Raw genomic sequence first — 72,089 nt, 5'->3', positions numbered from 1 at the left:
AATAGCTTTAAGTTGTATTGAGATTTTATTTACCATTTTAATAAAGTAGTTTAAGTTTTCATGGATACCATTTGTAAGAATATAATTGTATTTTGATAATTTTTAAATACATATTTTTTTATTATGAAAATTTCATTTTTCTAAATATAAGGGGCCCAATTTTTAAAATTAGAACAGGGCCTCTAAAATGTTTAAGACGGCCCTGTAAAGGAGGTAACTTCTTTTATTACTAGGAACAAATTTACTATATTTGCTTTGACTGAAACTAGAGTTAGATTCAATAATAAAGAAAAAATCCAGAAGAAGTCTGGGAGATGCTGGAATTGGTGTGAGAATTATGCTCATAGTCCTAGGGGTAGGATATGGTTGCCATGGAATTCTAACATGATTACTGTTGAGATTATATTTACCTCTGATCAGATCATTCACACCTTGGTGACTGATAAGACTACCCACCACAAAATGGTGTTTATTGTTGTATATGGGCTGCATAGTATTGAAGATAGGAAACCTTTATGGAACAACCTTCATAACTTAGATGCCACTACCACAATTGAGTGGATTGTCATGGGGGACTTTAACTCAGTCTTATGCACTGATGATAGAATTAATGGAGTGCCTATTTCTAATGCTGAAACTTCTAATTTTCGTCAGTTGCTTGATAGCACTAGACCTCTTGAAGTGAAGGGGATTGGAGAATCTTATACTTGGTCTAATAAGAGACAAGGGGCTGGAAGGATTTATAGTAGAATTGATAGATGCTTATGCAATACTCTATGGTTGGCTAAGCACACCCATATAACTGTAGAAGTGAAAAACCAATCTATATCAGATCATAATCCCCTCTTGATTTCTTTAAATCAAGGCTCTTATTAAGGGGGAAGACCTTTCAAATTCTTTAATCACTTGCTTAGTCACCCTTAGTTTCATGAGAAAGTTTCAGAAGCATGGAGACATAGTGGGGCAGCTGATAATTTGGGGGACATCTGGAATAAATTGAAAGATGTCAGCAGGCAGTTAAAAACTTTGCAGCTCACTTAGTATGGTAATACCACAGAGAAGATTGAGGAGGCTAGGAGGCAGTTAGATATGGTGTAGACCCAAATTCACATAGATCAGTTCAATCCTACCCTGCATACTCATGAACAACAACATCTTGATTCTCTTAGGAAGTGGCTGCAAGTTGAAGAGAGTATTCTTAAACAAAAATCAAGAATACAATGGATACAAGTTGGGGACTCTAACAGCATAGTATTCTTTGATGCAATGAAGGAGAGACATGCAAGGAATTCTATTGATGTTCTATATTCCTCAAATGGCACTAAGCTAGAGCAGGCTACAGATATTTAGGAAGAGTTGATCCTCTTCTATAGTAACCTGATGGGTAAATGTAATAGAGAGCTACCTAGCATTGATCTTCCTATTCTTAGGAAGGGTCCTACTCTTAGTCTACTAGCTAGAAACAGACAAAGTGCACCTATTACACTCTCTGAAATTGATAGGGCCTTATTCAGCATTGATGGAAATAAGGCTCCTAGATTAGATGGGTTTAATGGCATATTCTTTAGAGAAACTTGGAGCTATGTAAAACCAGACATTTATGCTGCTGTGTTGGATTTTTTTGAGACAGGTCACCTGGATTCTAAGATGAATATAGCTTCTCTTACCTTGGTTCCTAAGGTTGCTAATCCCACTTATGCTAGTGATTTTAGAGCCATTGCTTGCTGCACTGTGGTTTATAAAATCATTGCTAAAGTCTTAACCCATAGACTTCATGATGTTATTGGAGAAATTGTGGACACAGCTCAGGCAGGGTTCATCCCAGACAGGAATATTACTAACAACATCATCCTAGCTACAGATCTCATCAAAGGATATACTAGGAAAGGTATATCACGAAGATGTACAATTAAGGTGGACCTCAAGAAGGCTTATGACTCTATAGAATGGCCATTTCTACAGAGTATGCTTGTTGAGTTGGGTTTACCTCAAGGCTTTATCACTTGGATCATGGTCTGTGTTTCAACTGTTTCCTACTCTATTTTGCTTAATAGCAAACCTTGTACTCCCTTTCATGCAAAAAAAGGGCCTCAGACAGGGAGACCCATTATCTCCCTTCTTATTTGCCATTGGTATGGAGTACCTCTCTAGATGCTTAAGCACTCTTAAAGAAAATCACAAGTTCCACTTTCACCCTAAGTGCTCTAGATTTTCTATCTCTCATATGATATTTGCTGACGATTTATTGATGTTTTGTAGAGGTGACCTTGCTTCTATTACTGAGCTTATGGCAGCTTTCACTAAGTTCTCTAAAGCTTCAGGTCTGGAGGCTAATCTTCAGAAAAGCAACATTTACATGGGGGGTGTACTGAATGATACTATATCAGTGGTGGAAAATATAGTGAAAATTCCTAAGGGAGAATTTCCTTTTAGGTATCTTGGTGTTCCTTTATCCACCAAGAAACTATCATATGCCACATGTAAGCCTTTAATAAAGAAGATTATGGCTAGGACCAAAGTACGGGCAGCTAAACTCCTATCTTATGCAGGTAGATCTCAATTAGTCCAATCTATCCTTCTGAGTATGCAAGTGTTTTGGTGCCAGATTTTCATACTTCCTAAGAAAATCCTAAAAGAGATTCAGAGTCACTAGATATCTTATTTGTGGACAGGCAAAGATTCTCTCTCAAGGAAAGCTTTGGTTTCATGGGAGCAGACTTGCTTCCCTAAAACTGGAGGTGGGCTCAATTTCACAAATCTTGAGATCTGGAAAAACCAGTTATTGCTAAACATCTTTGGGCCATTGCTATGAAGCAAGACAAGCTTTGGATCCAATGGATTCACTCTTACTACATCAAGAGGAATAATTTATGGAGTATGAGAACTCATGTTGGTATGTCCTGGGTGTTAAAGAAAATCATGAACTGCAGAAGCTACTTTGAAGAAGGCACTAAACTGCATGAGTATGAGAAGCATGGAAAGTTCTCCATGAGTAAGTGATATAATGCACTTAGAGATCCTATTGTTCAGGTTAGGTGGAAGAGGCTCATTTGCAACAACAAAACTTCTCCAAAAAGCATATCCATTACTTGGTTGGATGCCCCTTAACAGACTTGCTACAAAAACCAGGTTAGCTCAGTGGAATTTGGTAAATGATACCACTTGTGGTTTGTGTAACAATGCAGAGGAAGATGTCCAGCACTTATTTTTGACTACACCTATTCTACTGATATTTGGACGCAATGTTTGAAAATCCTTGGCATTACAAGAAGGCATGTATCGTTCATGGATGAAATTACTATAGCAGCAAGCAAATGCAAGAGGAAAAGCAAATATAGTAAACTGTATGGGATGATTTTTGCAGAAGCTATCTATAACATTTGGCTACAAAGGAATCAGCAAGTTTTTGAAGGCGGTCACAAGCATCCTGAGCACACAGTTGATTTAATTCTGTTTAATGTAGCTTGTAGAATTCTTGATGATATGAAAAAACGGATGCTTTTATACCCTATAGTTAGAAGAATTGGTGTTTGTAATCCCCTTATTTTTGGTTACCAATAACAACTTTGAATTTCCAGAAAAAAAATTCCTTATACATATAAACATGTGGCTAAATACAAAAAATAAAGTACATGGAACATGAAAAGCACAAATCGGCCCGAAATGATCTTTACTTATCCAAAATGGGTTTCATCCTCTCAAAATGGGTTTCTAAGTATATGAATGCTTTTAGTTGCCTATAATGGTTGTATATGTTGTTATTAGAGCTAAATATGTCCTAAAATGTTGCTAAACGCGTGAAACTTAGTACATGGAACATGAAAAGCAAAAAGCGGCCCGATTTGGCTTTCATTTATGCAAAATGGGTTTCTAAGCATGTGAAGTGAGTTTTCTTGACTCTAATGGTTATATATGTTGTATTTATAGTTACATATGTCCTGCCATGTGGCTAAATACAAAAACAAAGTACATGGAAAGCAAAAATCGGCCCGAAATGACCTTTACTTACCCAAAATGGGTTTCATGTTCCCAAAATGGGTTTCTAAAACAGTGAAACGCCACTATTCTGCAAAGATCTCGATTTTTCATCTTGACAATATCCAAAACGTATATCCATTAACATCATAACCCTCATAGGAGTGCACAGCTTCTCGAGGACCAAATGCTAGCCACTTAAGAGTTTCTGAAACAGTGGAATCTACTTTTACGCATTAACAGGTTATGAAACCAATCAATAAACGTCTTATTATGCAACTGCATCAATGATCTATTCCCTTTTCCTAGATTCTGATCACGCAACTCCTCCATATGCTCATCCAAGTAGGATGGACTTAGCTTGTACTATATGCTGCAATACAAATAAGTGTTCTTGTATCCGTATTTCAACAGGAGGTATAATCATTTTGGAGCCAAGTGTACCTTTACCCTCGAGTTTGCCCTCGTGTCGAGATGTAGCAAGTCCAATAGGATCAACATTACTTAAGAACTCGGCCACAAAATTACCGACCTCTTCACTCACAATCCCCTGAATAATACTTCCTTTTGGTTGCGCTGGATTCCTTACTTTATCTTTCAAAGAGTCCGCATGTCTCTCAAAGGGATAGCACCACCTCAAAAACACCGGACCGCATAGCTTATCTCTCGAACTAGATGTACAACAAAATGGACCATAATGTCGAAGAAAGCAGGTGGGAAGTACATCTCAAACTTGCACAAAGTCTCTATCACGCCAGCCTGAAGAGCATCAAGCTTCGAAGGTTGTAACGTTTTGCTACATATACTATTGAAAAAAGAACATAACTCTGTTATGGTATGTCTCACGTGTTTCGGCAATATCCCTCGAATTGCAATCGGTAAGAATACTTGCATCATTACATGACAATCGTGAGACTTCATACTCGATAGCTTCAACTCACCGTCTAAGGTAATAAATCTTTTCATGTTCGATGAGTACCCTGATGGAGCCTTAATGTTGTACAGAGACTCGCAAAAAAAGTCGTTTCTCAGCTCTAGCTAGATAGAGTGTAGCAAGCCAAAGGCAAATAGTTCCTATCATCAGCTATCACCTTTTTCTTTCCTTTTCCTTCAATTCTTGCAGTCGACCCTTCTTGAATTTCCTCTTTTTTCCCTTTCCTTTTTCTTTACCAGACACTTTCTCTTTTTTCTTTCTTTTCTTAGTGCCCCTCTTTTGAGCCCATAGCTCTGCTCGAAACCCCTCACTTTCCATGTACAGTCGCACTCCTTTGCTATCCTTTGTCTTATGTGGAATATTCTTAAGTGTTCCAAGAATTGCGTCACATACATTTTTCTCTATGTGCATGACATCGAGACAATGTCTAACCTCTAGATCCTTCTAATATGGAAGTTTCCATATAATAGACTCCTTTTTCCAAAGTCCCCTACCACCATCACCCGCTCCTTTGCCGAACATCGTTTCAATACCCTTGACCTAATCAAAAACCTCAATACCAGTCAATGGCCTATGAGTAACCCCTTCCTCAACTGTTCCACCGAATGCCTTCTTCTTATTATGATAAGGATGGTCGCCTCGAAGGAACCTTCGAGTCCGCATATAAACTTCTTTGTGACAAGTAGAAATGTATTTAGATTCTATGTCTTCGATGCAAATTGGGCATGCTTTCTTTCTTCCCTTTGTTATTGTACACAGATAAGTTCCCATAAGTAGGAAAGTCATTAAGAGTTTATAAAAGCATGGCACGCAATGTGAATACCTCATCAGCATGTGCAGCATACACAGAAACTCCTTCATCCCACATTTTTCTCAAATCATCAACAAGTGGTTGGAGGTAGACATCTATGTCGTTTCTAGGCTGTTTCGGCCTTCAAATAAGAATCGACAACATGATGTACTTGCGTTTCATGCACAACCAAGGAGGCAAGTTGTATATAACTAGAAGAACAGACCATGTACTATGTTGACAACTAAGAGTGTCAAATGGGTTCATCCCATCCGTACATAGGCCAAGCCTCAAATTTCTATCCTCGACACCAAAGGTCTTATGCAGACGATTGATATCTTTCCACTCAGGAGCATCAGCCGGATGTTTGAGAAAACCATCCTTTTTCCTTCGTTCTACATGCCACCTCAAGTTCTTAGCATCTTTCTTGATTGAAAACATGCGCTTGAATCGTGGTATAATCATAAGATACCACATCATCTTTGCTGGAGCCCCTTTCTTATCACCAACCAGTGCGCCTATAACGCGACTTCCCACATCGAGGATGCTCATCCATATTCGCATATTCATTTCGATATAGAACGCAATCGTTTGGACAAGCATGTATCCTCTGGTACTCCAAGCCGAAGGGATACATCAATTTTTCACATAGTAGTTCGACTTGGGTAGTTCATGGTCGTCCGGCAACATATCACCAAATGCTTGCAACACGGAAGTGAAAGCTGAGTCATTTATACCAGCTTTCGTCTTGATGTTAAAGAGTGTTATCACGGTCATTAGCTTGGTGTACCTCGTACAACTGGGATACAACGGTTTCTGAGACGCCTCAGCCATGAACTCAAAATACGAGGCCGTTTCCTAGCATGATCATCCACCCCCTCCACCATCTCCTCGATATGGTCCCATCATCATCATCATCCTCAATATTCTCATATTCATCCTCGAGATTCTTGTCATTCTCAATGACATCAAATTCACCTCTTTCATGCACATCGTTAACAACGACATTCCCACCATCATATATACCCTCCTCACCATGCCAAACCCATACATGGTAGTCTTCGCTAAACCCACGACGAAAGATATGCCCTCTCAGCGACCCAATGTTACTAACCATGCCCACATTGCCACAATCAACACAAGGACAATAAAACCCCTCAAAACCCGTTGCAGCCTGATGACTTAATGCAGCATCACAAAATTCAAATACCCCATCCACGAATACACCATACATCCATGCACGATTCATTTCAATCAGACTTCTAATTAAACACAAGCAACAAGTACCTCATGTCAATAACGAACTTCATTACATGATTAGAGTTTATATATGAACGATATACATTCAATGAAATTAGGCATGCTTTCCAAGGGTCCTTACATTCTAACCTAACCCATCCTTAGATGTCTAATCTCACTAGTGAATGTATGTCTTCTTTTTTATTCTACGGAAAATCCGGCAGCATTTCCCTACAGTTCTCCAAGTACACGATGTAGATATATAGTTACTTAAATCTACATATATACCCAGAGAACAAAAGTAGGGAAACGACGAGTCAAGATATTCCTCTATAGAATCGAAATAAAGACATACATTCACGACCTAAGTGAGATTAAACATCTAAGAACAATCCCAAATCGGGGACTATTCAAGACTTACTCCTAATGAGTAAGTCTCGAACGGGTATCTAGGCATATGATATGATGATGCATATATACATAGGTTTTTGAGCAATAAAGCATTTTACATCTAATTTTAATTCACGATACATATATACATATTTGTACATATATACATATTTGTACATATAAACTAATTTACACATATAAACCAATTTACTAATATGAAATTAAAGAAAATTAAGTATGAGCAATAACATACCAATATCAAGGTTGTAAATAGGGAAATGGAACTCAACACTCCGTCACTAGCACTCTGTCACTAGCTAGCTTCAATAATCAACAACAAAGTTTAAAGTTCAAATTAGTATAAATTACCAAACTAAACTAAACTAAACTACAAAAATAATAACCATATTCGTCCTACAACAAAGACCTGGTTTTTTAAACCTATAAATCAAACTTACAAATTAAAATTCAATTAACTCAAATCAGTCAAATTTAAACCCTTTGACTATTATACAACCTAATTTTACTAACAATTATTCACAAAATTACAATGAATTATAAACTTATGTGATTACAATAAAAGTTATGAAATTTTAGTTACCTAGCTAGGAAAAGATAAAGGAGGAATAATGTAGTTGTTTAGGGAGGAGCCACAATGTAGAGCAGCAGTGGGCAATGGTGGCGCGAACCTAGGGCAGCAGTGATGGCGTGCACAGCTGCTGGTGGAATCTTCAGGTGCGCAGGTGATCGACGTTGGTGGTGGTGCGCAAGAGTGAGGTGGTTGCTGGTGTGGTGCAGTGGTGCGTCGAACTGGGGTAATGGTGTGAAGCTGGCGTTGGTGGTGGTGCGCAATGGAGAGCTGGGGATTTTTTGAGCGCTCGCGAAATGAAACAGGAACGCGGGATTTTCGGGGGAGGGGTTTACTAAGCCATTTTCGGATGCGGTCCAATGAACCGCATCAAGTTCATTAAAAATCGCATCAGATTTAACAATCTGATGCGATTTTTTGAGAACCGCATCCGATTATGTTTTCCAAATTTCCCTCCCATCATAAGGATTTATCCACTAGTGGAAGGGAATTTTCGTAAATTCGTCAAAGATAACCGTAGTGAGCGAGTGGCCTACACCGAGGAATGTTACTAATATAAGGAGTCTCTTGGGTCTAGCTGGCTACTATAGACTTTTGTGAAGGTGTTGCTATATTTTCAGCCTAATGCAACCCTTGAAATTCGTTGCATCAGGGCCAATTTCTGTTGCAATAGGTCAAATGCAACGACCCCCAACTGTTGCATTTGAAGGCGTTGCTATAAGTCTAATGCAACGATGTTTTAGACCTATGGCAACGGCTATCACATAGCCGTTGCAATAGGTGTAAGTAGCCATTGCATCAGCTATTGGGTCTATTGCAACGCCTCCAGATCTACTGCAACGCCATCCAGTAACTATTGCAACGCCTCTATTAGTGATATATTATCCCATTTTCGCATCTGCTGCAATGCTTCCATACATCTTGGAGTGATATCGTATAGCTAATGCAACGCCTCTATTACTACTATAATGCCTCATTTGAACACATATTGCAACACTTTGTTAGCTAATGCAATTCCTTTACCATAGTAGTCTAGTAATAGTATATATAGATTAATATATTTAAAATTACATAAATATATTTCAAATTTTATACCCAAAAGAAAAATTATTCATACGTTATTCATGCCCATGGGCATAACTTGTTACAAGTCTATTAACCAATAAACTAAAACAAAATTCATGGTTTCTCAGATAACTTATAATATATAAATTACTCATATGTTCATGTAAGTAACAACTCAAACAAAAATCAAAAGCTATCAAAGATTTCATAATCAATTAATATCATCAGTAGCTTGGCTCATGTAATTGCCAATTGACCCCTTAATTAACCATGGTTAACTTGGCTGATTAATAGCACCACGTGCTGCACCACCGTTGGTTCTGTGAGTATAACTCTCATATTGATTATTCCTTCATGTTGGCGAAACAGGAGCCCATGTTTTTGGTTTCTAGTTCGGCATCTTCTCCCCCCTCTGAGGTGTTTGTTGCTGTTATAACTGCTACATGTGTTAAAAGCTCATATTATGTTTTCAATCAATATACAAAGATAAGAGGTCAAAAATAGTATAAACAACTAAACGATTTACACTACACATCCCATTAACATATAACTAACTTTGTAGATTTACAAGTATAGATAAATGAATCAAACGAATGACAGCAACTACATTATGGCAGGGGAAAAAAATAAAAGCATGGATCAATGAACCAATACCACAAAGAGATTAGTAAACAATTCAAATGGACAAATAAATACAGCATAAAGATTTAGTTTCGGCATAAGATATGTATCAATTGGACTATCACATTATTAGTGTTATCGTTTTGTTGCTAAAATTGGTTGCTCATTTCATAATTAAAATCTCATAATCCTTGTAGTTTTGTGACTTGGCTATCTGGAATTTCCAGTCATTGGTGTTGTATTTACACATCAGTCTTTAGACTAGTGATGTGTGCCACTGTTTCTCTTAATATATTTGACCTGCCTCCCATTTTCACCGCCAAATTTGGAAATCGAAAGAAGAAAATAGTGTAGGTATCAAAACAAGAAAGTTTGGTTCAAATCTAATATAGCACCACGGGTACTTAATAATTGTGATACACTAACATTTCTAATGAATAAATCTGGTTGCAGCTTCAAGTATGAAACTCAACGGGACTTACGTAGAAAACAATACTTTCTGAAGCATAGAACTACTTGAAATTTGCAATCAGCCATCGGTATGGTATCAAAGTTGAAAACAAATCAATGGACTGAATCTACAAATTCTTTCCTAGAACCAAGAGATTCATGGCTGGGGATTTGGTCCATATAGAAGCAAATGGATTTGCGGTAGCAGAATTTCCAAGAACATTTGGAACAGCTTGAAGAGCCATATACAGCTCTTGCTGTAAAGATTTCATATTATTTACTGAAAGGTGATGATATTGGTGTCTAGTTCCAATAAAAATACAATAGCACGTACCTTAGCAATCGAGTCATAAGCATCAATCTTATTTTGGCCAAGAAGAGTAGAAGTCAGCCCGAGAAGCTCAAAATTATTTCATCCCTGTTGGTATGTGCAATAGCATCAGCTGCAACTAAGTTTGAAAGAATTCTCAGAGACTGATTCAAGTTGAGGATGTCTTCCTTCCTGCCAGAGTTAGAAAAGAAAATTCATTTTTCTATGGCATAAACAAGTAATTATCAAGTTTTGATGTATCCTAGTAGAAATTCTTTAGCAACCCCATCCACTAGGGATTAATGCTCTGATATTCTTCTCGTAAATTTCTATAAGCAAGCCAACATATTAATGTTCAAGATTTTGAAGCTACCTTCAAAACTAATTTTGAAGAATTTCATTACCTCACAGGGTTCCCCTTTCCTTTAGAAAAAGTTTGAACTGGTTTCATAATGAGGTCAGAGCCTCCTTCTTGGCCTATAATTTTCGCACCTTTGACGGTGCGAGAATTACTTTCCAGCCTATCTACTGGTTTACCACCTGAACAACAGATCCATTCTTGATATAAGTGGACATAATGAATAATTACAAGATGATAATAACAATAAAGTCAATCATAGATAAACAATACATGCGAAACACACACAGTAGCAGCAAGGTAGCGATGTAGCATATATCTGAATCATATCAAACATAATAGGTTGACTAGAGTATAATTCTTTTGCATAAAAGTTCTAAAAGAACTGGAAGATATAGACTTGAATTTGCCAACAGTCTTCTGTAAGATTAGAATCGATATGACCTTTATTGGTCAATTTCACATCAACACTTGCACCAATGTGCTGGCATGTCGCCACCAGATGATCTGAATCTTATCAGTTAGAATAGAAGTATGAGACTTTAACAGATAGTTTTAACCCTTTGAAGTGCAGGATGCAAGATTGATGCAACTGACCACAAAGGTCATTTGTATGTGCATCAGTGGCCAAAAGATAATCATGTAATGGGTTCGTATACCAGAATAAGGTTTTTCAAAGAAAAAACGGAGAAATTAAATAAATAAAATTCCAACAATGGTGAAAAGGTTCACCAAAAGACATAATAGAATTTCAGTGTTAGCCTTGGAGATTGTAGAAGTATTATTTTCATACAGGTACTTTTTAAAGTATGCAATAATGCAATGAACAATAAAGGTCGTAAAGGAGTGGAGACCGGTATATTAAAGGAGTTCATAAAATATTTATGTAATTTAGCTAGACAGAATCTAATATAGTATGAGAGTTCTAACATTAAGCTTGCGAGAGGTTTATGCTTCATGCTTGGTCCTGCAATTTTTTCATTTTCTAAGAAGATTTATAAAACAAGTAGAGGTTGTTTCTGTTCAGTCGACGTCATACCAAGGCATCAAAGAAGCAAACGAGTACAAAAAATTTAGATCAGGGCAACACCACTTTCATACTTAACATAGATAGGTCTGAACTAAGTCTCAAGCGGTCGCTCAAATAGGTCATTGGTCATAGCTTCAGCTTGAATCCAGTAGAAAGAAAATTATCCAAATTTTTCCTGAACAAATGAAGAAGGGAGAGCTTCAGAATGTGCATTTCTAGTACTACAAAAAAATATCAATTCATTAAAAGAAAATTTACTTTCCAGAAAATTTTTATAAGATCCTTCCGATGCTTACATCTGTGGCCTTGGCAAAAAAAATATCAATGTATATCAATGCTTACAATTTTATAACACCACTTGCATGTTCAGAAGATAAGGTGCACTTGACGAATTTTCGTTACCAATAGCACAACGAGAATGGTTTTCATCTATGGCAGTAGCAATTTATGCAGTTCAGAAAACAACAAGAACCTTAAAACCAAGCTGATAATTGCAGACATCATTGTTGATAAAGCCTTACTTTCAGAAGTCACGGTGTTAGAGCGCACAGGCAGTGGAATTTTAGGAGCTTCGCCTTTCCAAGCAGCTTCACACCCCATCGATGGCTTTGTAGCTGAAACCAACTCCTGAGGATACAGGGAAAGTTAGAAAGGAGACCTATAACAATCATTTGCCACAATTACTTTCAAAAATGTGTTCTATAAGATTAAACCTTCTGGAGCACTATTAGAATCTTGAAAGTCATTTTTTCAATAATCTGTGACAAATAACTTCTTTTAGCTGTCAGAGTATAATCTAACTTTAGTGTCACAGTATAATGTAACAAACCAACAATATAATCTAATAATGCAACTAATAAACACAGGTTCGTAACATTAAAGCAGAATTTATCGCCATCAACAATATAATCTAATGAAGAAACTAAAAAACACGGATAAAGATAAAACAATAAATACACATAGATACATCCTTCTAGTTCAGTTTAGTATTACTATATCTATCGGTGTTAAAATAAGACTGAAAATGGTTCAGTGTTCAGCATGAATAATACAACCAAATATATACATCCAAATCAATGGCATCAATAAAGTTGTCATTGTATCAGTGAATTCCCATGCATGCAACTAATAAATGACTTCAACAATGGCCTCCATGCATGACCTTTTTCAATGCCAAGAAATTCCCAATGATTCAACATTCAACCTTCTCCTTCACCAAGTTACATTTTCGACTAAAATATTTACTAAAGGGATGCAAGATGAATGCAATGCTAGGTGTTGTTCTGTATCTCTAATATTCCAAATGTTTCCGGGGTCACTAAATTTGGTATTATTTCCTGTAGAATTTCCACCTTGATTTGTAAAATTTGTAATGTAGTACTAAAATTAGATCTTGTGAGGGTAATTTCTAAAACTCAACTAGTATAATTTTCTTTTACTGAAATAAATAAAAGGAAAGACAATTGAAGTTTATATTTTTATTCTTGCTCTACAGAGGTTAAAGATTACTCATTGTCACATGTTCCATTGATTGGATTCCACTGAAATTTCTTGCTGCAAAAGCACCGTTTCTGTCCTGCAACTACATAATCAGGCAAACACATCAAAGACTCTTTTGGACTCCACTCAAATGATCATGTATGATAAAGTAGGAAATCTATCACAATTTACTTAAAGATGATTGTGTGGAAGACTTTTTTGTTTCATTACCTAAACTCCATGTGTTACAAAATTTTCTCCTGATTGTTTGTGGTGTTATTATATGTCTGAGTTACAAAATTTGTAAACGATGTGACTTCACTCATTCTTCCTATGGTTGTAGAAAATTTCTCAATAATTGTAACAGAGGTGCTTGATGGTTTCATGTTCATTGTTAAACAGTGTATGTAATCCACAATTTTTTTTTCACTTGAATGAAATATGTTCATTTCAATTATTAGAAAAAAAATAGAGCTGCTGCTTATACGCATAATAGAGGATAAATTCAAGTAGGAAAGTCTGGAATATAGCTTGAATTATTCACTTACAATGGTTTACAGATTCATGAGCTTATTTTACCCTGTAACTTCAAGTTTCTCTCTCTTAGAGCTTTCCACAAACACTTGGTGTGCCTATCAAAACCCACTTTAGATACCAAAAATTATGAGTTGCACATAGAACACATTGAAATTATATTAGAAATTTTGATTCACTGTCTGAAAAATCTATTAACTGTTCACAAGCATCCCAAAACTACATATGCATTTGTCAATCTGCATCCTAATCTCAATTCCAAAAACTAGAATTTTCAGAAAATCAAAATTGCAATCCCTAATCAGAGAACAAAATAATAAAAAGAAAACTCAAATCAAATGCTAAAAACCGACATAAAGAATCCTAAAATTCTAATGCTAAACCATAATTCAATAACTTGCAATGTGGAAAAGACTATATTCAATCAAATGGAAATACAGAATGACAAATACCAAAAACCCACACAAAACTTACCGATTTCGATAGAAGTTTAAAGAGGTGCGAGGTCGAACTTTCGCTCTCTTCGTCTTCCTTTCCTTCTCTCATATACATCTGTTTGCTATTTTGTGAGAAATGCCAAAATTCATCTCTTTCTAACTTATGAAGCTTGCCTAGTAGTTTTTTTTTTGTTAGCAGCACCGTAGACGGGGTTTCAAAATTTCTTAAAAAATAGAGAGGGAAATATAAAACATTGAGCGCATACTTCAAATTTCTAAAAAAAAATTATTAGTTTAGTTGTTGCAACAATTAACTTACCTATTGCAACGGTTAGGGCTAACCCATTGCAATAGCTACCCTTTTAGTGGTGGAAGTTCTATTTTCGTTGCATTAGACCCTTACTATTGCAACGGTGGTGAAAATGTCGTTGCATTAGCTTTTTTAAGTTGTTGCATTTGATCAAAAATGTAGTAGTTATATTAAACCGTGTATGTAATCCACAAAAACACAAAAATTAGCGAAAGCTAAGTAATTATAACTTCATCCCGTAAAATAATAATAATAATAATAATAATAATAATAATAATAATAATAATAATAATAATAATAATAATAATAATAATAATAATAATAATAATAATAATAATAATAATAATAATAATAATAATAGTTATATTTTGAGAATAATTTTCATAGCATAATACAGACAGGTATAACGTAGTACAGACAAGTATAACATATAATACAGACAAGTATAACATATAATACAGACAAGTATAACATAATACAGACAAGTATATAATATGATTGACCATTTCAATTATTTCAAGTTTATATGAGTCATACATCAACTAATTTAATTATTAGAGGGAAATTAAACGTCAGTAGGCCGGGAGTAATCCCAATAACCACCTACTTCAACATGGGTCGTCACCCAGATAAATTAAGAGTAATGGCCAATATCGTTTTGCAAAACTTCCCTAGTGTGCACACCCCTCACTAATCTAATGGGTATCCGCAATGCGCACCAATAGTAATAAGAGGAAGACAATAAAGAGTTGTAACAGAATAAATTCAAGTACTGTTCATCACCTATGGAGGATCCAAGTCCATAGGATAATAACCTCAATAATATTTCCACTTTACATGATCAATATATTTTAATAGTTATGGCACATCAAATATCACATTAACATTAACCTGCATGAACGTCTTTAGTTCAAATAATATTTTTCACAACTTAGCCACTTAATAGAATTATAATAATCAACGTCCATAATTCATAGTAACCAATACATCCATCATTAGAGCCTTAAAGAGTCACAATATCAACTTATAATATCGTTCGTAACATCATTAACACACTAGGTGTGCCCATTAAGTTACATTATCAACATTAGTATAATTTTTAATATGATGGTTACATATGTACATTATAAATCCGAAGATAATAACAAAATACAAGTAGATACATATGTATTATACGCAGGGATAATATGTACTATAAATATAATAATAATTTTATTCATAACAAGTACTAATACTATTTATGACACATAATGTACATCTAACATAAACATAGAATCACATAACCACATGTATTACACATAGCATCTACAATTCCTAACGGGATTCTAGTTGTTGATGGACATTGTGAATTACCTCAAACGCGTCCCAAGAATAGCAATATCAATTAAAATTCGCCTCCTACGAAATTTCCATCTACAACAAATAATATGCCTAAAGTTAGTCACTTAATATAATATCTCGAAAAATAATTAACCAAAATTTACAAGATTAATAATAACAAGGAGAACAACCAATGTAGGAAAACAAAAGAGAAAAAAATTCAAAACTTTTCACTTGGAAGAAAAAAACGTGAGAGTAAGTCACAAATTTTGGAAGGAAATTTTATATAAGACTTGTCATGTGACAGCAAAGTCACAAACCCCACGTGACTTTGCTGTAACATTACACCTTTTTTTTCGAGGGTAGCTAAACCAATGACTAGTCTTATGAAGAAGGATACGAAGTTCATATGGACCGAGGAGTGTGAGAAAGCCTTTAAGAAGCTTAAGGAGTTGTTGACTACAGCTCCGATTTTGACGTTACCAGAGGAGAATGCTGAGTTGGAGGTATATAGTGACGCTTCGAAAAATGGTTTAGGGTGTGTGTTGATGCAAAATCGAAAGGTTATAGCCTACGCTTCTAGGCAATTGAAACCGTACGAAGTGAATTACCCAACCCATGATCTAGAATTAGCCGCAATAGTGTTTGCTTTGAAGATTTGGCGACACTACTTATATGGAGTGAAGGTGAAGTTGTATACAGATCACAAGAGTCTGAAGTATTTGTATACTCAGAAAGATTTGAATATGAGGCAGAGAAGATGGTTAGAGTTGGTGAATGACTACGATATTGAGATCTTATACCATGAAGGAAAGGCAAACATCGTTGCCGACGCGTTAAGTCTAGCCATAGTTTAAGTACTTTGGTACTTCCAGAAAGTTGTGTGACGAGTTTAGGAAGCTCAACATTGAAGTTGTTGGGAAGTAGTGGAGTGGAAGCATGCTTAAATGCCATTTCAATCCAGTCAGAATTGAATGAAGAAATTTTAAAGGCTCAAGAAGGGAATGAGGAAATGGAGAAGATAAAGAAGCTGATCGAGGAGAAAAAGACAAAGGAGTTTAGCATCCATGATGATGGAAGTGTCCGATTCAATGGAAGATGGTGCATACCGTCAAGTTGCACCGAGTTGAAAGAAAAAGTGATGAAAGAAGGGCACAACACGACTTATTCTATCCACCCTGGAGGGGATAAATTATATAAGGACTTGAAGCTAATGTTCTGGTGGAACAATATGAAGAGAGAAGTAGCTGAATTTGTTGTCAGGTGTTTGACTTGCCAGAAGGTGAAGAGCGAACACAAGAGACCTCAAGGGACGATTCAACCGTTACCAGTGCCTGAGTGGAAATGGGATGACATAGCAATGGATTTCGTTGTAGGTCTCCCTAAGACAGCGAAAGGATTCACCAAAGTGTGGGTGATAGTAGATAGACTAACTAAGGTAGCAAAATTTGTTCCATGAAGGACAATTGGTCGATGGAACAGTGTGGTAAAGTATATGTGAACCAAGTGGTGAGGCATCATGGAGTTCCTTCCACTATTGTGTCTGATAGAGATTCAAGATTCTTATCTCATTTTTGGGAGGCATTACAAAAAGCTTTTGGGACCGATGTGCTTAAGAGTACAGCTTTTCATCCAGCAACTGATGGTCAATCGGAAAGAACCATTCAGACTCTCGAGGATATGTTGAGGGCGTGTGCCTTAGATTACCCTAAGACTTGGGATGAGATGTTGGCTTTAATAGAATTCTCATACAATAATAGCTACCATTCTAGCATTAAGATGGCTCCTTTTGAAGCTCTATACGGTCGAAATGTCGCAGTCCATTGTGCTGGAACGATATTAGCGAGACGGTTACTTTGGGACCGCAAATGATTGAAGATACCGTAAATCAAGTGAGATATATTCGTGAGAAGATGAGGGCGGCCCAGGATCGTCAAAAGGCCTATGCAGATCAGAATAGAAGAGATAGCGAATATCAAGTAGGCGAGAAAGTCTTACTGAAAGTGTCACCTATGAAAGGGGTGATGCGTTTTGGGAAAAAGGAAAGCTTAGCCCGAAGTTTATAGGTCCTATGACTATTGAAAGAATTGGAAGATTGGCTTATCGTTTAGATTTGCCAAATAACTTGGGAAAGGTGCATAATGTGTTCCATGTATCCCAACTAAAGAGATATGTGCCCGATAAGTCTCACGTATTAGATCCCGAGATTATAGAAGTGGATGAGACGCTTTCTTTTGAAGAGAGACCAGTAAAGATCTTGGACTCTAAGGTGAGGAGTACAAGAAATAAAGATATAAAGATACTCAAGGTTTTGTGGTCTAACCAGCGTACCGAAGAGGCTACCTGGGAGGCTGAAGACGAGATGAGAAAGAAGTATCCTGAGCTCTTCGACTAGGTGAGTTGAGTTTCAGGACGTAACTCCTTTAAGGGGGGTAGAGTGCATGTGCACATTTTGCTAGAAATTAGTAAGAATTTGTTGCATTTGTGCACGATTTTTAGAGTTTTCAAGGAAAACTTTTCAAGCGAAGTAAGCATTTCATAGTTTAAACATTCAAGGCAAAAGTTTAATTCGGTAGCTTATTATTTGGCTACTTGTTTTATTCAGTAGCGTACTATTTGGCTACTTGTTTACTTAGTAGCGTATTATTTGGCTACTTCTTAAGAAAGAACTATATTAGGGTGTAATGCTCATGAGTTTTCAAAGCTGAAAGTTTGGATAAGGGAGGGGGTTTTGTTTAAGTTTTGGGACGAAAATTCTTTTAAGGGGGGTAGACTGTAATCCCCTATATTTTTAAGATATTTAATTAAATATTTTAATCATTTTTTAATTATTAAAGCTATTTAATTTCAGTGTTTAAGAGCAGCAGGGTATTTTGGTCATTTCACCAAAAGAATATTTGAGTATTTTCACAAAGAAGTATTTTGGTCTTTTCAAGAAAGTATTTTAGCAATATTAGTGAAAAGATTATTTTAGCAATTTCATCATCAAATGTATTTTGGTAATTTGATGAGTAAGGCTAATTTAGTCTTTTAATCAAAAGACCATCACCATAAAAAGGAAACCATAGTTTCCCCACAATTTCCCATCATTCTACTAGCCACCTTTTCAAAAGAAAGAGTAAGATGGGTTTTTCTCTCACCCTTGTTCTTCCTCAAGCAAGTTCTTTAAGTAATTCTCTTTAATAATTCAAGCTTCTAATCTAGTTTTTGTTTTTGAAAATTATAGGAGGATCATGCAACTATCAAAGGGAAGTAAAAAGGTTATTATTTGTCTGAATTTTTAGGGGTTTTCTTACTTATTTCTCTCTCTCTCTCTCTCTCTCTCTCTCTCTCTCTCTCTCGCCCCTCTTTTCGCCTTGAGTTTTTCGGCCACCCGTCGTGGTGGGGCGCCGGCTGGGCACCGGTGAAGTGTCGCCTGGGCCACTGCCTTGCCGGTAGTGGTGGGGACTGCCGCCCTGCCACTGCTACGCTGGTGGTGGTGCGGGTGGTGTTCGTGGTGGCCGCCGGTGAGTGTAGTTTTGGGTTGTGGTTTTCGAACCACTTGTAAAAAAAATTATGTTATTATTTATTAATTAAATTACAGCAGTATTTAAGTAATAAGTAATTAATTTTAGGAGGTTTTAAATACTCCCTCCGTCTATTATTAGTTTACCCCTTTTGACTTTTGACACTATTCACATACATGACTTTGACTATCTTTTGTAATTTGTATTTAAGGAAAAATATAGTCATGTGAGATCTTGTTGGATTCGTCTCAATGTATATTATCCAAATATCAACTTTTTGTAATTTTTGCTTATCGAAAATTAGAGATATTAAGGTTCATTAGTATCTCCGCAAATGTGCCCCAAAGAAAGGGGTAAACTAATAAAAGACGGAGGGAGTATTTGTTTATAGTGGGTTTTGCCTACTAGTAAAGGTTTTCAAGTTATGAATTTAAAATAGTTTTTAAAGCCCTTTTAAAATAAAATCAGCTTTATTATTATTTTAAAAGTGCTGATTTTTATTTTATTAGTAGCCTTGAATTGTTGTTGGTAAGTACTAATTGATAGTACTTTATTCTTGGTAGGTTTCAAGCATAGTAAAAGCAAGTCAAGCTTTTAACTGTTGATTTTTGTGTGTTATCAAGGTACATACACTTTGACCTTGACTTTAGTGGTTTCAAAGGTTGATTTAATTTATGAGCATGAGAAGTAAGGAGAGACTTATGCCTTATAATTATTTGAGTACATGTTGAGAACTTAGAAAGGAGGTTAGGATTAGAACTTTTGAGTTATTCCTATATTTGAAAAGGCATGTGATTGATGTTAATTGCTTTTGAACATGATTAAAGATATTTAAAGTTATTCTTAAAGCTAGGGCTTGCATGAGAATAATTTATTGAGCAAGGTCTCATTTGAAGTTGTTTATTTTATTGAGCAAGGTCTCATTAATTTGAAATATATATTTTATTGAGCAAGGTCTCGTTTGAAGTTATATATTTTATTGAGCAAGGTCTCATTTGAGTTATACATTTTATTGAGCAAGGCCTCATGAGAAGTTATATATTTTTATTGAGCAAGGTCTCACCAGAAGTTATATTTTGTTGAGCAAGGTCTCACAAGTCTAAAGTTATTGAGCAAGGTCTCACAAGTAGTTGAATCATTGAGCAAGGACTCAACTGATTGGATCATGGATCCTTATGAAAGTAAGAAAGGACTCAAGGAGTCATTAAAGTAATAAGATGAGCAAGGTCTCGAAGAATTTAGAATTGAGTTATTTATAGTGTTTGTTGCATTCACTTATTAAAGAAAGATAAGAAATTAATTTATTTGCTAGATGTATTATTATTGTGATTGTGTCTCACATAATGGGCTTTGACAATAAAACTCTTGGGATGGATCCCCATGAGTATTCAACATAAGGGGGGGAGTTAGTGTGAAACTACACTCCTGCATATAGCTTAGCATGACTAGGGGTGCTTATCGAGCGAGTCGAGCCCGAATAGTATTGGGCTCGGCTCGATCTCGTTTAACTTTTTATGGGCACGACTCGACTCATGAGCTCGCCGAGCTCAGCTCGAGCTCGTGATTAGAATCTGCGGCTCGAGCTCGGCTCGTGAGCTCGTTTAGGCTCAGCTCGTGAGCTCGTTTAGGCTCGACTAGTGAGCTCGGCTCGACTCGAAGCCCAACCGTGTAGGCCCTCATCAATACTAAAGCAATACTTAGGCGGTAGGCCTAATCTTATAGGTCAAGTATAAAGTAGGTGAGCTTGTACACTCACCCATCATATGCTTTTATAACTTCATTTCCCTCTTAGCATTGCTAAGATTTCAATGTGAGACTCTACCGTTTGTTAAAGAAAAACAAACTCACTATCCCGATGCTTTATAACTTGGTTTTCCTCTTAGTATTGCTAAGATTTCAATGTGGGACTCCATGTTTTGTTTAAGATAAACAAACTCATTCTACATACGCTTATATAACTTGGAATCCCTCATTGCTAAAATTTCAATGTGGGACTCCATCTTTTGTTAAAGAAAAAAAAAACTCATTATACCCATGCTTTTATAACATAGTTTCCCTAGCTAAGATTTCAATGTAAGACTCCTTGTTTTGTTTACATATGCTTTTATAACTTGAAATCCCTCCTACATTGTAAAAATTTCAATGTGGGACTTCATGTTATGTTAAATAATCAAATATTTAAAAATATACTTCATTCCCTCTATGAAGAAAATAAAGTATAGTTTTTGTTTTCCAACCAAGGAGATACAAAATTAAACTTTAAGTTGAAGTAAGGAGTAGTAGCTATTTATAAAGAAAATAAGGTTGATCCTTGTTTTCTTAACCAATATGGGACTTTAGTGCCTAGTGGAGTAGAGGTGAAGTTGGATGACAAATTAAAATATATAATTTGTAATCTAAATTAAAATATAAATTTGTATTAAATTTTTTTAATGTAAAATATTTTTTTAATATAATTTTTTTAGTATAAAATAATAATCGATTTGTTCATGAGCTTTACGAGCTGAGCTTTTCCTAGCTCGGCTCAGCTCGTTTAAGTCTTAACCCGAGCTCGAGTTCGAGCCGAGCTTCAACGAGCTGAGCTTTGACCGAGCTTTGACCGAGTCGAGCCTGAGCTGCTCGCGAGCTTGTCAGGCTCATTATCACCCATAAGCATGACGATGCTAATGCTTTTATTTTATTGAGCAAGTTTATGGAATTTCAATTATCAAGATCTTTGAGTGGACTAGGCGTCACTCATATTATTTATCTCCGAGATGTTGAGTCTAGAGGCTCACTCTCACCCTCTTTCATTACTAACAAGCTTAAAATTCTTGAGTCAAGTTATTTAAAGTTCATGGAACTTTAGTAAGAGGTGTGGGATCTCTTACACAAGGAATAGTAGCCTGTATGACTCCAAGAGGAGGACGGTGCCCGTTCATTGCCAAATAATAATAAAAGAAAGTATTTAGTAAGTACAGTTATGTGCTTGTCGCATGTGGAGTCATAAGAAGAGCAAGCCGAAGTTGTTGAGGATTACATGCATTATTATTCGCATTAGTTTAGTTGTGTTATGTACTTAGCGTGGCTGATGTATGTGTTTCTTTATTCGCATTAGTTTAGTTGTGTTATGTACTTAGCGTGGCTGATGTATGTGTTTCTTTGTTTTCTTTTGGTTGTTGTTTTTCCTCAACGACCCTATGATGACCCATTTGGCAAGCAGATTTTAGAGGAGAAGTTTCAGGTACAAGTTCTTGATGTACATGGGAATCATAAGCATCCGGATGGGAGTTTTAGTACACGGGTACTTTCTTAATTAAGTTATTTTAAATTATATGTTTGACTTTACTTGACCATTGGGGTCAAGGTTTGACTAGTTTTGAAGATGGGACTAGTATGGGATAGTCTTCGAATTTGTAACTCATTTACATACTTTATTATCTCAGTTGTATTAAAGTATTTCCAGGTTATTTCAAAAGACTTCCGTTGTATTCTCTGACTAGCCTTACGTATTATCATGCGTGGCATAACAACCCCCGTAATTTCTCCTAGTTTATATAAGGAGAAATCGTGGGGGTGTTACACACCTAGCCACCAAAACTGCGCAACCCACACCCACCACTAACTGCGTTACACGCCCACCACCCACAAAACCACCACAATCACCCGAAAACAATTCGAACCCACAAACACCACCCATTACCACCCGAAAACCCCACCACATAAACCACCACTTACCCACAAACCCTAGAATTTTGTTGTAAAAAACATGGAATAATGCGCAAATACCTCTTTTCTTTCATTATTTATAGATTTAGATTATCAAATTCAGCCATGAAAACTCTAGATCTGAAATTTTCATGGTCGAATTCGAACTTCAAAACCTTGAATTCAACCTCTAAAACATAAGACAATATGTAGAAAAAGTGGCGATGGCAGCGTAAGGGGAAGGGGTTGGAGAGGCGACAGGTGGTGGGGAAGGTTGGCGGCGAACCGGCGACAGGTGATGGGGAAGGTTGGCGGGGGACATGTGGTGGGGAAGGGTGGCGGCGGTGAAAAAATGGTGAGAGGAGGAAGAAAGATGGAATGAGTATTTACAACCAAACATCTCTTTAAATCTAAGGGTTTCACTTTCCTTTCCCCCTCCACCCCTTTCTTGATTCCATTCCCTTTACCCCATGACAACCAAACGCTCCCTTAATGGGCTGTTTGGTTTGAGGTTTTCAAGAAAGGGTAAGGGAACCGACCTACTTGTTTCCCTTACTTGTTGTTTCTTTGACCAATTTAATGATTCCCTTTACCGAATCCTTACCTCCAAAGTCCTCTACATCCATTCTCCACCCACCCCAAGGTTTCACTTCCCCTTTGAGCACCATTGACTATCTCCTTGACCACCATACCAACACTTAACCCAACCACCAATACCACCCATCGTTATGCCTCCACCCTGAACACCAACACCGCCCCACCCCAACCGTCAACACCGCCCACTCCCGCCGGAAATCCTCCACCACCCTTGAAAACCCACCACCATCCACTGGAAATTTACCACAACCTGTAGAAATCCACCCCCACACACCCGAAAACCACTATCACCCCGAAAACCCAACATAACCCACCGTCCACACCACCCATCCCATCCCACCCCACGAAACCAACCCCACCCACCATGAAAAACCACCCTAAACGAAAACCCACCTCAACCTCCCCTAGACACCACCACAACACTAGATCTTCAAGAGAGAGAAAGAGAAAAAAAGAATACGCGAGGGAAAAGAAGCAGCGACGCAGAAGACGGGAAAGGGGGCAGTGGGGTCAAAGAGGGAAAGGGGCTGGGGGATGCAACAAAAACAGCGGGGAAGGGGGTGGTTGCGGCGGAAGAGGCGACCAAGGTAGATTAATCTGAAAGAGAAAGTGTAATGGTGGTGGTGGTAGAGGGGAGGTGATATAGTTGGGTTTCCTTTACCTGTTTTGAAACAAACAACCTAACACGATTCTCAAAATTCATAAGGCACCCATGAGTTTCATGGTAATACATCAAAATTCTCGTAATGACTAACGACGGTTAACTTGTTAGTTATTAACCCTAATATTTTGAAAATCCTAATTAATCCCTCTCTCCCCCACCCCGAACCCTAAACCCTATAGTTCACTGTCAAAATGACCTTTTTTTTTTTAAAACCGACGCCACTAACGATCCAATACGATAGTATTCAGGGTATGCTTCTCAAATCGATCTTAAATAATTGATTTCATCACCAAAACGACTTTATTTTTTAAAAGAGAACGCCATATACGACCCTTGATGGGCACGAATTTCGAGAAGCCAATCAAAACGAGTACAAATAAACAGTATTCTGGGCACGCTTATGAGGCGATCTTAAACGACCGATTACACCGCGAAAACGACTTTTTTTTTTTTTTGAAAAAATGGACGCCACGAACAATCCTTTAGGGACACAAATTTCGAGAAGCCCATTAAAATGAGTATCAATACGACGACATTTTGGGCACACTTCCCAAGACGATCTTAAATGACCGATTTCATCGCCAAAATGATTCTTTTTTTTTTAAAAGGACGCTAACGACGACCCTTAAAGTACACGAATTCGGGAAACCCATCAAAACGAGTACCAATATGTTAGGGGTTAGGGAGACAGAGACATGGGTCAATTAGAGTTTTTTTTAAAAAAAGGATTAATGACTAACAGAGTTAACTGTCGTTATTCATTAAGGCCATTTTGATGTAAACCATGAAACTCGGTGGTATCTGGTGAAATTTGAAAAGTGCGAGAGTAACTAGTTAAAGATATAAGATAGATTTTTACGAAAAAAAGTTAGATATTTTTAGGCACCTTTTGAAAATACGTGGTAAGATAAATTTCCTCTGGGCTGCCATCGCACAGACAACTCATTCAAATGCCCAACAAGCCCAACCCCCCTATACCATTCATCCAAGGATCCCTGGTTAGATTGATTTCCAAAACTGAAGCATTAATACAGCATACTGGTTGGGGGTATAGCCCTTTTTGTCCAATGAACAGCTTGGGTCCACCAGTTTGCGCTTTTTATGACTTTATGTCAGAATTTTTTTCCCCACCCAAATAATCCAATATTTTCTTCAATTACCCTTCTTTTTTTAAATGTTTTGGTCCACGAGTATTTAAATTCTTTCCATTATTTGTGTATGTTTTTATTTATTGATCCACTTTTTTCCAATAACTGAAAGCTCTTCTGACTTCTGACCCACACAAGAGTGTACAACAGATAGAGAAGGAAAAGCCTCAACCCTAACCCTCCAAATTCCAATCCCTAGCATTTGTGCTAACAAATCTCTATCTACAGATTTAACTCTACATTCATATAATTTATCTATTCGCTTGAATTTCGAATTTCGTATTACAGCATCAATTCAAGTTTGTTGTCAAGGAAAAAAAATTGAGGAGTTTTTCGACGATATTAAAAGAATTGAAGGTATGTTTAGGACTAATTTTACTCTTTTAAGCTTTAAGAATTATATTTTGTAGTTTATCATCAGATATTTGAGTGATACTTTATTCACTAGTATACTAAAAAAATCCAGATTTTGCGGGTTCAGTTATTGAATACGTCACTGGGTATTAAGCATGATTCTTTTGGTGTTCATTTGGAAGATTTGATGCATTGAGGTAGTTTTTTCTTATTGGTGGTGATCTTATGTTTTTATGTGATGTTTGTAGGCTATTATGAGCAAGGACACTGGTGTATTTTCTCCGGGAGAATAAACTGTGGGTCACAAATTTGGGTGAGATTTGGATTAATAATAAATTGAAATTGAGAAGAGATAAATAATGGGATTATTGTGTGATTATTGTGGGGAGCAAAGATCAACGGTGTATTGCCGGTCTGATGCTGCTTTCTTGTGCCTATCCTGTGACCGGAACGTTCACTCCGCTAATGCCCTTTCGAAGCGCCATTCTCGAACACTTGTATGTGAAAGATGTAATGTCCAACCTGCTTGTGTTAGATGTATCGATGAAGGAGTCTCTCTTTGCCAGAATTGTAATGTGCAGGGACATGATTGGTCTACGACCTCTTCGTTGCACCAGCAGCAAAGTATTAATTATTATTCTGGCTGTCCATCAGCAGCAGAGCTCTCGAAAATCTGGTCATTCATCTCGGATAATCCTGACCCTTTAACAGATAATTCTACCTGTCAGGAGGGATTAGGTCTATTGAGTATTTCTGAAAGTGGAGGTGCAAAGGACTGCATAGATCCTGTGGGCAGCGACAACGAGCAAGCTGCCATGGTTGTGGTGGGTGGGAGTGATCTGCAGACTGTTAATAAATCTTTTGTTTGGAATGGACCAGCATATATCACTGAACGTGAATTTCCTGATCAACCTGGCTGTGCAGAATCCTCAAAGGTAACTACGAGCCCTGCATTTTCAGATCAGAAATTTGGACAACAAATATTTAGTTGGTACTTTCATTTGGTCTTGTATCATATTCTCTTGTTTGCTTGATGCAGCAACAGCTTTATCTGGTCCAAACTTAATTACAAATCTTTTAGATAGTTGTATAAGGTAATGATTTATCTTAATAAATAAAGGAATTTATAAGAATTCTAATATCAGAAGTCTGCAGTAAGACTAATCTATCCAAAACAGCACACGAAAATTCTGCTAGGTTGATAATCTTCTGGTACATTCCCAGCATTTAGCAGGACCTGTCCAGAAAATAATCTAAGAAAACACCTGATATGTCAGAAAATTTTGTTATTTCCTTTATTAATAGAACATATGCTAATTGATGAATTTCTTGTTCGTACTACCTTCTAACGCACACATGTTCCTAGTTACTGCTTCGAGAATCAGAGATGGGCCTGTGAAGTTAATGATCACTCGTATATTTCTGATCAGGTGAGGTAGTTAATTGTATAATAGGTGTGAGAGACATATCTTGTTGGCACTACGGACTAATAAGTATGAACCATCCAGCGGAGCTATATCGCTAGGAACAAGTGAAGATGGCAGAATGCTGTCTCAACTTCGGAAGCTTATCTATTATTTACATGTGTTTATGTTTGCTTGCTTGTTTATTTTTTGGTTAAAACTTGTATCCATTACATTCTTTTTAATTTTATTGCCGGAGCCCAGATGTGTTTCCTGCATCAGATTCTCTGAAGTTCCGTTTCTTTTCTTTTTGGCTTTTTTTGTTTTGTTTTAGAGTGGTACGTTTTCTCTGGATCGCATATGATATTTCCTTTTAACTTCTGTGCAGTTGTTTTATCCCACTAACAGAGTTCCAGGGATTAATGAAGACGATCCGTTTGCTGATCTGGACATGGATGAAGTAGACATAAACTTTGAGAACTACAACGAGCTCTTTGGTGTTACACTTACTCACTCTGAAAAGCTGCTCGAGAATGGTGGCATCAATAGCTTGTTTCCGAGACAAGATATATCTACAGCTGATTCTGATTGCCAGGGGGGATTCAGTGTTGAGGTTTTGCTTCGTTTTGGACTTGTTTAATTTTGTCTATCTTGCAATTAATGTCTTATCTGTGTCATTGGAGTCAGGTACCCATGTCAGACACGAGTATGTGTATAAGTATCCAACTCATCCATTTAAACAAAAATCTCCATCACTTTAGGCCCAAAATGAGCTGTTGAAGTATCCATACCCATGTTCCGTTGATTGGGATCCGACGTGGATACTCTGAGTTAGAGCTAAAAGAAGAGTCTGATTAACATAATGCTGATGGTTTGCTATAATCCAACTCTAAGTAGCTGGAACCATGCGATATAAGTATGACCTATCTCAAACAAGAAAACAAAAATCCATGAATATTCTGTAGGTTTGAAAATAAAGATCAACCCAAAGATTTCAAGCTTATGCTATAAACACAGCTAACTAAAGTAATAAGATCAATAGAATGAAATTATGGTGACTAGATAGATGTTATGTTGATTCAAACCCAGATGATTTTCTCGCTTCTCTATTTTCTCATTTTACTATTTACTAAAATAAGAGAATAAACAGTATAATAAATGACTCAGTTGCCCTTCTTGTTCCTTGTAGAATAAGTGAACCTGATGTAGGGTCTGCCACCTTGATGTATTGCAGCTTAATCGCTAGAATTACCGTTCTTTATTTCTTCTATTACTTCTGCTTTACCAGGAAGACAGTGTATGCAAGTCAAATATTACTTTTCGACATTGGCTTACCTTTTTAATCCTAATCCCTTATATTCTTGCAGCTTTGCCGATTTAATCCAATTATATAGAACCCATATGTGCACCTACTTTGCATGTAAACCCCTTATTAATTTAGGGCAATCTTGTATCAGTTCTGGAAATGCTTTGTTTTGTCTCGACTATGTTACTAACTCTATTTTAAAAAAATGTTTGTGTGATACTAGGATAAGATATAAGAAATGGTATATCTAGTAACCAAATTTCCTAAATCATGTTAGTTTATTTAACAAAAAGTATCCTTATACTTACAGAAGGGTTTTATTTTTATTTTGAAACAACTTGAACATTGAAGATGTGCAAATTGAACTATTAATCTAAGTGAGAAATATGAAGTACAAAAGCCTATAATCTTCACATGCTAGTGCTGGTGGTAGTAAATCTAAAGTTTCACGGCTCCTTATCATTAGAGAGGGAGGGAAGGGCGAAAAACTTCTCTTTTAGATCTCAAGCATTTTAAATGAATAACACGATGGTATTGGATCATGTATTCTAGTAGCCCGGCCCATGAAGCTCGCAAATGGGTGTCAACTTCGTGTCGGGTTCAACAGTTAAGGGGTTGAATACACTCCACCCAAACCTGACACATTTATGAAAATGTGTCATCCATTTATTAATCGTGCACACATTTATAAACCAAGCCCATTGACCTCATATCATTGCTCATCCACTTCTTATGTATGAATATCATGCTGAGATAAACCAAATAGAATAACCAAAGAACAAAGTTTGATTAGATAATTACAAGCTAGACTAATAATGTTGATAGTAGCCAAGAAATATAGGATTTTGTTGTTGGGTTTGGGTTAGACTTTGAAACTCCAACCCAACCCCATCCAGTTAATGATTCGTGTGGGCCCACTTACTTAAATGGTTGAAAACCTTAACCTAAACCTCCTAATTTTGTGTTGGGTTCTAGTCGAGTTAAATGAATCATGACACTTTTGCTACTTCTAATGAACCCTCTTATGGGGGTAAGTACTTTTCCTCGCTATCGCTTTTCCATTTCTATCTTACGTTATGAAAAATCCAAGAGAAATGGAAAAATATTTATTTCCTAGGCTGTTTTTCTAATTGATGTATTCGACTTTTTCACAAAAAGTAAGGGTTTTTTCTAGGTTAGTTTCACTCCCCTAGTTGCATTAATTCTAGCCGAGTACAAATAACTTGTCAACCATAACCTTTTCCTTGCTTTTCGTTTGATCAATGCTTAATGTCACATGGGTTAGAATTTTCAGTGTATGAACTACTAGATGAATGTACATTGTTTAGGTGGTGAGATTTGCTTCTGTTTGGTAGTGCCAAGAATCGGTCATTCAAAATCATTCCTGCCGAGAATTGGTAATTCAAAATCGTTCCTGCCGAGAATTGGTCATTCAAAATCGTTAATTTTGAATGAGGTTAACAACAATTGGTTTCCTTTGTTATATAGGATGTGGTATGTGCGATCATTCCACATTATCATACAGTTACCCAATGGGCTCTAGGTCACTGCAATGGGGCTTTTATTATAAGTCTTTTATGATTTTTGGCCTAATATGAATGAAGTTCACTTCAAAATATGTAGAAGTGACCTCTAAAAACATAATAGCTATTCGACGAATATGTCAATTTTAACTTGAACATAGTCTAAAGCTACACTTAAACCAAAGATGCCAAACCAAAATGAGTTAAATGTAGCCTTAAAATCAGTTAGAATTGCTCATGCATAGGTTGCACAACTATAACCTCCTTTATTGATGTCCTCCTTTAAGAAAGTTACCATGAGTGCTTAACACTTTCATTTTAAAATCATAATTTTCAAAGTAAAAAATGTTTTCAAATACAGAAACATTAACCTTTGACCTACACTTTTTCTTTCATGTTCGTCCAACTTTCTTTTGTGCATGCTGTTATGCCCTCATTCAAATCATTTTTTCAAGTTTACTCCCATCTTATTGTAAACTGTTAAAATTTTCTACATGAAGACCATTCATTTTTATATTAGGAAAATTTTCACATTCTGTTTCTTTTAGATTACTCCATAGGTGCTTCTTTTGTAAGCTTCATACCTTTCAATATAACTGTAACTTCTTTCTTTTCTTCATCAAACATATGTGGTATTGTGTAATCAAGTAGAAGAAATTCGTCTTGAGAAAATATAGTCTTTTTCTTCTTTAAGCTTTTCAAAATTTGGCTTCTTTTGGAGGGATTTTCAATCTGTAATGTTGTTTTTCTTAATATGGATTCTCTCGTCTATATGTGCATTTATATTCATTCTCTTGTATTTTAGCTTCCTCTTGTCGAAAAGTTTTTTTTTTTAAATTTCAAGTTGTTTGCGTCTAACTTTAATGTTGAAAGATTTCCTTTCTTGCATCATAACCACTTTTATCTCCTATTCTTGTAATCGACATACAAGGTTTTGGTATGTGGTGTCACGATTTGAGAAATTAAAGGGTTGGAGGGGCCAATGGTGATTGTGAAATTCTTTTGATCCAAGTTACATATAGAAAGTGCTGATGACAAGCTGAAGTCCTAGAGCTACTGCAGAGCTACATAACAATTTATCTGTAAGCTCAATGAACTCAGCTACTAAAGTTTGACTCCACCTATGCAAAAGTCTTAAGAATGTTTTGGAGGAGGAAGGTAAACCCTCATAAGACATTGGTTTATTTTATTTTACCGTCCAAGTGCGCCGCCAGATTGCTAACATATTCATCTTCTAAAACTTGGCAAGCTAACCTTTTTTTCACTCTTCATTTCGAAGCAATAAGAGCATCTTTCATCAAATTAGGCTAGACCCACTCTATTCCAAACAAGGTTAAAGATATGTGTCAATGAGAAAGAACCAAAGGACAAAGGAGGAGGAGATGATTAACATATTCCTTGTCCATGAGGCACGAATTGCAATGACTAGTATGGAAGAAGCTCCTCTAAGAACGTCTTATGTGTGAAATTCTCTATGACCTCTGCCAAGCTAAAAAAAAAAAGCTTTAGCAGGAGCATTTTGTCTTCTAAATGTCATAATTGTGGAAAAGAGTGTGCCAAATATCTTTCCATGTAACCTAATGGAACCTATATCTCAATAAGTGTTTGCCATAATGAAAACCTCTAGAATTTTTCTTTAGCTTAGAAACCAACATGAACATGGAAAAATAGGCAACATGGAAATTGGAAAAGATGTTTTGTTTTGTAAAGTTAATTACCACATCTGGAAAGAAGCTTTGATTTCCATACTGTAGGTCTTTTTTGGAAACTCTTAACGACAGGATCCACTTGGCAGAATACTTTAAAGGAGCCCAAGAGGGAGGCCTAAATAAGAAGTCACATATTGTGCTGCAGTTCACCGAAAAAGAATCAGCTAAGGATTCCAAAAGCAAAATTTCGCATAGAAATAGCAAAGTCTCTTATGAGGTTGACCCTTAAGCATAACATAGCTTCAAAAACTTAGGTACCCAAAGTTCATCTCGTTGGGTTTTTGCAACAAATTCTAAGTATAATGAGCAAAGATAAGATTTGAAATGATGAGTTGATAAGAATCATGACTTTTAAAGCAAGTGCCATTGATGAAGCCCTAGTTATAAATAGTGAAGAGAAGTACGGAAAAGGGAAAGCAGATCGCCTTGACGCAACTCATGAGAGCCCGCAAAGAAACATGCTGAATGACTATTAACTAACAATGAGAGAGGAGTTGCAGAGATACAAAAATAAACATACAAAATAAGCATGTAAATAGACATAAGACCAACTCCTACTATGCTTAGAACAAGTCCTTAACCACACGTTGTTAAAACTCCAATTATAACTAAAATTCTAAAGTTAAAATACCCAAAAGAGCAACACTCTTAACATGCTTATAACAATAATGATCCCTACTCAATTCTAAAGTGAAATCTAATAATAAGTCTAAAATTAGAAGAGCTTAAAAGAAATAAAAACTTTGTTTGGGATGCCAAGAGCTTTTACTTGTTGTCCATGTCATAGATCAATAAGCACACTACCACCTTTGTAGTATTGTTTAGGTAGTTTCTACAGCTAAAAAAAATCAACTAGCTTTGTTTTGAATGTCAAAAGCTTTTACTTGGTTTCCATGTCATAGATCAATAAGCACACTACCATCTTTGTAGTATTCCCTAGGAGTTTCCATGCAAAGCCTCAATCAAGCTCAAATCAAGAACATGTTTATGGAAAAAGCCGACAATTCATATCTAATGTTCGTGCATCGAAATCATTATGTGAAATATATCATTAAGTAATTATCTCAACAAGTAGTACTGAATTAGTGATTAAGATTTCATTGAAATAGTTCCATTCTCTTGCTTGTCTTCTCGAAGAGGGATTCTTTTTTCATGTAAAGAAAGTTCATATCATCCAGCATTGAATTAGCTCATGAAAGTGCGTAGCTTAAGGAAAGTACTTTTTCTCTTTGCATTAAGCTTCTTCAATCACTCAAAAATTCCAATATCGTATAATACGTTTGGGTTATCACTCTTCGTTTTTTCTCTGCAACACATTACAACCAAAAAGAAAGTCAATTTAGTTTTGTTAGGATATGAGTTACTAAAAAACTCAATAACTCGACGAACAACTTAAACATATCCTTGAGATTGTTGTCCCTATCCTAACCTTAAGTCCTTAACCTAATGATCCATGGAACTAACACCCAAAAGAGTGTTATACATTTATTGCATCTTTTCATATACATATTTTTGAGATTCAAGATTAAGATCCGTGTTATACTCATGTTTTGGCTCACGAACAAGAATATATGTAGAACCAAAACACTGGATAGAAGTAGCTCAAAGGTTTGTGTTCAAGCTTTAAACGGCTTTCCTTATGTATACATTTTAAATTCAGTTCCCTTCTTAAGGGAGGACTCTAACAAAGTTGAATACTCAAAAAATTCAAACCTATTGCATATGCATAAACATTTCAGTAAGTGAATGATGAAATGGTAAAGTTATATTTACCGGTTTTGGCTGAAACACAAGTGTTTGTCTTGTATTGCTTTAGACTTAAGTGGATCATATGAAGGGAAACTAAATATTTGGAAGACGTAGAGAAACTGTAAGTTCGAAAAGAGTATAATGAAGTCGAATGTGGTCAAGCTTGTATATGAGAAAGCTATTAGGTGTAATGGGTTGATATCCTAATTTTATTTATTTATTTTTATAGAGAAAGATTGAATGGATTGTTTGGGTTATTGTAATCACTTAGATCTATAAAGGTTCTTTAGGTTACCAAGATACTCTATCACGGTATTTTATGGCCATATTCTTTGGGATATTCCCATAAACAAATACTAAGTCTTGCAACCATTTTCCCTATAGTTATTTTTGAAAGTAAGGTGCTAGTCACCTTTTTTGTCTCTATATTTCACTATTATTAAACCTCCATGCTTTTTGTCTCATTGGAGACCCAAATGCCTATGTTTTAAGCGCTTATCAAATAGGCGCTTACATTGATATTCCTTTTTGGGGTCTTAGGTCACCAAGATACTTTATTGCGATGTCTTATGGCCATATATACTTCTGTCTAGCAACCATTTTCTCTCTAGGTTTTCTTTAAAGTAAGGCCCTAGTCACCTTTTTTTCCCTCTATATTTTACTACTCTTAATTTCATTGCCATTGTATGTATAACACTTCCTAAGCAATGGAAGGAGTTAAGAATTATGATAGAGAATCTAAGGTGTTACTAGTCACCTCTAAGTTCCTATAAGGTTATTTAAGCCAATAACGACTAGGTTTCAGGATAGCGATTTGAATTTCTTAGCTATTAGCTTATAGGAACAACCTTAAAATCTAAAAGAGAAATCTAGACAAAGAAATATATTGTTCAAACTCAAGTACTATTGACAGAGCAACCCATCTTCTTGGACACTCAAAAGTTCCACGCATGTCGAGTCAATGAAACATAGGACCCTAAACCTCCATCCTATTTTGTCTCATTGGAGACCCAAATGCTTATGTTTTTAAGCGCTTATCACGTAGGCGCTTACATCAATATTCTTAGCTACGAAGCATACATTGGATCTATACGAACTAACTTATTAAAGTATTATGAATAGCTAGCTTGAAATATTACATGTTCATGGTAAAGAAATTCCCCTAGAAGAATGTTCATTTGTAAGTTAATTTTTGTCTTGGAGATGCCGGAGCTTCTTGCTTTACAGCTGCATCTTACGACATAGCTTGCGAAATTAATTTTTAATCTGCTACCATGATTGTTGAGTTGCTTTCTATAGTAATAAGAAAATTTAAGTGTGTCAAGTTCAATTGTAGTGGACCTTTATTTGAATTAATACCTTGAACCTAGTTTTTTACCTAATTCACTTGTATGCAAACACCATTTGTATGTTATATGCTTTGTTTATGATCCAGCATTTAGCAAACATCACTAGATTTTGAATGACCATTTATGGAGCCCCTTTCTCTCTATGAGTATCCGAAGTTCATAACTAGTGATTCATTTTTTAAATACGAAATCCTTGTTTTTGTTTGACAAGTTGGCGTATCTTAAATCTTAACATTCGAAAGGCTGGACAACTAAATTAATACTCATATTCATACTGAAATTATGCGGTGAGAAGTCTCTTTTTCACCTATATAGCCATGTTTAGTGGGTATGTTACATGACTCCAAGTAATAGTCAGCCTCAACTTTTTTATTAATGACAACTTTTGAAATCACCACTTTGCTATTTTTTTCCAGTTTTTTGTTTTTTTACTAATGAAACATTATTGTGGCATACTTCCTCCGTTTCTTAATACTCGCTATATTTGTAAGTGGCACATGAACCCATGAGAAGGAGAGAGGGGATTATAGTTCATGTGGTTGAATAATATAAAGCTTTCTTTCTCTAAGAATTTACCAATAAGAGAAATGCGGCAAGTGTTGTGAAACAACTCAAAAAAGAATTTTTTTTAAGTATTAAGAAACAAAGAAAGTATTTACTTATCCTATACAACATTTTGAACCCATAATGTAGCCATTGTCGAACTCCACTTATCTTAAGCCCACATAAAGGAGGAGAGTTGATGTAGGTCTATGGCAGCAAAATTTAGTCACATCATATGGACATGAACCATGATTCGAATTATGGATATCATGGAGGCGTCCCTTTTTCAATAGTGCGTTGCAAGTTATGGGCTCTAATGTCTTGGAATTCATGCAACGATTGTAGGTTGTTGCATAGTTTGTGCGCCATCTTGGCGCGGCGCGGAGGTGATAAATGTGCAGGGTTCGACTTGTAGACGAGTGTGGCCGAAGAAGTTTGTCCATGGTAATAATAAGAGAAGTAGGTTGTGTTTTGGTACATTCGCACTTTGATGGTAGAGAGATGAAGAGGAAAATTCTCACATTGTAGGAGAACAAGTGGGTTAAAAACAAGGGAAGAGAAATAGCTCCCTTCAATTTTAAGCTTTGGTACCAGGGAAAGGTTAGGGATAGGAATCAAGTGAGTATTTCTTGTCTTAGGAATATATAGGTGACGTATTGGAGGTGTCTTGAAAAATTAAGAGTGATTGGATTATGAGTATTAAGCTTACGATAGGGGATTATAAGTGTGTATGCTCCAAAGCACGGATTGGACGTTTCTATTACATAAGAATTTTGGGAGGACATGGAGGGAGTGGTGCAACATGATCCTAAATGTGAGAAACAGATCATTGATGGTGATCTCAACGGACATGTGGGTTCTTGGTGAGATGGCTTTGAAAAAGCATTCTTGAAAGTTTTGGTTTTTGGGGACGGGAATGAAGTAGAAAATGGTATTTGAATTTTGCGTGGGCATATGAATGGTATGGTAAATGCTTGGTTTGAGAGAAAATATACCTAACCTAGTCTGATTGACTTTTTTTTTATTTACTACCTCCGTCCTTTATTAGTTTACCCACTTTGACTTATAATACTATTCATCTTTATTATTTTGACCGTCATTTGTACTTTATATGTAAGGAAAATATAATCATGTGTGATATTGTTTGATTCGTCTCAATATGTAGTTTTGGAATATTAAATTTTTATAATTTTTACAAATACATAATTAGAGATATTATTACTCAAAGTTTTATATTGATAAATGTGAAAAGTCAAAAGGGGTAAACTAATAAAGGACGGAGGGAGTAGTAAGGAATGCTTGGAGAAAGAGTTGCGTTGATCGTTAGGTGATGTTTGGTGAGAGTACGACAACTTAACATAGATTGGTGGTGCATGATTTTCAAGGTAGGAGATATATAAGAAAGCGAAGATCTCAATTGGAGCCTAAGATTAAGTGGTGGAAAGTTCACGAGGTAGACCCAAAATAAAAATTTGGATAAGATGGCCACAACAGTTTTTTACCATAACATGGATTTGGATAAATTTCTAGTGTATACTAAATTCGGAGCATAGCATAAAGGAAGAAACGAAGGTGGTCCTAGGAGATATAGATTGAGTAGTGGAAACTTCATGGGGCATGAACCAACATAAATTTTTGGACAGGATGACCACAACAAGTTTTTGTTCCCATATCATGGATTTGGGTTAAGTTTTAGCGTGTAGTAAATTGGAGTATAGCATAAAGTAAGTGGCCAAGGAGGTCCTAGGAGATATAATGGTAGTATGACATCGTAAGCACAAAACTTAGCGAAATGGAGAAGCATGATAGGCTAGCCCAAAAGTTAGCTATGAGTGGTCAGGACTCAGGGAGATGTAGGAATGATGAGAAATGGTAAATTTATAAAGAGGTTAAAAGTGAAACAAAGAAGGCACAACGGAATGCAGGAGAATCTAAATATAGCATGCCATCGAGTAAGGACACACCTTGGTTAAATGAATAAGTGCAACATGTGATAAAGAGTGAATGAGAATGATAATTTAATCTTACATTCTCATAATTTGGTTTCCGTATTCCATTATAAGTGCTACTGGCGATAAAGTGGCGAAGGAGGTCCTATAAGATATAATGGTAGCATGACATCGAGCAAGGACACAACTTAGCGGAATGGGGAAGCGCGACGGGCTATAAAGAGTCGACAAGTTACTCTTGAGAGGTTAGGAAGATATAAGAATGATGAGAATTAGTAGATTTATAAAGAGGTTAAAAATCAAGCAAAGATGGTACAACGAAATGCATGAGAATCTAAAGATAGAGTGCCATCGAGTAAGGACACATCTTGGTGAAATAAGTAAGTGCAACAGGCGATAAAGAGTGAGTTAATGAGAATTATAATTTATTCTTACTTTCTCATAATTTGGGTACCATTTTACATCGCCCTTGTTTTCTTGCTCCTTGGTTTTCCCTCGTCTTCCCTCACTTTCATGTTGACTCTCTTTAACTATTTCTTTATTTTTCTTATTTCACATTTCATGGGTAGTTCCTTTCACTGTTCTTGTTGGCCGACCCCCAAATCTTTTTGGGGCTAAGAATTTGTTGTTCCCGTAATGTAGCCAATTGTTGCTTACCTAGTGTTTTTGGCACAATGTATTTGCATGCATAAGACAAATTTTCTTTATCTTCATAAGATTGAATAGATTAGTACCACATGGATGTAAAGAGAGTCAGACAAAAGAAAGGGGGGAGGGATAACTTTAAAGGTTTCAACATACAGCAAAACGACTTTAAGTAGTTCTTAAAGAGTTTTCAGGCTTGGTTTTCTAATGCTTGGATAGTTAACAAGTTTCTGGCTATGAAAAACATGTTACTTATAAGATATGTCCTGGGCTACTGACTCTACTGATCTGCATCACAGAGCTGAGTCCTTGTTCCAATTAATGATGATTTTATTTTATTTTGTCCAACTCAGGGAGCATCTGTTGGAGTTACCGGTCAAATGCAGCCAGTTATTAGCACTGCACAATCTGCTGACTCAATCATGAGCGTCAAAACTGAACCAAACCATAGTTTTGCAGCAAAGCCAGCCCTTTCTAGTCTCTCTTTTTCTGGCATTACTGGAGAGAGTAGTGGTGGGGATTATCAAGACTGTGGGGCTTCTTCAATGCTTTTACTTGGAGAGCCACCCTGGTGCCCTCCCTGTCCTGAGAATTCATACCAAACCATTACTCGAACTGAAGCTGTTATGCGATATAAAGAGAAAAAGAAGACCCGACAGTAAGTATATAGAGAAAGTTATGTTCTTTGTTGAATATTCTTTTTTCAAAATCTTCTTGTGTTTTTGTTGTCATTGCTCAGTTGATCAAATTTCTTTCTGAATGTCGTCAGATCATTCTAGTTCTGACTGATATGGTCTGTTCACTTTTGGTCATGGCTTTTCTAATATATATTTGTGACCAGAAAGAAAGGTGCAAGAGAGGAACCAGGATCCTACAATGAGAAAAAGTAAAGGGTAGGGAACCGATAATTGCTGAATATTAGGCAGCGACAATCTAGGTAGAGCATGAGATTATAGGGATATTAAGAGGAATATCCCCACCAAGAAGAAATTTAGTAAATTTTATGGCCCTGACCGAAGCTTCTCCTTTGCCTTCAAAAGCTTCTCCATTCAAAAGAGATTTGACATAGCTCAGTTGATGGTGTCCTTGTTTATGAGCTTGCAGATGTTTTAACTGTTGCTGAGTATAGTTTTAGCACTTCCCTGATTAAATGTATTTACCTATACTGGTACCTATTTTCTGTAAATTTTATAGGTTAAGTTAGCGCTCTCTTTCTCAATCATCTGCCATGGTCAAGTGAAAAAGTGAGGTAATTAGACAATATCAAGTTCTTAGGAGGTGTCTTTCTCATGAACCAGAAAAGATAGGTTAAATGAACTTTCTATGAAAAGGGAACGAAGTTGTTCCATGACGTGTATTCTGAAATCACGCCACACCATCCGTTATAGATGACTACATTACTGCATCAACCATTATCAGGCATTTTAGGGCATTGTGCTTAGTAATACTATTGACTTCACATCTAAGAGAACTTTATGCTCATATTTACTATTTATAGAACCTGTTTTTTCCTTGCAAAATAAGAATAGTCTCTGGAACAATTTTTTTCTGACTATAATCCATGAATTTTATGGCAAAGTGGAAAATTCTCTAATTTTTCAATGTTTGACCTTTGAGTTGCATCTTCCACAATAGTGGATCCCGTATTGTGAGTTTATGACGTTGCTGGAAATTTTTTCATTATGGTTGTCACTGGAGACCCATGTATAAGATAAACGTTGTTAAGTACGCCAAAGAAAGGTAGAGTTGTAATGCTTAATTCTTGTTACTAGCAACGTTAAATCCTCAACTTAGTTTGTAAAGAAGTTTATGGAATGTTGTCTTATAAAGGTTAGTTTTGTAGAGATGATTAGGATCTAGGGGATTTAGGGCCTAGGGGGGTGGGGAGTTGGTTATTGCAGGTGATGTCTTTGGAAACTCCATTTAAGAGAATATTGGATTGATTCCATGTGTAAACATGGGTATCCTATAAAGTCTTACTCCTTCCGATGTTGAGGAGAAATAGGTATGTGGGTCATAGAAGAAAAGGAAAAGTATTAATTTATAGCATATTACCAAGAAAAGTAAAGTGAGAATGTAAAGATAAAAATAAATAGTTTGTGGAACCATAAAAAAAAAAAAGAAGTGGGTTAGCTAATAAGGGACAACCCAAAAAGGAAAGTGGATAAACTAATAAAAACTAAAGTATTAAGGAAAATTTTACCAAAAAGAGGTCATTCAAAGTGTGAATGTAGTGATGTTAGTACTTACGAGGACTCATTTTCGTGTAGCATCGACTACTTGTCTTTCTTTATTTTGTTAAAAAAGGAGCTTAAACTTAAAATAACAAGATTCTAACAATGGTCTGTCTAAGCTAGGTACGAAGGAGGTTGTATAAATAAATGAGAACGGGATAGATATCTTAGGAGATTAAACAGGAGTTATCATTAATATTTAAGTGGAGTTATCGCTAATATTTTCAAAGAGGAGTTATCACTAATATTTTTATAATGTTACATTAAATTTACTTTCGGCATTTACAAATACCTATGTAAGTAAGTGTGAACATATTAATTCAATTAAGATTTAATATAGGAAACAACTTTTATTTTGTTCTTTTTATATATCTAACATTTAGAAGGGGTCATTTTGCTTCTAATAAAGTGATATCAGAGCCATGTCGACGGAAGAAGCTTTGCTTGCCTTTGAATACCCACAACTCACCAAGCAAAGCAATAACAACAATTGGTCTCTTAAAATGAAAGCTATCCTTTTCTCATAGAGTTTGATGTATGGTTGAAACTTGAAGGTGGATTTGAAGACCCCAAAATGTAAAAGCCTTGACACAGACTCAAAAAGTAGCACTTAGGCAAATAAAAAAAGATTAATATGCGCTAACATATTTTCAATCAATATTTGGATGATATGTGTAAAAAGATATTAAATAATGGCACGTTTAAGAAGGCACGGGAGACTCTTCACAATTGTTTTATAGGAGTTGAAAGAGTGAACAGAACTGACTTGAAACTCTGAAGGGTTGAGTTTGAATAACTCTTGGTGCAGGAAAATGGAAAGGCTTCATATTATACCTCAAGAGTGTAGATTGTTGGCTGTGGTAAACCAAACGAAGAGACTATTTTAAACCATTCTCGTGAGAAGATTCTTCGCATGATTCAATATGAATCTTGTATTTTAGACATTGAAAGTCCACGACGATAAAGAACATGTCCGTCAACGAGTTGATTGGTTGGTTTCCTGTGAGCCTACGAGGTCAGAATTAAGCATGGGAAGCAAGAACAAGATTGTCATATCTTGTTAACAAAAAAAAAAAAATAGCTGCACTAGACGAGATTGTGTCATAGCAAGAGGTTGTGGCCAACTAGAGGATGAGGTCGTGGTTTTGGAGGGGGATGTGGACAACGAAAAGCAGAAAGAAGTTCCTTCAATGGTTTACATATCAATATAATCATAAGGGTCGAGGTAGAGGAAGATCTAGAGAAATAGCGGTTACAGAAGGACTAGTTATAAGAGATTAGATAACTCCTCTGTAGAATGTTACTCATGCGACAAATATCGTCACTATTCTTGAGAATGCCAAACTAGTGGAGTTGTAGCGTTAAAAAAACTTTAGTGTCGAAACTCCTGATCAAGAGACACCAAAACCAAGACCCTAGCATACTCCAAAATATCTTTTTGAGCAGTAGCTCGACCGGTTCTTATATGAAGAGGGGCCCACTCTATTTCTTTCTGTAATGAAGAACTTTTGAAAGAGTCTACATGATAGTCTTTACAACTTGTACATACTCCTTCCATCTCATATGAATCAATGCAATTTGACTAGCACATTTTTTTAGGAGCTCTATTTGACTTCCTAATGCTATTAATGGTAGTTTGTAGTGGGTTTTTTTAATAGTTAGCGGGTTGTGGGGGCCTCAAACTTTTTGAATTAGGAGTGGTGATGTTTCTTTATTATGGTTGGGTCTCATGAAAAGAGAGGTAATATTAAATTGGTGGTACCACGTCATTTTAAGAAGTGTATCAGTTAATATGGAGCAGATGAAAATAGGAAGCGTATCAATTAATATGCGATAGAGGAAGTACAAAAGAATGGAAATTAATCAAGCTAGTGAAGTGACAATATACGGGTGTCTCCAATGGCATGTATGATGAAGAAGATGCCATTGACGAGCTGAGTTTGTACGTTAGCTAAACAATCTCACTTGCCTTGATGAGTACATGATTTTTTTTTTTTCGTTTCCTCTCAGTTTCCTTCCTTTTTTCTCTCCTTTCTTTTTCCTCCTTTCCTTTATTTTGTCTTTCATACTTACTTTTGGGAGTTTGTATTGTTAAGAAAGATGAAATTCATGGTGATAGAGGTAAGGAGAGAGAAAGAAGAATGTGTGATTCAGGAAGATGAATACCAAGTCTTTTTTCGAATGATAAGGGTTGAAAAGCAAAAATTTCAATTATTCACCAAAATATCTCTTGAAAATGTATTTGGCTCTTATTTGGCATTTAAGGAGTGTATTCTAATTGCGAAATAAGGTATGTATCTGCTGATAGACAAAAGGAAAAAGAAAAGAACTATGACCATGTTTGTTTTGTGTAATGATCGACTAGATTTGAGAAGAGAGTGAGATATGCATCCCGCAAAGCCAGGGCTGATGTAAGGAAGCGTGTGAAGGGTCGGTTTGTCAAGGCTGGTGATGCTTATGATTACGATCCACTCAATCACACCAGGAGTTTTTGAAAAGTAATTTCTCATCTTTGTAAGGTATGTAGAGCTTTGCATTCTATTCTTGATCGAAATGGTTCAAAATCTTGTTTCTACTTGTGATGACAGTATATGGTTGCATTACAGGAGTGTGCAAACAAAAAAGGCTTGGTGCTACATTGTGTTTCAACGACTGCTTTGGGGTTTTTGCCCATTATCTAATGTACATTTGGAACATTTATAAGATGATTATGACAGTCGCCAACAAATGAAGGGTGGTTGTTAGCCTAAGCTTTAGATGGTTAGCACTTGGGGTACAAATCTCTCTGGCTGACAATGTCCTGTGACTTCGAATAGCCTGTCCAGATTCCCCTGCTCGTAAATTTTGGCACCTGAACATGCCAGGTATACATGTATAATCGTCTGCGAGGAAATGTCACCTTCATATGGCTTCTTATTCTCTCAGTATGTTGTCATACCTTTCCTATAACATTTAAATTACCATTGTATGTAGTACAAAAGTCCTACAAGCTCTAAGAGGGAACTGGTGAGGGTTCCCGCCTTGTTTTCTTTCTTTATTTTTTGGTTTTTTTGGTTGGGGGGACCGTGCTATGTAGATTTTATGTACATTGCTTTTTATTTTGCGGAATTAACGATAGAGTTGTAAATGTATATTGTAATCTATTGTCAGAAAATCGTAGGGCATATATGGTTTTGCAATAATGTCGCCTGGTATCTATGTTGTCCAAAGGTAGTTATAGTAATCAGATGCTTGAGGGGCAGCAATCAATAAAATTGATAACGAGTTCTTCCGTTTCAATGTCGTTTAAGCTTTCTGAGAGCTAGATTCCAACTACGTAGACTTTTTTTCTAAAGACAAAAATGGAGTATTTTGTCTCCATATTCATTTTTATCACCTACTATATCATTACCTTCAATCCTAACAGAGATCTTCAATCACAATTTCATTCTTAATCCCAACATTTCGACATATCAATTTCTAACGTTTTACTAGTGCCAACATCAACACCAACCCTATAACTGCATTCAAGTGATTCCAAGTCATCACCAAATAATAAATATCAAACCATTCCTTAGATTTTCCTTCCCTCCCATTGGTGATTCTATTAATATGAAGGTATTGCAAAAATAATCGCATTGTACATACATACACATCCGATTCCATGTCATCAAACAAATACCAAACCATTCTTTAGATTTCCCTTCCCCTTCCATTGGTAAGTCTATCAATATGAAGACATTGCAAAAATAATCTCATTGTACATATCAATTCAAATAGAGAACTTATGCAAAAACAATCCCATATAACATTTTAGGGCATGCAAAACTTAAGCAAAATCATCACAAAATTAGTTTAATCCTCAAATCTTATAACTAACCATATATATACATTATACTCACACTTTTAACTACTATCTAAGCCAAATTTTCGATTAAAGCACTTTTTAATAAGAAAATTGAAAATTAATAAGAAATTATGAAAAACTAACCTTCTATGACAAGGGGAAGGTGGCGCCGACGGTGAATACTAGTAGTGGTGGCGGTGAACGGAGGAGAGGAGTGAAAACCACACGAAAACCCGTCGGTAGAGGAGAGGGGCGAAAACCCATCGCCTAAACCCAGATTTGACAAAAACGGAAGCCTTGTCACCAGGAACCACCGTTTTGGGCTGAAAATCGAACACTTGTCACCGTAAACCACCTGTTTTGGGCCGGAAATCGAACATTTGTGTGAGAGAATGCAGAGTAGAGAAAGAGAGTGAGAGAGTCGAGAGAGAAAGAGTGTGAGAGAAGAGTGAACACACGTTTTTTTTTTTAAATCTGGTGCAGATCTATTGCTGCGGTTTCTGGCAAGAACTGCAACAATAGATTAAAATAATCTTTTTAATAATATTTTAATATATTGTTGCGGTGTTTGCCAGAAATCGCAGCAATACATCTGGTCAAAAAGTCAATTTTAAAAATGTTCCCGTTTGAAACCATATTGTTGTGGTTTCCGGCCGAAATCGCAGCAATAGCTCTATTTTATATTTTATCTTTTCTTTTTCACGTGATTTATTGCTGTATGGGTAAAACTGTAACAATATTATCACAACAATAAGCAATTTTTCTACTAGAGATAGTCGCGATCGATTTCTAGGGTTCGTCGTCGAAGTTTTGTGGAGAATGGACATGGTGGAGTTGATGAGAGAGGGAGTGTCGAGAGTGAAGCAAATGGGAGGAGAGAGAGGTGGAAGAAATGAAATGCTCTCAGTTTTGGGTTAGATTTCATACGTGTGAAAACTTGTTACACCATTCCTTATGGTTTAACATGTTACACACAAGACGCTTTCTTATTGGTAATCACTAAGCAAGAGGGTAAAACGATGTAATTTTGTAACAAATTAAGCGCTAGGCACTAAAGTTGTCCAAACCAGAACCAAAACCAGTCTTCAATAATCAACAATCCATATAAACATATGAAAAATAAACTAATGAAATTAACACATGAATTAATAACTATCTAAGTTCTCTAAACATAATATGAAATAATGAAATTAAACATGAGTTAATAAAAACAACAACAGCAACGACGACGACAACGACGACGACGACGACAACAACAACAACAACAACAACAACAACAACAACAACAACAATGACGACAACGACAACGACAAGCACGAATTAAACATGTTGTTGTTGTTGTTGTTGTTGTTGTTGTTGTTGTTGTTGTTGTTGTTGTTGTTGTTGTTGTTGTTGTTGTTGCTGCTGCTTATTTTCTGTTTCAGGTTTCTTTTTTTTCAAACTTATTTTTATAAGCCGGGTAAGTTTGTCCTTGAGTCGGCAAGTTTCACCTGGCTGATGCCACCGCTCAAACAACCGTCTCTGGAATTGCTACCTTTTTCAGTTCCAAATTTGACTCCACCCACCATCCAGTGGATCTTCGCCTGGCTATGATTCTTACTCTCGAGCAGTGAAATGCAATCTATTAGGTTGTTGACCCGACCTCATAGGTTCAAACTCGAATATCTTCAAGTTGAAGAAGTTATGAAAAAAGAAGAAGCTCTTGTCACTTTCAGTGTAAGTGCAGTTGGAGGAAGGGATGTGAAAGTTCAATTCTTTTTCAGAAAGAAAAGTAAGGTGCAGTAAGAGTCAAAAATATGTTTTAAAACAAAACCCAACTAATTATTTCTGATAATTAATTAAATTTCAAATAAGTCTTTTCATAAAAGATAAGTCCATGATAACTTTTGATAAAAAGATAAATCAAAATGGTTATTAAAGATAAATATTGAATTTCGGCAAAAAAAAAAAGAATTAGAAACACGCTGCACGCAAAGACAATGCACTCAGCCCGACGGTTTGTGCCAGACGCGCGGCGCTTGCGTTGCGTGAAACAGATGCTCTAGGTGCACCGACCTTGCAGAGAGCAAGCTTTTATTTTATCCATATCGTCCGTTTTCTGAATTCAGACATTTTATTTTATTTTCTCATAGACTTTCAAATATACTTCAATATATCTAAACACTCAAAAAAAAAAAACTTTCAATTTCTACAAACTACTTTCAGCCACATTCAAAATACATTCCAACACGATCTAAACACAAGAATTTTCATTCTTTCTTCTTCAAATCTTCATTCAAGAACTCTCTTTAAGGATGAAGATTGATTCCTCCAATGTCCATCTAGTCAGACCTAGGTGATAAAGGCGTAACTCCTAAGGATATATTATAATTTAGTTCCTTTTATATTAACAATCTACTTTTCATGATGAAGCTCTTTATATTCATAAAGACACAAATCTGTGCATATTTGTATATTCTTTCTAATTTCGCTCCTTTCTCATAATTATTTTTAGGCCTTGAATATATATTATGCCTTTTAATTGCAATAAGTGATCACCCAATATATTATTATTTGCTACATTAGACCTGCAAGTTACTTAAATCACGCTTAATAAGATAAATTGGACGGTTGGTCTAGATACCTATATTAATCTTGTGTTTTAATTAAGTAATAACCAAAATTAGATATTATGTGTTAAAAAAATCGACCTTTAACGTGTTTTTATTTTATGCAATTAATCAATGTATATGCATGTATTTGAATATTTCATTGAATGAGTAAGGAAATTCACCTCGAACTCAAATCTCTTATTTTTTGGTTTTATTGATTTCCTAAAAATTAATTGGTGACTCTATTTGAACCAAAACATCACTAGATATTGTGTGGGCTAAAACATGATAATTATATGCCTAAATTTTGGCGACTCTAGTGGTTATGTATTTTAAAAATCTAAATTTTCTTCAAAAATTTATATTTTGAAATTTCTATATGGGCGAAACTCGAAAAGTTAGTGTCATATTCATTTGCATTACATTTGCTAGGCTTATTGCATGGTTGTGGCACGTGGAATGAAAGTTTCAAAGTCTTTTCTTTGCCTTTCGAAGTGCCAACACTTGTTGTTGTAGGTAGTGCTTTTTTTTTTAGCCACCATAAAACTCCATTAATAACAATCTTTCCAAAATTTCAGTAACTTATAAATTATTAAAACTCTCTTTAAACATACATAAACTTGCTTAAATTCACAAGTTAAACCAATTTCATAGTTTATAACATACTACTATGATTTTTCAATCTTTAGCACCCTAAAAATCCATGCTCTGATAATTAAAATCCCAATTTAAACATAATAATCAAATCTGAATTTTTATTCTTTCAATACATAATTTATATAATCATAGATTCATCATTAAAACAGTAAATTAAAGCTTCTAATCATAAGAAGTACTAAAACAAATCATAAAAACATAATATTTAATCAAAATTTGAGGAAGAAGAAAGTAATAAACCAACATAAGAAAGGAGAAGAAGAAAAGAAAGTAGGAAGAAAGTGACAATCACGTGAAGGAAAGGAGAGAGAGAATATTTTTGTGGGTAAAATATTTGGACTTAAAGGAAAATGCAATTGGATCCTAAGTAGGATTGAATAATGAATAGAATTGATGAATAAACTCCTAACACTACTATAAGTTCCTTTGCCTAGTCCAATTAGTAGTTGGATTTCTCAAGCCCATTTAAAAACCTTTTTTCAAATCCAAATAGTATTTCAATTATTTTTCAAAGCATGCTTAACAAAATATTTTTACTTCCTTAAATCTTTAAAAATAATTCCTTTGACTTTCAAAATAGTCAACCTTTTAAATAAATAAATTATTTTAAACTAAATTATATTTAAATATAAATATATATACTAAAATATATTTATAAAATTCATAAATTTATGGGGGATTACACTTTTCTTGTGAAATTTATGGTGGATCGAAGAATGCTAGTTCTTATTTTGGTGAATCTGCGGACCATGTAGCATGGGTGAACTCTAGAGGTGGGGGAAATCCCAATTTCAACAATCAAGTAAGGTGGAACAACAATGCAAGTGGTAGATGGAAGAACCCTCATCCATCTCAATCTTACCAATTATGAAATAGACCACCTAAAATCCATAACCCACAATAAGGATTAACACAACCACCCTTTAGAGCTCCATTTGAACCAAACCAACCCAAACAATCTTCCCTATAATCCATTCTCCAACTCTTCCAAGCCCGATAAGCAAAGACTAATTAATGCTCACAATGATAGGAAGTTTGAAGAGATAAACACCTCCCTCTAACAATTAAATGCTCACAACAAGATAATGGAGACATAACTTACTCAAGTGGCTCAACAAGTAAGCAATCACTCCTCGAATTCCTCAACTCAACTTCCTAGCCAACCAATCATTCGAGAGCAAGCTAAAGCCATCACTTTGAGATTTGGAGCTCACGATGAGGGTCCTAAAATGCCCGAACTTAATGATCCTATTCCTTCCAAGGAGAGTGAGAATGTTGATAGTGAAATTCGTAAAGAGATTGAAGAGGTCACTATAGAAGATATTCAAGAGGATGGGACTCCAATAGTGGTTAAACCCGAAAAATCAAACAAAGAGCCTCCTCCAATGAAGAAAGACACCCCTCCGGTTTCATATCCTCAAAGGTTAGAAAATAAGCAATTCAATGACAGATTTGTCAAGTTTCTTAACATAATGAAAAGTTTATAAGTTCGTATTCCATTTCTCCAATTTATGGCTAAATGCCTACATATACCAAATTTCTTAAAGAGCTTCTCTCCAATAAGTCTAAACTTGAGGAAAGTTCCACAATTGCTCTCACTACCGAATTTAGCGGTCCTCCAAAACAAGCTTCCAAAAAAGCTTGAAGATTCGGGTTCCCAAAAAGTTAAAGATTTGGAGACAAAGAGAGCCTTAGCTGACCTAGGGGTGATTTAATCCTCAGTAATTTTATGAATTTTATAAATGCATTTTAATGTATTTATATATATTTTAATGTTTAAATGATTTAATTCTTAAAAGTTTGACTATTTGAAAGTCAAAAGAATTATTTAATAATTTTAAATAATCAAATATTTTATTTAATCATACTTTGAAAATTATTTGAATAGCTTAAATATATTTTAGTTTAATAAAAAGGATTTTAAAATGGGTTAGAGGAACCCAACTATACTAAAGAACCCAATCATTATATATTATTAAAAGCCCAAATACAATTCCTTAAGCCCACCTAGGGTTAACTATATAAACCCACAAAACCCAAAATTTTCCCCATATTAGACTCACTTTATTTTCTCTCTCTTCCTCCTTTTTTTCGGCCCTATCCCTTTTCTTCCTTCACTCTATTTCTTCGTCCTCCTCTTCTCTCGACCACGGCAGCCACCACCGGCCGGCAGTAGCAGCCGGTGATAGCACACCGTCCGTCCTCCCTTTTTTTCGGCGTGTCCTCCTCTCTCATCTCTCTTTCGTTTATTTCTTTCTCACCTACTTTTATTTAATCTTAAGTTTATATTTTTAAGGATTGATTAATGTTTTCATGATTAAAGTTTATAGTTTAATGATTTAAATATAAATTTCAGATTATGTAATTTACATAGTGAAGTAACTAAATTTTAAATTTAATTTTTATGTCTAAGGTTTTAAGTATCAAAGTATGGATTTTTAGGGTTTTATGAGTTGGAAAATCATAGTACTGTATTATAGTTTATGAAATTGAGTACTCTTATGATTATGATTATGTTTAAGCATGTTTAAAGGGTTTTAAACACATTATAAGTTGCTGGAAATTTTATTAGTATGCTTATGATAAAGTTTTAATTGTCAAAGTATGAGTTTTTAAGAAATTTTAATGACTAGTATGGTAGTACTATACTAGGAGGTATTAATAGTTGAATTTTTATTGATTAAAAAGGTTTTTAAACACTTTTAAAGAGGGTTTAAAGTATTTTGAAGTTGCTGGAAATCTATTAGAGTATTGATTATTGGTTATGTTGATATTTGGTAGCAGGAGAATTCTCGTTAGGCGGCTTCTAAGATTGTTAAAGTACCATCGCATAACCTAAGATTAGTATCATATTCTAAGGATGAGATTGATGCAGTATCATGTATAGGGAACTATTGATAGTTAATATATGATTTATATTCAAGTGAAATTGCATGTTTTATGCCATTGTCTAAAGCATGTTGATTATGTTGGTTATATTATGTTTGTGTGGATGATTGATGCAAACATATGAGATTGGGAACTTTATTTTATTAATTCACATGAGGGATTAATAACTATGTTGTTATTGGATCATGTTGTTCTCTTCGGATTATTTTAATTACTTTATGAGGACCGATGACCTTATTTGGTATAAGTTGGTTATTCACCTATAAAAGGTTGGTTTATTGTTGACTTGGATCAACAAATAAATAATGGTTATGGAATTAATAATGGAATTATTCTTGGGTTGTTAAGTTGATGATCACCTTATCTAATCCTAAGATAAAAATGAAAGTTTATGTATTCTTGATGATTATATTGTTTATCTTATTTTGTGAGTCATAACAAGTAAATAATTTATTAATCACTTGAAGTGGAAAGTGAATAGCAATAAGCTTTAGACTTGTGCAAATCTTAAGTGTTGAACTAGTATGAGTTGGAGTACATGGTGGTATCCCATGGCTTTTCTTGGGACCGGATCGATCATTATGTCCTATTTAATTTAAAAGTTTACTCGATATCGTAGGTCCAGAGAGTACGGAGTCGTGCCCGTACTTCATCTTCTGAATTAAAGACTGGTTTGGTTTAGACAACTCTTTATTGCCCATTCAACCTAATTAATTAACTTAGTAGTTGAGGAGTCCAATTCAGTAAAGTAGTCTGCTATACTATTATTTATTCTTGGTTGATGTTTATTAGTATCATGTTAGGTTATATGTTTATTTATTACTTAGTACTCAGCTTTGTTGATTACGTAATTTGTGTGTATATTTTGATCATGGATATGCCTTATTGATCATGTGATTACCCATTTGGTTAACAGTCTCTCGGGATCAATAGAGCATCGTTCATTTCAGGTTTGAAGATGATGCATCATCGGTTTAGGATTTCACGGAGAGCTTGTATTGACTTTATTAATATTATAGTTTACTTTAAATTTATCGTTAGAGTTTGATTTTATGTTGGTTTGACTTTAGTTTATTTTGGGAGTTGACTTTTGGTTGACTAAGTTATTATTTTCGAAGTTATTTATTATTCCCGCACAAAATTTTCAATAAGCCGATACGTTATCACACGGTAGATAATGCTTTGATAATCATCTAAGTTTTATATTGGAAAAGGTATTTTGGAAAATAGAGAATTGTCGGGGTGTTACAGGTGAGTCTTAGCCTAATGCCACTCTCTATTACAAGGAAGCCCAACATTGAGATTAAATCAACAAGAAGAGTGATGCCATTAGCGGATCGCTCGGGTAAGGCGCCTATTGGAGAAACATATGAAGTTTGATGTAAGTTAGGAGAGTCTTCATTCTTTGTGACTTTATTGTGATGGAAATGGAAGAAAGACTCCCAAGTACCTCTTATCTTGGGATGACCTTTCTCGAAAATGGCCAGATTACTTGTGGATATGAAGAGAGATGTCATGACCTTGAGAGTTGGAGATGAATGGAGTTTGCCTTCAACAAGAGCATGAAAGCCCCTATTATGGAAGAAGTGCGCATGTCTTGATACTCTTGAGCAAGAAGTGCTAAGTCTAAGGGTATTAAATGAAGTAAGGGATCCTATTGAAGATGTGTTACTAAGGAAATACCAAGAAAAGAAGGGTGACACTTGGCACCTCAAGCAAGTCATGGACAAGGCACTCATCTACCAACCAACTCATGCAAAGTTTGAGGTTTTAGAAGCTTCTTGGGGAAAAGAGGAGATGACCACGCCTCCTCCTACATGTGAGTTAAAACCCCTCCTAGAGGTGATCATGGACCAAGCAAGGCCAAGCTTTTGCCAAAAAAAAGTGACCAGTTTAGGGCCAAAGCTTCAGGCGGGGCCATGCGGGGTGAAGCCTGAGCCTGAAATTCCACCGCCAAAACCCGCTTATTTGGGCAGGGCCAAGCGGTATTTTCGGGCTATTTTCGGGTCTAGGCTAAAATTTAGCCTATTTTCCAATATCTGTGTTGCCCGTGGCCCGATTTTTTTGCCCAAAAATCGGTTCGAGCCCGAACCACGGGCCAAAATTTCTTGCACAAAACTCATCCTTTCGGACCTGTCTCATACTGATCACCTCTAGAAATATGGTTTTCTTGGAGACAATGAGACTTACTCTGTGATTGTTAATTCTACACTCAACGGTCCTTCTGTTGATATACTTCTTTATGTTATAAAACAACACTGAAGTGCCATTGGATATACAATTGACGATCTCAAGGGTTTGAGTCCTACATTGTGTATGCATCGAATTTATTTGGATGATGGTAAAACCTCCTCTATTGAGCCTCAAAGAAGGCTAAATCCTAACATGAAAGAAGTGGTAGCAAACGAAGTTTTGAAACTCCTTGAGGTAGGGATAATATATCGTATCTTGGATAGCATGTGGGTTAGTCCCATCCAAGTTGTTCCAAAAAATGAAGGAATTGTCGTCACTAAAAACGAAAAAGGTGAAATCATCTCAACAAGAACGGTCACTGGGTGGTGAATGTGTATTAATTATCGTAAGTTAAATAAAGCTACTAGGAAAGACCATTTCCCCTCCCTTTTATTGACCAAATGCTTGAATGATTGGTGGGTCATACCCATTTTTGTTTCTTGGATGGTTATTCGTGGTTCTTTCAAATTCCTACTCACCACCCCGTCAAAAAAAAAAAAAAAAAAATTCCTACTCACCACGATGACAAGGGAAGACAACATATATTCACATGTCCATTTGTCACCTTCGCTTATCGAATGATGTCATATTGATTATGCAATGCTCCTTCCAAAGGTGAGTGACTGCCATTTTTTTTGGATATGCTTTAATCAACCATAGAAGTATTCATGGATGATTTTTCCGTGGTAGGTTCCTCATTTCACATTCGTCTCTCCAACCTCCAAAAAGTTATGGAGAGATGTCAAAAGATGAATCTTGTTATTAATTAGGAGAAATGTCACTTTATGATTGAAAATGGCATTGTCCTTGGTCATAAGATCTCTCAAAGATGGATTGAGGTTGATATGACCAATATTAAGGTTATTGAGAAATTGCCTCCCCAAACATCGATGAAGGGAGTATGATCTTGTTTTGGACATGCGGGATTTCATCGTCGCTTTATCAAATATTTCTCAAAAATCTCAAAGCCTTTTGTCCTTATAGTGCAAGCTCTGAATTGGAGCTTGACTTTTAACTAATGTCACTAGTACAACATCAACGATTTGTATCGAGTGCCAGACCCCCATTTGCGTCGGACATGTGTCCGACGCCAAAAGCCTTGACGCAAATGAAGGAGATATGATCTACATCATATCAAGATCCGACACAAATATTAAGCAATTTGCGTCAGGCTTAAGCAATGTCCGATGCACATGACCCTTGATCCCCAACCCCCAAGACCCATGATACCAACTATGTGCATCGGATGCTTCGAGACATGCGATGCAGATTAACCAATTTTAATTGAAAAAGAGTGAAGTTGTGTCGGATTTTGCACTACATCCGACGCAAAAGTGTCATTTTTCTTTAAAAAAAAAAAATAGAAATTAGTCTCGCCTCTATTGTGCACACACTGCAAATTGCCGTATTGCTAGTCAGATATCAACTCCACTATAATTATAAGTTCCATTATTGCTTCAATTTTACCAACTTGTATACATATTTGACTACAACAAAATTAAAACAACAATAACCAAACATCTCAAAAACCTACTTCAATCATACTTTATCAGTATAACACAAATTAAAAAAAAAAATTCTGTAGCAAACTTAAAAAAAATGGCGACCATGAATAACACACTAACTTATCTTAGAATTTTTAGAAGAATAATAAAATTAATTACAAAATCACAAAAATTCAAAAAAGAAAAAAGTAAGATGAGAAGGATGCTAAAAATTAAACATAAAATCAAAATGAAAATGAAAGAAAGAAACTTAGATTTGTAATTCTATCTCTTTGTATCTTTTTAGTATTTCTCTTCGCCATCAGTATTTCATTTATAGGGGAAATTCCCTTATTCAGGAACATCTTGATTCACAATGTTATGAATCTTCTTTTCTGGAATACCTTAGCTTCTTAATTAAAAAATTTCCTCAATCTTCGTCAGATGCCACCATTCCGAATTTGAAAATATTTTCTTCGTTGTTTCTGGGTATTATTATAATACTCTCAATTCAGTTTTCTAGTTTGGCAAAATTTAGAAGAGAAGTGAAGAGAAAGAAAAAGAGCTTACATGATTCTGAAAATTGAACGACAATACTAAATTGAAATTGGGGGAATTTGTTCTCCATAACCTTTTAAAACTGAGAATTGTGTCACTGTTGAAATCAATGGAATAAAAACAATGGGAATTTTGAGAGAACCATCTTCTTGAACATCGACTTGAGATTCGTTGGCGCTGGTGGTTAAAGCGGAGAGAAGAAAAACAATGGAAGAACCTCACGCGATGGTTGATGCAGGTTGAAGATGAGGGAGGGATAAAGAGGGGGAGAGATAGAGAGTGACGCCTGGGTTTGAGATAAAGAAATGTTGAAATGTTGGTAGGGTTTCAGATAGACTCCCAAATAAAAAAAGGGGGAGGACGTAGACCATGTGCATCAGACGTGTCAAAAGGTCCGACGCAAATCGTTTAACAATCACAAAGTGGGAAGTGGGCATGTTATCCATCTGCGTCGGACATTAATTGGATCTTACACACATGAATCACACACCCAAATGAGTTAATGTTTTGCGTTGTACATCCATGTAGATCCGATGCACATGAAGCATTATTTGCGCCATACCCCCTTAGTATCCAACGCAAATGGTGCGGCCCTAGACTTCTGAGTCGGTTTGTCAGTTGTACGACGCAATTTAGGAGACGACGTTTTTCTACTAGTGTGTGTGATGTTGGTGATAGCACAATAGGAGCCGTTTAGGGAAAAGAAAAGAAGGAAAGCTACATGTGATCTACTATGCAAGCAAGATGCTTGATTTGGCTCAAAGGAACTATGCCACCACGAAAAAGGAGTTGCTAGCTATATTGTATTTGTTTTTGAGAAATTCCAGACATACCTTGTGTGCTCTAAGGTGGTTGTTTATACGGATGATGCGGCTATCAAGTATATCATGACCAAGAAGGACGCTCAACCAAGGTTGATTAAGGGGTTCTTTAATTCGCTTTCAAGAGTTTGATATTGAGATTAAGAATAAGAAGGGCATCGAAAATTCGGTTACCCTTTTCGCCTCCCAATTGATGAATCACAAGACTTAGATCTTGTTATCAATGACTCTCTCCAAGATATCTATATGTCGTGAAGGTTATGTATGCTCCATGATTCCTCAACTTTGCCAATTTTCATGGCAGTGGATTCATACCGGACGACCTTGGTTACCAACATTAGAAAAAGGTTATTGCATGATTGTAAGCACTATGTGTAGGAGGACCCATACTTGTTCAAGAGGGGGTGGATGGCATATATCGGAGATATATTCCGGATGATGAATTGAATATGTCATAGGGATTTGTCATTCATCTCCATGTGGTGGACACGTGGGAGCCGACGAGATCATGGCAAAGATCTTACAAAGCTCAAGCATGTTCTAGGATGTTTGGAAATATTCAAGGCTTGTAATAAGTTCCAAAGTGTTGGAAATATTTCAAATATGTTGAATTTTCCCTCGCAAGTATCTTAGAGTTGGAGATCTTTGAGGTTTGGTGATTGATTTTATGGGCTTTTTCCACATCCCTTGGTAACCGCTACATCTTGGTAGCGATTGATTATGTTTCTAAGTGAATTGCAACAATTGCTTTACGTATAAATGATGCCAAGGTAGTTGTGAAATTCTTCAAGAAGGTGATCTTTCCTTGATTTCGATTTTCAAGGTATAGTTAGTGATAGGGGATCACACTTCGCCAATAAATCATTTCAAGCATTTCTTACTTAGTATGGTGTGCATCACAAAATGTGTCTCTCTTACCACACCCAATCTAGTAGTCAAGCAGAGATATCTAATAGAGAAGGACAACTTATGTATTTTGGAGAAGACAGTGAACCGATCTCCCAAGATTTTTTCATCTAAGCAGTTAGTTGATGCATTGTGGGCTTACCGCACGGCTTATAATAAGCTTATTGGCATGATACCTTACAAGCTTGTATATAGGAAATCGTGTCATTTACTATTGAATTAGAGCATAAAGCTTATTGGGCTGTCAAGGCCTTAAATTTTGATCTTCAAGCTTCGTGTGAAAGAAGGAAGCTTGATATTCATGAGCTTGAAGAGCTTAGAAGGGATGCATATGAGAGCGCTCGGGTGTACAAAGAGAGAACAAAGGCTTGGCATAATCAATGAATCATGAAGCGGGAATTCAAGGTTAGTGACAAGGTCCTCTTGTTCAACTCAAGATTGAGATTGTTCTCGAGAAAGCTTAAATGAAGGTGGAGTGGTCTATTCACCGTGGAATAAGTATTCCCGCATGGTACGATGAAATCTGCACTGATACAAAGGGGGTTTAAGGTGAATGGGAAAAGACTCGAGATCTATTATGATGGTGCACCTATTCAAGAAGCATACTCTATCGCTCTTAAGGACTACTCCCCTCTCCATGGATGAAAATTCATGTTAGTCGAGCTAATAATTTAAAACAAGTGCTTAGTGGAAGGCAATCCGTTTTTCTTACTTAGCTTAATCTCTTTCTTTTCATTTATTTACTTTTGGAATGATGGCTTTTCACCTATATTATGACTTGTGGATTATTTGTTGGGGTGATCTTATGATTTGTATGTGTTTAGGAAGTGTTTTGGATGAGCCATGGGGAAAAGAGAGGTGAAGAAGAAAGAAAACAAGGTCAAAAAGGGGTGACCCAAGGGCTCGGGTCCTTTGACTCTCCTAGAGTCCGAGTCGAGTTTTGTGGAAGAAACAAAGCATGCCAGCAGAAGGAAAAAAAAAAAAACCAACCCGCTCGGGTTGAAAGTTGAGTTTCTCGGGTCGTTCCTCACCCGAGCTCTCGGGTCAATTGACTCGCCTAAGTCAACCATCAGTCTTAAAAAAAGGCACCATACTTCATGTTCTCATTTCTTCAATCTCTCACCTTCTTGATCCTCTCAACTCTCTCAAACTCCCAAAATAACCCAAGCCCTGACTCTCTAAATCTCACTCAAATCACTCATCTCACCACCCAAAATCTTCAAATCCTCCATATATCTTCAACCTCATCTACTTTCCTACACAAATTTCTATTTTTTCTTCCCTAAGATCCCATTTTGACTCACATCCCACATTTTCTCTCTGTTCAAAATTTTTACCCATAACTCTAAAAATCATCATTTTCACTCATCTCCTTTCATAAATTCTTCCCAAAGCCCTATTTCTTGTTCTTCACTAAAAACCTTAAATCAAACAAAAAAAAAATTCACTTTTGGTCACCCCATGACAAGAGGTTTTTAGTGTGTCGTTAAGGCACTAAGAACCGCTTTCTAAACAATATTTATAGTCCTAACAAGCAATTATTAAGAGAATAGTAAGGGCAAGTCAAGGGTCGATCCACAGGAAAATAGGGATTGGTTAAAGTCTATCAAGTTTAGACTACCTAATTGAAAGGTATTTGGGGGTTTGAAAGAGTTTTGGTATCAATTAAGACTAACTAATAACAAGAACAAGCAAATAACACGAGTTTAAATATCAGATAAAAGACACTAGAGTTAAGGTTACTAGTATGAATAAGAACATATAGTGATTGTTAATGCGATTGTGAAGCAACGAAGACGATTTTGCAAGGTTTAGTTTTCCTCTAAAATACTCGAGTCCTCTCTCGAATGGCCCTCAAGAGTAATCACTTAATCAATCAACTGAATCCTCTCTCGAATGGTCTTTAGTTAATTGATTAAGAGATTCAATAAGTTTGGAAAACCCCTAATGAAGGATCCCCTTAATTTCCATCCAATATCTTGGCATAGAAATTAAGTTGATTCTTGGGGATGATAAAAGAGTTCAAAATTCGATTTAGAACATTTGAAATCAAAATACCAAAGCATAAATGTGATCAATACCTATCCTAAGGTCTCAAAACACCAAGATCAATGCATAAACTTCTCCATACATCACAATCATATCAACAACACATTTAAAACCCTAATTCATACTTTGACCCTAACCCTAGATATGAAACTACTCACTAATCATGGAGTTTAAGCAATTAAACATAAAATCTATGACTAATCTAAGGCTAAACATGATTAAGGAATTATTAAACTAATAGAAATCGCAATTATTAAACTAAGAGAATGAAGATCTAAAATAATCTAAGAACATACACAAACACCAAGAGAATGAATTAAAAACTGAAACTTTGAATTAAGATGAACGAAAAGTACCTTGAATGTCAATGGAATCACAAACTATGATCACTAATCTTAATTCTCAATAGAAACTAAAGTGTTTTCTCTCTAATACAAAACCCTAGAATATTGTGTAAAAAGCTAGAATAAAAAGTAAGTTTCAAAACTAAAAGAAAAAGGTTTAATGAAGCTACGATTCTTTTCCGGAATCGCATGGTTCGGGCGCACCATGCACAGGTGCGGGCGCACAACATGTCAGGTGCGGGCACACTTGAGTCATCTGTCTCAAGCATGAAACCTCCCGTCAGATGGTGCGGGCGCACCAATAGTCGGTGCGGGCGCACCAGTCACAGGTGCAGGCGCACCTTGTGCTGGGTGCGGGTGCACCACTGGCGTCTGTATTTTGCTTCATAATTTGTTGATGGTGCGGGCGCACCCGCAGCATGTGCGGGCGCACCATCGTGTGCGGGGGACTCCAAGCGCACCTCATGCTCTCTCGCATCTCCTAGCTCGTTTCCTTAAGCCATGTCTCGTACTACTCGGTCCCGAAAAGGGTCATACCTGCAATAAAAACACGAGAAAACATGGTGAAAGCATATGTGCTAGAAATTCGATAAAAATAGATCGAAAATCTAGCAAAATATCACTATGATCAAGTATGATCAAGTGAATGAAGTAGAAGGGAAAAGTGAGAGAAAAGAGGGAAGAAAGGGGAATAAAGAGGACCAAAACAAGCCTAAAAGAGGTCATAAAGTGCGTTAGAAACGCACTTATCAAATTCCCACAAGCTTAGCGTTTTGCTTGTCCTCAAGTAAACCAAGAGTGAGAATGAAGGAAAGAAGAAGAAAAAGAGAATAAAAAGAAAAGGGAAACATGCAACAAACTAACCTATATGCTCTAAATGCAAGGTTACAAGCATGACATGCAAGCTAAATGAGTTCATAGCAAGATTTAGGAGACCAACCAAACACAAGAGGGAAGATGATTAGGAAGCACAAGAGTGACTCTAAGGTCTCAATCCACCGATCAACCGAGTCTCTTTTGAAAGAAAGCTTTCCGAGAATGATTTCTCACTCTTCTCCACTTCCAAGACCCAATTTTGACTCCTCCCTAGGGATGCTCAACCATAATTGCTCGCCTCTACCACATTTTGATGACCCTCATCATGACTTGCACAAAATCTCGCCCTCCACTACTAAATCGACCAAGTCCAATCTAGAAGTCAAAAGGGACTTTGTTAAGGTTGTAACGGGGATAGGTTAGGGGTGTGGATTATATTCTAGGAATGTGGTGCAAAAAGGGTAAGTGGAGTACAAACTAGGGGTAAATACTCCCCCAAGCTAGTCCTAACACCAATCTCAAATAAACAAATGTCACACATAACCTTGATTTTCACTTGTCTTTTTTTCACTTTTTGAACTTTTTCATTTTGCTCATCAATTTGATCTTTCTTTCTTTTCTTTTTCAATAAAAATCCAAATCAAACAATAAGATCGTTCTTTCTTTTATTTCTTTCGTCTTTCTTTTTCATAGATTTTTTTCAACTTATGTGACCATACAAGCACATTAACTGACTTTCAACCAAGACTTAGTATCATAACAACTCAACTCAACACAAACTAGACATGCACTCCACTTTGGGGAAAGTTTGGCTAGAACTCATTATGTGGGTTAAGAAAAAATAGGATAGAAAGGCTCAGATGGGTTGAGAAGCGGATGTTATGCAGGTATTCAAGCTTTTGGTTTTGTAGCTCCTATTACTAGCAAAAGAAACGCCCTAAATCATTCTTCTAGAGGCTTAGTCTTATGTAATCTTGGGGAGCTAAAATGCAAGTCACAATTTAGGCGATCAATGGTGAGGGTTGTGAGTGAGTCTTACGAGGTTCTTGGCTCTCCTAAGGGATTCGTCGCACAAGGGGCAAGGCAATCCATTCATCCAACTCGCCTAATTTCAAAGAGACTCTACCAAAAGTTATCGCTTTCAAGAGACGCTTAAAATCACAACAGGGCTTCCAAAATCATCAAGTCTAATGTAGGGGAGGTCTTCCAATTAAGTCATGAACACTTTTAGCCACAAATCATGCATGCAACCAAGCTATCCTAAATGCAGAATAAAGAAGAAAAAGAATAAAAGAGGAATTTTTTTTTTTTTTTTTTATGCAAAGCAAAACAAATCTACCAAAACAAAGCTACGAAAGCAAAGCTGTATAGGTGAAAGAGAAGTCAGCAGGGGTGGGGAAAGTCAAAACCAACAGACAGGAACAATCACCAACAGATACCGAAAACCAATGAGACCCCTAAATTCTAACCATCGATGACCCCAAAACTCCCAAAGATATAGACATACATGCAAGTCCCCCAAGCTTAAGCGAAACTCCGCGCTCGGAGTTGCAAAAGGAGGGAGAGGGAGGGAGGGTCATGAAAAGCTCCTAATAGTTCCCACCGTCGCCCCCATCGGGAGGGGGGTAAGGAGGGAAATACCCACCAGAGTACCCATCAGGATAGTAAGATGGGTAGTGGGGATAAGGACGGAAAGAAGGTTCCTCAAACGGCCCTTCGCAAGGGTCGAAAGAAGGAGGATAGTGGGGATGGTTAGGGAAGGGAGGCTCATGTCCGGAGTGGACATTGGCGAGGTGAGTGCGCCAAGCCACCCTAAACACATGGTCGAGGTCAGTGCGGATACCGGCAAGAGTAGCAGTAACCGCACAGTGATTGGCCTCCTGGGAGGTCTGCATCTGGGCTATAGCCGCCATGACGGAGCCCATATCGAATGATTGAGAGGAGGAAGCTTCAGCCACCTCATTCTCAGGAATGCGGTGGTCAGGCCTCGGACCTCTCGAAGCTCGTGGAATGCTCTCCGTAGGGATGAACTGAGTGACAGTCCTATCAGGGACATCCCGTGAGGCGACATGGGAAGGGGGAACCCACCAACGGTTTTCACTGTTAGCGGGGAGGTCCCAGATGAAGCCGGACCCTATAGAACAATAAGGTCGCCCCCCATAAGCCAAATGCAGTTTTCCTTCTGGTAATTGCGCAGAAATTTCATCTGCTGCAGACTCGCACCATCCAATTTGTTGGACTAACCAACAGTAGGCACGCTAGCTTCCAAGCGAGCCAGGTCATCGTCCAACTCGAGGTAGGACGCTAGCCGGATGATCATTCCACCACAAACGATCTCCCCAGATACCGTAGTGCCCCCCCGAATCTCCTGCAGTCGGTTAAGGAAGAGTGCGGCAAAGTTAATTCGGGCTCTATGGTGGGCCCCGTCAGTGGCCTACCAAACAACCAGCAGCTCGTCCTTCCTCAACTGCCCGACTTCCTGTTTAGGAAAGATGGTGTAAACCAACATCCTATGAAAGTAACGAAGAGCAAGATGGATGATCTCCGAAGCTTTGGATGAGTTCGTCCGAAACGGAGTCGTGTCGTTGGTGATCTTAGCCCACCATGCCTGCTCATTGTACCCCTGCCAGATGGTGCCCAAAGGGGCATCACAAGGGGCACGAGAATCCATCCCAAATGCCTAGCAGATTTCGTCAAAAGAGAGTGTTCTAACTTGATTAAACATACGAAACTGAATAGTTAGAACACCCGGGTCCGCCTCCCTACTTATGTGCAACGTACTCAAGAATTCGAGAGTAAGTTGATCATAAGTAGGTTCACGGACGTCAAGGAAGTCCGATAGCCCGACATTACCTGCCATCTCCTTTATCATCGATTCGATGTTAAGGTAGTTACAGGTAGTGTAGTCATAGAACTTCGTTGGACGAAGTGTGCGCTCAGAAAGTTGTGTAAAAATTTGTTTATGAGCGGCATTGGGAAATTTCAGAGCATAGAGGGGAGGGGGATGAGAGCTAGACGAGGGTCCTTGTGAAGAGGACCCGGTCTTTGCTCGCTTAGACCTAGGGGAGCCTTCACCACTATTTCTTCCCATGGTGGTAAAAAATTTTGTTTTGCAAAAGGGGAAGGATAAGTGATGATCTGCTGCAACGACACACCACAAAACGGACTCTCCACACAAAGAAACACACAAAAAAAAGAAAATCAAAAGGAAAGCAAAAACTAATCCTAAAATCTACCAGCTAGCCAATCCACAATCAGTAGCAACCAAGTTGCTAACAAGCAAGAGTATCACCACTCACAAAGGGACTTTCAAGATAAATCCACCAAACCAACCACAATTAGTGCACAAGAATCAACAACACCTAGAAATTCATGCAATGTAGTTCACAAAAATTCATAATATCATGAAAATACCACAAACAACATGAAATACACTTGTTCATCACAACATCAAACACAAATATGAGCAAAGTTCATGAATAATCAAAAATTTATGAAAAACAAGCATGCAATCTAAAAGAAAACACACTAGAAGTCCAAATTACTAAATTATTGATGAAAAATCAAGGATTAGAAGAGAGTTACCAACATGGAGATGAAAATCTCCAAATTTGAAACCCTAGAAATCAAAACCTTGCAGCACCCCAAATTTTGTGCTCTTGAATGGTGTAGAGAGGAAGATGTTGAAGATTCCGGTGACAATAGCCGTCGAAAGTCACCGGAAAAGAGTAGTGGTGGCCGGATCTAGAGAGGAGGAAGAGAGAGAAAGTGAGTGAGAGTGAGTGAGAGGGTCTTCGAAAATATGAGGAAGAATGGGTAAGGAGGGCCGAAAAAAAGGAGAAAAGGAACTCGTTTTTGCCCAGCCCGTGTTTGGTGCGGGCGCACCTTCTCCTGGTGCGGGCGCACCAATCGAAATTTTTTTTTCAGAAAACGTTTGGTGCGGGCGCACCAAACCTTCTGTTTTTTTCTAAAAACTCCGGAGGAGCTGGTGCGGGCGCACCAAAGATTTTTTGCGAAAATTTTCCCTAGGTGCGGGCGCACCTTGAGGAGGTGTGGGAACACCTAACCTTCTGTTTTTTGGAAAAAACGTTTTAAAGAAAGGTGCGGGCGCACCTACAAGATGTGCGGGCGCACCAGTCAAAATTTTTGAAAATTTTTTAGACTGGTGCGGGCGCACTTCTATAAGGTGCGGGAGCACCTAACCCGTCTGTTTTTTTACATATTTCTTTTCCAAATCACTCATTTCACTCAACTTTTCATAAAAACTCAGATGTCCCAATGTAGCTCTCATGGCTAACTGATAAATCAAAAGTCTAACTAACAAACAAAAGAAAAATAAGCTAAAATAAAAGAAAGGGAAGAAAAGAAACGGGTTGCCTCCCGTGTAGCGCTTGTTTTAAGTCATTAGCTTGACTAAAAAGGATACGTCCATCATAAGAGTCGCTCAGGTGAGCGAAGAATCAAGCAACCAATGGAACCAACGGAGTGAGAATCATGATAGAGCTTCAATCTTTGACCGTTCACCCAAAATGGACCGTTCTCACCCATAACTTCATAAGCTCCATATGGAGTGGTCTTCAACACGAAGAAGGGACCCGACCACTTGGACTTTAACTTTCCGTGGAAGAGCTTTAGTCTTGAGTTGAACAATAAGAGTTTGTCCCCAATCCGGAATTCTCTTTGTTGAATCCGGTGATCATGCCATTTCTTTGTTTGCTCTTTGTATAGTCTAGAACTCTCATAAGCGTCAAAACGAAGTTCTTCAAGCTCTACTAACTGTTATGTAGTGTAAAACTAGCAATTTATATCACAACTCCCAAAGATGGGTTCTTAGAACTGGAGACTTGTGCAACAATGATTGGTTCAAATCCCGAAGCAAACTCCTGACCAGCAACCTGCACAAAAGGGACCCACCCTGGAGGTTTGGGTGGTATTTCCCCCTCCGAAGCTTAAGTCAGATTCAGGGATGTAAAGGAACTTTTAGAGAGAGAAAGTAGAGAGAGAGAGAGAAGAATTTATGACAGAGTAACAGTACTATCCCTGAAAAACGTACCTTTCACCCTGAAATCAAGGACTATTTATACTGTTTGAAATGACTGCTGTGCCTTGATGTCACCCTAATTTGGGAGCATCTGATTGGCTAATCAAAGTTTTGGGACACGTGGCAGCTGTTAACTGGTCAGTACACCTCACTTTCATATAAAGGTGTAAATCAGACTTCTGGGCCTAAGTACAGTTTTTGGGGCCAGAAGAAGGTCTTTTTAGTACGTTTCAGAGAAACGTACTTTTAGGCCTGTCACCTTCAGGCCCTTTTGTACTTTTATTCCCCTGCATGTATGCCACTGTAGGGCTCAGATGAGCCACGTGTCAGTACCAGAGCCGTTTATTTTTTAGGCTACAACATTTGCCCCTTAAAAGAGGGAGTTATTATCTTTTGGGCGCCAAGACGGTTAATCTTCCTCTTTTAACCGACCTGGAACTGCTCTTCTCTTTTTCAAAAAAGAGGCGCCATTTTGCCGGTCTCCACAGGTCAACTTCCTATGAACAACGGTTACTTTTACCGGATGAGGGGGTCATTTTCACCCCTCTATAAATATGTGCCTTAGTCGCTCCTGGAATCATTTTAACTTTGCTGAGAAATTTTCTAGAGAGAGAGACTCTGCAAATTTTTACTGAACTTTTTAGAGAGAAGAACAACCCCGTCCAAGCTCTTGCTATTGGTGTTTTGCTCGTCCGAGGTTTCAAGTCATCTTCAACATTCGTCCGAATTTTCTTCTACAGGTATATTCTCAACTCTTTTCTTGATTGCACACATATTTTAAGAAAATGGATTCGTCCTCTTCCTCGAACAATTCCGGCCGCTCACGGGTTGGTGCTAACCCTAGAACAGAGGGCCTAACTTCCTCGGCATCTTCTAGAGTTGGTCCTATCTTGGCCGGGCATGCATTCTTTATCTTTAGCCATGGACGGCAAAGTCAGACGACCCAGTCTTTACCTGTGCAGGGTAATCTGGCGCGCGTCAAGCAAACGGCTCGCATCAGAAGAGGGGTAACCATGCCGGCCTCTAGCTCTGAAAGGGAGGAATCCACTGGGCGAATTCCGGCCGAAGGAGAACGAGAGACCCAAAGCGCTCGTCCTGCCTACCACACTCCTTCTCCGAACATGCCGAGGAGGAACCAGAAGTCAGGGGCTCTCCAGAAGCCAGCCCGTCCATACATAGGACGATCTCAGATGAGCCAAGGACGGCTAGCTCTTCTGACCCTGCTAGTGGCTCAGAGGAGCCATCAACCACTTCGTCTGAAATAAGACGCGGCTAGGTCCCCTTTCTGACCCTAGGTTCATCCTGGCCGACAACACATGGTTAGGACGATTAGGCTCGGACCTTAGTCCTTTTTCGGTGGCAATGCCCATGCCTGGCTACCACTTTGTACTTCCCGGCCGAGAGGACACTATTTTCAGTGCTCCTCCAGGCCATTTTGCAGTTTATCGGCTGGCATTAGATGCCGGCCTGCGCTTTCCCCTTCACCCTTTCATCAGCCAACTTCTCAGTATTACGGCATAGGACATAACCAGCTTGCCCCTAACTCTTGGCAAAACTTCTTACCTTTCTGGCCGTCTGCAATTTAAAGGGAAAGGACCCTTCTCTGGCCGCTTTCACCCATATTCACTACGTCGCCAAGGTCCCTAGGACCATTGAAGGAAGCTGGCTGAGCGTGTGCAACCGTCAAGGATTCTTGACGTCTTGGGATAAGACTTCCAAGATGCACTCATGGAAGGGCGAGTTCCTTTTGTCCAGGCGCCCAGTAAAGCGGTGGCAAACCGTCTTCGGTATTTTAGCCGGACAACCACAAATACTGGACGGATGGCCTCATACTGGAACTGGAGAGTAACTCTGCCGAAGAGATGGTGGAGTACTTCCGGGTTTCGGAGTATACTATGGAAGATGTTTCTTTCAAAGGTCCGTCCAATTGGATTCCTTTTAAGGAAATGTTTTATCATGACAACTTCCTGGTCGCTGCCGGCTTAAGGCAGGACGAGGACAGAGGTATATCAACTGAGAATCTTCCAAGTACAAATTTCTAGACTTAATTATCATTCGTCCAACATTTGTTTTCTCTCTTTCAGATTCAGCCAGGAGCAAGCTCAGGAAGTCTTGGATAGGAGATATGAGCTCATCCAGATTGCGGACACTCTATGGAAGGAGTACAGCAAGTCAGGTGCCGAAAAGAGGGCCGACACCTTGGTGAGCTTTGTATATGTATTCATATTTTGTTTGTTTTTTTTTTTTTTTTTTTTTTTTTTTTTTTTTTTAGCCGGCCGGTCTGCTACTTTGGAGGGTAACCCGTCAAGATGGTGCCTGGACGACTTGTCTACCCATGGGGCAATTCGTCCAGAGAAACACAGGACGAGCTAACTTCCCAAGAAGCAACTCGGCTAGGTTGAATTCTTGACGGCTTGCCTCTTAGGAGGACAGTCCGTCTGGAGTAGCATAGGACGAGTTACTCATCTGAACAGCAACCCGTCCTGGTTGATATCTTGACGGTTTGCCTCTTCGAGGGGCAGTCCGTCTAGAATAGTGTTGGACGAGTTGCTTATTTGAGGATCAATTCGTCCTGATTGATATCTTGACGAGCATTCCACTCTTTTTCAGAAAAATGCCCCAACTTCAAAAGCTCTGGCCGAGAAAGCCGCTGCAAAGAAACGGCCAGCAGGCACCAGTGAAGCCCCTCCCTCAAAAAAGGCAAAGGGTTTTACTGCTAAGAGAAGAAGACCACTCGGCCGGTTCCCAAGGTCGTGATCGACCTTCCGGCCAAGGAGGAGCCAAAGAGGAGCCAGCTGAAGTTGACTCTCGAGCCCTGGTGGCCTATACTGGTCCGGCTGAGCAACCCGATCTTCGCAACCTGACGAGGTTGTCATTCTGGACGACGCTGAACAATCTTCCAAGCCGGACGCGGCTGTGGACGGATCCGCCTTTTCTGGGCCAGTGGCCCAACTGGTAGGCCAGATGCCGGCCGCTTATAGACGGCTTCCCGTTCTTCTGGTGAGTCCTACTATTCCAACGTAGTTAGAACACTACGGGTTGGCGGGCGTCCGATGAGTCCGTCCAACAAACAGACCGTGGTTATTCCCATCAGGTGTACTGACGAGTCTAACCTTTCAGATAAAGGGAAGGGTCCTGCTGTTGTCGGCTCCCCTAGCCTCTCTGACGATGAATCTTCTCCAGCCTTTGGAAAGATGTCGTCGTCTGATCGTGAGAAGCTCAAGACGGAGCTGTTCAAGTGCTTTCCCGAAACTTATATCAAGGGGTTAAGGGGAGCATCGTCTGGGCATGTAGGTACATGTCTCAGCTTGCTGCCGAGGTACATTCTTTCCTCTTCGGACGCTTATGCTTTTTACTTGGTCTTCATTTACTTTTTTATTATCCGTCCTGACATGCCCTATCCTTTTATGTTTTCAGCTTTTTGCTCGCAGCATGATAACAGAAGACTGGGCGAAGGAGCTCAGAAAAGAGAATAAAAAGCTCGTCCATGATGTAACTGCGGCCGCCGACCATGCTCAGTTCGTCATTTCCGAGCAAGAGGTGTTGCACCAGCAAACCAAAGTTGCTTTGGAAAAAAGGTCGGCTGAGCTGGAATCTCAGATCAAAGTCTATCTCTTCGGTTGACGGAGATGATAGACGAACGGGCTTCGTTGGAACGTGTTCTGACGGACGAGAGGAATTCAGCCATGACTATGGCTGCCGATTTCTTCAAGGAAAACCTCGTCCTGAAGGTCAAAAACCAAGCCCTTCGAACTGAGGTTGCAGAGACAATTGCCGGCGCCAAAGAGGCTATGAACACCATCATAGATACCTCAAAAGAATGGGCGGTGAAGGCTTTTGAGATGATGGCCGAGGAGGAGGATATCCCCAGATATGCTCGTCGGCTGGAATTCCAAGAACGTTGCATAAGGCCACCATAACTAAAGCAGAACCTCCCGTCTTTGAAGAATCCTCTGAGGATGAAGAGGGAGAGGACAATGCAGAGGCCCAGGACGAAGAGGACAACGATCCTCCTGCCGCCTAGTTCTTTTGTGTGTACTGGCTGTGAGCCACTTGTAACTTTTTCTTCTTTTGTACTTAGATGAATTTAGGTTGTAATCATCTTTTTATATTTATGGGAAGCTAACTTTTTCAATCTCTGTTGTTCTATGCTTTACTGTTTTGGACGCATTGTCTTACCAAGTACAAAAGTAGTTCGTCATAACATTTTGGCCGATTATACTTACAACTTCATCAATGTTCAAGTATAAAAGTAATTCGTCTTAATATTTGGCTGGTCTAATCAACTCTTTTGGCCGATTTCTTCTAGTACTATCATTAAAGCCAAGTATAAATAATCTCGTCAATCATTCTGATCTGACTCAGTAGCTCTTTTCTGGACGTTCATAACCAGATGCTCAAGCAAAGACTTGCTTTTACTTTTTGGATTTTAAGTATAAAAGTTTGCTCGGCCAGACCCTGGGTGTCGTTCGTCTTTGGACAAAGACTTAGCATTTTATAAATTATGTCCCTATATGCCCCCCTTCTTGGACAAGAGTTTTTATAACTTTTCCCTGTTCAAGAAGGAGTTAAGAAGATAATTTTTAAACAACTAGGACGAGCGTTTTATGCCAGAAGCAACTCGTCCAGGCTAATATTCTGACGGGCTGCCTCTTTGGAGAGCAACTCGTCTGAATGATAGTTGGACGAACTGATTCTTCGGAAAACCTCGTCCATCTTTGTGAAATCATAAAATAACTTGTTCCTTTACTAAGGTTGTTATTTTGAAGTTTTGTGGCTTTTGGACGGACAGTAAGATCCTTTACTAAGGCGTCTTATTTCCAGCCGACCTTGTTCAGGAGATGTTTCTTTAAGAAAACAATCGGCCAAATCTGACATGTTTTATCCGTTTAAGAATGATAACATGTTCAGCCGCACTCCCAATGAAAGGTGCTTTGTCTTTTTGCTTTGGAAAATTAGTTAGCTTTTGACGTTAGTATGTAACTTAAGCAAACAATTAAAACAAAGTCATAGAGAAGTAGAATTGTATTATATGAAGTTTGCTTGACGGATAGTCAAGGTACATGTCTACATTCTACTTTTTCATTGTAATGCATTAGGAAAAGATTACAATTTAGCTGGGTGCTCTAAACAAAGTATTTCTTCAAAGTGTCAGAATTCCACGTCCTAGGAATAGGACGTCCGTCCAATCCTTCGAGACGAAAGGTACCATTCTGAACGACTTCGATTATCTTATAGGGTCCTTCCCAGTTAGGAGTAAGCTTGCCTAACTCTTTGCTCGGCCGACCGCTTCCATCTTTCTGAGGACGAGATCTCCCATCTTTAGTGGACGTCTAGCAACTCTTTTGTTGAAGTCTCTAGCCATTCTAACTTATATAGTTGCATCCTCAGCAGAGCATTGCCCCTGACTTCAGGAACTAAGTCCAAAGCCGTCCTAAGAGCTGCCCAGTTAGCATCTTCTGAGTACATCATTACTCTTAAGGTGGGTTCCTCAACTTCAATAGGAAGGACAGCCTCAGAACCATAAACCATCATAAAGGAGTCTCTCCTGTGGAATTCTTGGCCGTCGTCCTAATTGACCATAAGACCAGCTCAATTCTTCTACCCAAAGCCCCTTTGCATTGTCTAACTTCTTTTTTATTCCGGCCGAAAGGATCTTGTTAAAGGCCTCTACTTGCCCATTAGCCTGTGGATGAGCTACTGCTGCAAAGTGAGCCTTAACTCCTTGATCGGCCAACCATTGACGAAGCTTGGGCGTTTCAAATTGCGGCCCATTATCAAAGACGATGGACTGGGGCATGCCAAACCTTGTAATCAAGTTCTTCCAATGAACCCTTTGACATCTTGGTGGTGATGCCCCTTAAGCTTCAGCTTCAACCCATTTTGTAAAGTAGTCTACAGCTACTATTACAAATTTCTTCTGGCGGCAGCAACAGGAAAAGGCCCAAGAATGTCCATCCCCCATTTAGCAAAGGGAAGAGGAAAGAGAATGAGCGTCAAGTAATTGGACGGCTTTTGATGGATATTACCATGCTTTTGGCAACTATCACACTTCTTGGCATAGAGGAGTGCATCTTCTTTTAAGGTCGGCCAAAAGTAGCCCGTCCTGAGAGCCCTTTCTGCCAAAGCTCTTCCTCCAATGTGAGAAGCACAAGCTCCCTCATGCAACTCCTTCAAAACGTCCAGACCTTCCTTTCGGCTGATGCACTTGAGAAGAGGCCGATTATAGGATTTTTGTATAAGGTCCATTCCACAACTCAAACCACTTGTCCCTAGCCTCACATACTTGGCCTTAATGGGATCAAGAGGCGGACGGCCAGTCTTCTTGAACTCAATGATAGGACTCATCCACTCATCATCTCGGCTGAGAAACAGTACTTCTCCGGCCTCAATGCTCTTGGCCGCCTTCACCTCCCAAAAGACTGTTCTAGGAACATCTCCTTCAGCCGAGCTGGCCAGTTTAGAGAGGGCATCAGCTTGATGGTTTTCTGATCTGGGCACCTGGTCTAGGACGAACCTCTTTAAAGACTTGATCTCTTCCTTGACCAAATTCATATACTTCTCATGGACGCCTCCTTGCATTCAAAATCACCATTGACCTGACTGACAACCAGCAGAGAGTCGGTCTTAGCCTCAATTTCCAGGGCCCCAGCCGCTTTACACATTTTTATGCCGGCTAAGAGAGCTTCATACTCTGCCTCATTATTGGACGCCTGGAACTTGAATTTCATAGCATATTCAAACTTATCCCCTTCTGGAGATTGAAAAATGATTCCTGCCCCACATCCGTTGGCAGTTGAGGATCCGTCCACCATAAGGGTCCAATGACGCCTTCCTGCTGCTGGATCTTGGACGCTTTCTATCGTAGGCCGAGTAAGCTCTACAATAAAGTCAGCCAAAGCCTGGCCCTTGATTGCCTTTCTAGGCTCAAATGTTAAATCAAACATATTCAGCTCAACAGCCCATTTTAGCATTCGGCCAGAGGCATCCATCTTATGCAACACTTGCCTAAGCGGCTGATCTGTATATACAAGGATGCTGTGAGCTAAGAAGTAAGGTCTTAACTTCCGGCTCGCCATCAGCAGGCCAGGCCGAATTTCTCGATGGTAGAATATCTGTTCTCAGCATCTTTAAGCACATGGCTCACAAAATATACGGGTATTTGCACCGATTCTCTTTCAGCCAAAAGGACTGCACTTACCGCGAAGGGTGATACAGCCAGATACACATACAACCTCTCTCCTTCGGCCGGACTGATCAGCCTAGGCAGCTGCCGAAGATGATCTTTTACTTGCTGAAGGGCTACTTCAGCTTCATCTGACCATTCAAACTTGGCATTTTTCTTGATGGTAGCAAAGAAATGGTGACATTTGTCCCCTGATTTTGAGAGAAACCGTCCAAGAGCAGCCAAACAGCCCGTCAACCTCTGAACTTCTTTGACTTTGGACGGCGAAGACATATTCATAATAGCCTGAATTTTGTCGGGATTTGCCTCAATCCCTCTCTGATCAACCAAAAATCCCAGAAATTTCCCAGCAACTACGCCGAACACACATTTTTGCGGATTAAGCTTCAACTTGAATTTTCTCAAGGTGAGGAAGGTTTCCCTCAGATCGTCCAGATGATCTTTCTCCTCTTTACTCTTGACGATCATGTCGTCTATATAAGCTTCCATATT

General features: G+C 37.6%; 2 protein-coding genes and 1 pseudogene across 2 annotated transcripts; all 3 read left to right on the top strand.

Moving 5' to 3' along the window:
- The window catches only part of LOC125493122 (uncharacterized), a 4,106-nt pseudogene extending 3,976 nt beyond the window's left edge, over positions 1-130 (top strand).
- Positions 131-384: 254 nt separating this feature from the next.
- On the top strand, positions 385-1,350 carry LOC125493226 (uncharacterized). Its single transcript, XM_048636371.1, has 2 exons — positions 385-779; positions 1,170-1,350. The coding sequence occupies exons 1-2, from the start codon at positions 385-387 to the stop codon at positions 1,348-1,350; spliced, it is 576 nt and encodes a 191-aa protein (XP_048492328.1).
- A 24,147-nt stretch (positions 1,351-25,497) lies between these two features.
- On the top strand, positions 25,498-43,476 carry LOC104903341 (zinc finger protein CONSTANS-LIKE 10). Its single transcript, XM_010691368.4, has 6 exons — positions 25,498-25,790; positions 26,036-26,722; positions 27,579-27,803; positions 38,317-38,621; positions 42,563-42,716; positions 42,804-43,476. The coding sequence occupies exons 2-5, from the start codon at positions 26,147-26,149 to the stop codon at positions 42,690-42,692; spliced, it is 1,236 nt and encodes a 411-aa protein (XP_010689670.1). The 5' UTR covers positions 25,498-25,790; positions 26,036-26,146; the 3' UTR covers positions 42,693-42,716; positions 42,804-43,476.
- The last annotated feature ends 28,613 nt before the right edge of the window (positions 43,477-72,089 follow it).

This window comes from Beta vulgaris, chromosome 9, assembly GCF_026745355.1.
Source record: "Beta vulgaris subsp. vulgaris cultivar EL10 chromosome 9, EL10.2, whole genome shotgun sequence".
Classification (NCBI taxonomy): Eukaryota; Viridiplantae; Streptophyta; class Magnoliopsida; order Caryophyllales; family Amaranthaceae; genus Beta; species Beta vulgaris.
Note: the sequence above shows the minus strand (reverse complement) of the source record. Positions and strands in the feature narration are given on the sequence as shown.

Bases quoted from the DNA above. Each gene is read 5' to 3' on its own strand.
- LOC104903341 (XM_010691368.4), top strand. From the start codon at position 26,147: ATGGGATTATTGTGTGATTATTGTGGGGAGCAAAGATCAACGGTGTAT. The intron at 26,723-27,578 runs GTAACTACGAGC...ACTTCTGTGCAG, and splicing joins GCTGTGCAGAATCCTCAAAG to TTGTTTTATCCCACTAACAG. The intron at 27,804-38,316 runs GTTTTGCTTCGT...TGTCCAACTCAG, and splicing joins AGGGGGGATTCAGTGTTGAG to GGAGCATCTGTTGGAGTTAC.
- LOC125493226 (XM_048636371.1), top strand. From the start codon at position 385: ATGATTACTGTTGAGATTATATTTACCTCTGATCAGATCATTCACACC. The intron at 780-1,169 runs GTTGGCTAAGCA...TGATTCTCTTAG, and splicing joins TGCTTATGCAATACTCTATG to GAAGTGGCTGCAAGTTGAAG.